Here is a 72,089-nt window from a genome sequence, read left to right as displayed (position 1 = left end):
GTGAAACTATCATTTTCTTTTGGGTCAGGTTTCCTTTGTTGAACATTTTATTTGTGAGATTCATCTATGTTGTTGCCTGTAGCAATAGTTCATTCATTCTAATTACTGTGTAGAATACCACTGTAGCAACGACCACAAATAATTTAATGGCACTACTATTTATGCACTATTTGGTTGTTTCCAACTTGTAACTAATATGAAAACTACTGCTATGAACATACTTAAGTGCATGAGTGTTTTGGTGCCACATTTCTACTGGGTACATTTGAGGAGTGGAATTGCTAACTCACGAAATATGCAGATGCTGTGAACTAAATTGTGTCCTCCTCAAATTCATGGGTTGAAGCTATAACCCCCATGTGAGTGTATTGGAGATACAGCCTTAAAGAGGTGGTTAAGGTTAAATGAGGTTATAAGATGTGTTCTGATAGAACTGGTGCCCTTATATGAAGAGGAAGAGATACCCAAGTTCTCTCTCCACCATGTGAGGACACAGCAAGAAGTCAGCCATCTGCAAGCCAGGAAGAGAATTATCACCAGAATCCGACCATGCTGGCACCTTTTCATACTGGCTTCTTTCACTTAGCAGTGCGCATTTTAGGTGGCTTGCTAGGTCATTTATTTTTATTGCTAAATAATATTCTATTGAATGGATGTACCACATTTTATTTACCTACTGAATAGATTGTTTTTATCAGTCTAACATCTTGGTCACTTCCAGTTTGGGGCAATTATGAATAAAGCTGCTATTCATGTGCAGATATAAGTTTTCAACTCATTTAGGTAAATATCTAGGAGCACAACTTCTGAAATGTATAAGACTATGTTTAACTTTTTAAAAATAGCATTCTTTTCATTCTCACCATCAATGAATGAGAATTTCTGTTGCTCCACATCCTCCCTGGCATTTGGTGTTGTCAGTGCTTTGGATTTTAGCTATTCTAACAGGTATGTAGTAGTGTCTCATTGTTTTAATTTCTGATTCCCTTATGACATATGATGTTAAGCATCTTTTCATATGCTTATTTGCCATCTGTATATCTAGTTTGGTAAAGTGTCTGTTTAGATATCTTGCTCATTTTTTAAAAATTGGATTTTTTTCTTCTTATTGTTGAATTTTAAGAGGTATTTGTATATAGCTGATCCTTAAGGAACACAGGGGTTAGTGGTCCCAACCTTCCATGCAATTGAAAACATGACCTTTATCCATGGCTTTGTTTCCACAGATTCAACGAACCACAGATTGTGTAGTACTGTAGTACAGATTTAGTACTGTAGTACAGATCTAGTACTGTAGTACAGATTTAGTACAGATTTAGACCAGATTATTCTGGTCCCAGTAAGGCAGGAAAGACAGGGCTAGACCCAAGGACAGCCTCCTCATACACAGACGTTAGGCAAAAGGCAAAGCCACCCCCTTGTTTTGCACTTAATGTGATCTTGAACATGGAGGAATGGCGTAAGCAACAGGAACATAAATTAAACTTTGAGACACCCGAATAGGGAACCCTGGCCATAAAACCGGCAGAACATGGCCGAGCATGCGCAATAGAACTTCCCAGGCTGCAATGACTGCTATAAGACCTTCCACGTGTGGCGTTTGACTAGTAAAGGAAAAGTTAAGGGAAAACAGCTTTTCGAGTGCATGTGCAATGGCTTCAGGAGTCCAGCGCTCAAGAAAGGAAGCTGATGTAAACAGGTGAAATCATACCCCTGCCTCCACCTTCCCATGAATGAATATTCCACCCCTAATCTAAGAAACCTCCACCCGGTCAAGGAATTAAAATGAAATAAAAAGGGGGTCAGAAAACCCCTAGAGGTGCTCCCCACTGGCAAGGTTGCCCATACTCTTCTCAGAGTGCATACTTTCACTTTGGCCCTTTAATAAATTGCTTTTTTGCTTCTCTCTATGCCTCAGTCTCTGTATGTTACTCCTTTGCATTCCCTGTCCAAATTCATTTAGACAGGTAGAACAAGAACCCGGACCTTTAATTTGGCCTGTCCAGCAGCACCGGGTCCCTCAGGCAGCCACCCCTGTGGGCACACACCCAGGTGCTGCTCATGTCCCGTGCTCCCTCCCTCTGCCTTTCACTTCCCAGCTGCCAAGATCCTGGAAGATTTGAAGCTCAGCAAAGAAGGGAAATCCATTGAGAACAGTCTGTAAAGTGTCAAGCAACATCCAGATATTACCTGTGAAACAAGAGAGAAGATGGCAGCAGGGCACAACCTTTAAAAGAATGATACAGCATTGAGGATACGACGTAACTGGTTAGAACCAATTAGGCCCAAGATGGCAGAAGACTCAACTTCCAGTAGACCTTGAGTCTCATTATACGCTCATTGGAATACATTAGTATGCTAAACGACACATCCACAGGTGTCCTGACAGTTCCAAGGCTAACAATAAAAGGCCAAAAAGTGGGCAGTGGCCAATTCCTGGAAACCCTTGCCCCTTCCCTGAAATAGTTGGAATAATCCTCCCACTCATTAGCCCATGAAATTACCCAGCCCACAAAAACGAATCACCCTGTATTTTGGGGCCTCTTGCCTTCTGAGATGGCCCACACTCTGTGGAGTGTGTTCCTCCCAAAGCCGTTCTCACCTATGAGCCGCATCCTGTCTCTGGAATGTGTATCTCTCTAAATAAATCCATTCCTTACTTATCACTTTGTTTCTTACTGACTTGTTTCTGCAACAAGACATAAAGAACCTGAGCTTCATTAAGTCCTGAGATCAGGTGTGTAATTTCAATTAACAGACAGTGGGTTCAAGTCCCAATCTGAGTTGCGTGGTTTCACCTGCTCTATTCCTTGCCCCTGCGCCCAAACCTCAGATTCTTCCACTGGGACAAGATGGGGCAGGGAAAAAGGCTTGAGCTCACCTCTCACGAGCGCACCAAAATCACAACTGCTGAACAACCATCGATTAAAAAGACTGGAACCTACCAAAAAAGATACTCTACATCCAAAGACATAAAGAAGAAACCCAATGAGACGGCAGGAGGAGTGCACTCACAATAAAATCAAACCCCATGCCCCCCAGGTGGGCGACCGCAACCTAGAGAACAATTATTTGCAGAAGTTCTCCCACAAGAGAGTTCTGAGCCCCACATCAGGTTCCACAGCCTGGGGGTCTGGCCTCAGGAGGAGGAGCCCCCAGAGCATTCGGCTTTGAAGGCCAATGGGGCCTGAGCACAGGAGCACCCCAGGACTGGGGGAAACAGAGACTCCACTCTTGGAGGGCGCACACAAGTTCTCGGGCACACTGAGACCCACGGCAAAAGCACTGACCGCATATAAACCTGGGCCAGACCTACCTGCTGGTCTTGGAGGGTCTCCTGGAGAGGCAGGGGTCTCCTGTGGCTCACTGTGGGGACAAAGACACTGGCGGCAGAGGTACTGGGTAATAATCGTCAGCATGAGCTTCCCTGGAGGCCGCCACTTGGGGGCCAGAACCCGGCCCCAGCCAACACCCGCTGTAGGCTCCAGTGCTGGGAAGCCTCAGGCCAAACAACCAAAAGGGTGGGAACACGGCCGCACCCATCGGCAGACAGGACGCCTAAAGACTTCCCGAGACAGCCCTCTAGACACGCCCCTTGACACGGCCCTCCACGCCAGAGAGCCAAGATGCAGCTCCACCCACCAGTGGGCAGGCACTGGCCTCTCCCACCAGGAAGCGTGCACCGGCTTCCAGCTTTCCCCACCAGGGGGCAGAAACCAGAAGGAAGAAAACTATTCAGTACAATCCGGCAGCCGGAGGAAGCGGGTCCACAAACGCTGACCAGAACCTACGCTGGGACCAGCTGGATCCTGGCCCTTGGGTGGTGAGAGGGAGTGTACTGCTGGAACACATACGACATCCCCTACAGAGTGCCACTTCTCCAACGTGAAGAAACATGACTAACCTTCCACATACATAAAAATACAAATAGAAATTTAGAAAAAAGTGACACAGAAGAAAAATATGTTCCAGACAAAAGAACAAGATGAAAATATTCTGTTTTGGGGGGCTTCCATTGTTTCAGTAGAGACCTTAGCTGTCATGCATTGTTGATCCTAAAAGGTGATTTGTTTTCCCAATCACATTTAATATTTTCTGTTTCATTTAGTCTTCAGCAGTTTTTCACTGTCTTGTATCTATAATATGTGCTTTCACTTAATTTTATCCTGCTTGGGGTTAGCAGAGATTCTTGAAACTATGGCTTGATGTCTTTAATCAACTTTGATAAATTCTCTGTCATTCTCTCTTTAAATATTGTTTCTGCCCCCATTTTCTCCTTTCTGCCCTTTTGTGCATTGAATTACATGAATGTTAGACTATATGCCATGCCCTATATGTCTCTTATTCCACTTTTATGCTTTATGCTTTATTTTTCTATGCTCTGAATGGATGCTTTCTATTAAAATTCCTTCCAGTTCACTAATTGCGAATATATTCACCCTATCGTCTTGGCAGGTAGCTAGAGTAGGGGCATAATACCTCAATCCAGTGAGGGGATTTACTTCTGTGAGGCTCAGTTTTAGACTTTGTAAGGCTTGGTCTAGCTTTGATTCAGTGGTACTTTTATCTTGTAGTTCTTGAAGAGTCCTTGGGTATTTTCCATGATTCCTCACCCTTAGAGGGTCTTGAACTTCAATGTTATCTCTTTTGTAATGTTAGATTGCTGAAAGTGCCACTTAGCTTTTCAGCTACATTCTACTATGTTCCTTAAGCCCTCTCTCTATCCCCACCCCCCAGCAAGCTTTTAAAAAAATGGTAAATGGCTCAAGGGAATAAATATGTCAGACTCACATTCCTGCATCTTGACCTCTCAAGTTCTTGTAACCTTAGAATCTCCCCAGTGTTTTCAAATAGATTATATTTTAAAATTTTATCCAACTTTTCCTACCATTCTTGGTGAGAGTATTGAGCTGTCACAAGCCATCTAAATAGCCATAATACCGTATTTTTTTATCATCTAAAAAATAGATGTTCACGAAAATCTTCAGTAAAAAAATCCATACCAATGTAAACTGGAAGAATGAAAAGACTCAGCAAAGCAAAAGGATAATCTGGTCTCTAATGTATATCGAGACGGCATAGCCTCCTATGAATGAGACATTTCTCCCAGTTCCAAAGGAACAGCTGTAAATTGAGCAGGGTCCCACAGTAGACCTGGGAGAAACCAAGCAGAATATCATATGTTAAAAAACAACTTCAAAGTGTCCCGCATAGAAGAGATGTGAGATCAAGACGTCTCTGGGAATTCCCCGGAGGTCCAGTGGTTAGGACTCCGCACTTTCACTGCCAAGGGTGTGGGTTCGATCCCTGGTCAGGGAACTAAGATCCCGCAAGACACGTGGCACGGCCAGAAAAAAAAAGAAAGACCTCTCTTTGGTTACCGTATCACACACACACACACACACACACACACACACACACACACACACACACACTGTATACTGAGGCTCTGACCTCTGAAGGAGTGGAAAAATAGATGTTTGGCATAAATAATTAATTAATTAAATGTGTGATTCTTTCTTGATGTCTGACTTGTCTGGCAAGAGTATGATCTCCCTGAGGGCCGGGAAAAGGTTGCCTTTTGCACCCTTCTAATCTGATTATTTCAGTGCTTAGCATACAGCATGCATTCAGTAAATTTTAGCTATTTTTTTGGAAACAAAGAAGAGAAGAGGCACCTTTAAGAGAAAGTGTCCCTTAGAGAAGCAGCAATAAAAACAAATCACAATTATCAAAGATTCCTGAAGCTGAATGTGCTTGACTTGTGTGTCACTGTCAGAGTGCCCTGGAGTAGGAGTCAAGCAAGCATTTCTGAAACTTAGCAGTTTGTTCATTCTCTGTTCTCCACCTTCCATATTCCTCTGTCCCAGTGGAAAGAGGAAGGTTAATCTTCTCATATTAGAGGCTCCTGGCCTCATTGAGTTTCATGTGGTATTGAGTGGGTTGTTAAAAGAAAAATCCAAAGAGAGACCAAGGTAATGGTTTATGTGAAGTAACTGTAATATTCAAATTAAAGCTATAAGTCAACTATGCAAATAAGCCTATGCCCAGGGCAGAAATGCAATCAAACAGCCTGCAGAAGGAAACTTAATAAGCACTGCATCTTCTTCTATTACCTCGTGAGTAAGTTTCCTGAGAGTCCGGGTCTTGTGGGAACACTGAGAGTGTTGCTTCAGGCGTTCCGGTAGTTCTCACAGCAACTGTACTGGGACCTGGCAGCATTCTAAAGCTCCAGGAAGGGTTGAGCAGTTTGCATCTGTGTCTCCATCAGAAGGCATTAAATATGCATCTGATCACGAGAGTAGTTAGCAATAGGAGGCGCCTACGGGGGAAGTTGCTTGAAATGACAGCTATATGTACACGCTTTCCCTCGGAAATGGCTTTGGGACTAAAATTCTCACAGGAGGGTTGGTTAGAGAGTGGGAGATTATCCAAAGGAGACTGGTTGTCGACAGTTTTGGGGAGGGGTAGACCAAAAGTCATGGTTAGTCACCAAAGATAGGACCCAGTCTTACCCATGGAATTTAATTTGTGCCATTTGCTGGTGGCCATAGAATCATAGAAGCCAAGTGACCATCCATCCAGGTTTGCCCAAGAGAGTTCCATTTTAAAACTATTGTTCCAGCATAATTGTTACTATTACCCCCTTTCACTCTTAAGCATGTCCTGGTTAGAATGATAAATTATATGATCAACCTACAAAGCAAGGATCTTCAAAATCATTCACCTTTCAGATAAGTGTTCAGTCCAATAGCATAGGAAGTCACACATCTCATAGCCCAGATTTACGTTCATTAGTGATGAGGCTGGTAAATTTCCTGTCTCTAGAATTTTTCAGGCACAAGCTAGATAAGGAGATGAGGTAAAGGAGATTCAGATGGCAAAAAGGAGGCTGAGACAATGACTACCGTGTTCTCTCTTTCCCTGAGATTCAGCAAGAATCAGAGGTTCAGCAAGAAACAGATCCAAAGGGGAAATAGTTTCTCAAGTTTCTGCAAGGAGATGGCAGCTGAGGGAGGGTTCTGAGTCCAAGTTCCTCACTTTCTTTATTAGATCCCGATCAGGGGAGAAGAAGTGAGACAGAGGTAAAAAATGTCAGGGTGGTTATAGGTACTACATGCCCCACCCTGCCCCCCAGTTGAAACCTGGACTCAGGCTCTAGTTTGGATTCAAGGACAGCAAATTCTTGCTAGATGTGTCAGCACCTAGGCGTTTTTCTCAGCCAGGATAGGGTAGCTTTTGCTGGAGTATTAAAATTTTGGTGGCTTAAAACAATAAAGTTGTTTTTTCTCTGCCACACTTTCCATCATGTGTTGGCTGGGTGCCCTCACTCAAGTCGTAGTTACTCTAGAACTCCATATTCCCATGGTCACTGAAGCAGGGAAAAGGGGAGGTAGCGACTCACTCCCTAGCTCTGAACATTTCTGCCTCTTCTAACACTCATTACTTCTACTCACATTTCATTGGCCACAGAAAATCACATTCACATGGCTATACCTAATTTCTTATCTTGTTCATGGAAGGCAGGGAACAGGAACTATTTGGAGAATAGCACCAATAGCACAGGATTATGGGAGAGAGTCCATAGCCAGCATGTCCAAGTGCCTGGTACACAGCAGAAGCCACGCATACGCCAGCTCCCTCCCGAGAAACATCGCCATCCTTTGGAACCCTTCCCTCCCAGCTCCTCTCTTTTCGAGGAGACACCAGCATTGGAGACTGTTTAGCCTGGGGACTCAGGAGGGGAAGAAACCTGGACAGTACTCCTCAAGCAGGTGAAGAGTTATTACATGAATCATAGGCAAGGACTTACTTGCTATATTCTGGCCCCGGCACATCAAAACTTCAGCAGCGGCAGAAGTGGCAGCAGCAACAGAACCAGTATTTATTGATATGGCACTTACTATGTGCCAGGCGCTGTTTAAAGGGCTTCACAATGCGTTTACTCCTCACAACATTTATTTAAGATAGTTACAATCAGTGTTCTCTTTTTACAGATGAGAAAACTGACGCAAATGAGGCAAAGTAACATCTCCAAGGTCAATGGTTATTAAGTGTCTAAGCTGGGATAGAAGACCAGGCAGAGTGCTCCAGATTCTGTGATCCTTTCTTTACCTGTGTGCTAGACTGACTGCTTGGCAAATCAAGACATATGTCTCTCTTTTTGTTTTTTGGTTTTTTTTATGTTTACCAGTTTATTAAAAGATATGATAAAGGATACAGATGAACAGCCGAATAAAGAGATACACAAAGCAAGGTCTGGGAGAGTCCCGAGGGCAGGACCTTCTGTCTCCGAAGAGTTGGGGTATATCACTCTCTTGGAAGACACCTCTCTTGATGTCATTAGATGCTACTGGATAACCACAGATGCTATCGGGTAACAACAGCATCTAATGGAATAGCGTGTACTAAAATGGTGTTTACCAGGCAATGGAACTCCTGGGGGCATATGAAATGATTTATCAATACCTTAAGAGCATTAAATCGCACTAAATCACATGGTGATAAGTGCATTTCCCTTTCACTGCTTTGTTCTTTGTTTCCCAATCCTTCTAATTATGGCAAAAAGCAAACTTAGATGTCAAGGACGTACTGGTACTAACCATCACTTATTAATCTCACTTCGGAGGAAAACAACGAAGGCCTCCTTCGGGCGCAGTCTTTTGCCGGCAACAGTGTCTGCCTAGAATTAAAAAACATTGTTTTGTTTGCATTGTATGTATTGTTATTGTTACTTTCTATTATTGGAAAGTGATGCTAGATTTCTACTATTTTTTAAATACATTTGTTTAAGTAAAAAAAGTGAGTTGATATGGTAAAGTAGAAAATAAATAGCATGGGTGGTAATCAGATGGGCCCCAGATGGTGCAAGCGGCGGGTCAAAGACTAGAATTTGGGAAACAATATTCTGTACAGAGAGGTTTTCAGGGTAGCAAGTTGGACTTGTGTAGATGATAAATTCTTTTCCTTAAAGAATTAAGGGGGACACATGGCCTGAGATGGTAGCTAGCTGTGTGACCCCGGGCAAATTTCCTACCATTGCAGAAGCCCCAGGCTACCATCTACAAACTGGGAGAAATAAAACTTAGCTCTCAGTTTTCTTGAGATTATTAAGGCATATCATGGGGAAAATATTGCCTGGCTCACCTTGCTAGGTGTTGTGAAGATCAAGCATTCATTCCATTTTAAGAAACCTACCGCATGCTGGGCACTTAGAAGACAACCTCAGCTTTTGCCCTTGCAGAGCTGGGTCTTGTGGGAATTTACACAAAGAATAGGAACCAGAGAAACAAAACCATGGAACTGCCATTTATCAAGGATTCACCAGAGGCCAGGTGTTGAGCTAAGTGTCACATGTGTATTTTCCTATTTCATCCTAACAACAGTTCTGCGAGGAAGAAGGTAATTGTCATCATTCCCATTATAGATGGGAATCCGGAGACTTAGAGGGATAAGGAGCTTACAAAAGGTTATGAAACCGGTGAATGGTAGAGCCGGGATTCAAACTCACAAGTGTTTTCTTCTTAAAACAGATGTCATCCAGGAAACTAGAGGTGGGATGGATTTTAGCAAGGAGGATGGAGCTGCAATAAAAGCACGTAACAGTCAGTCCGGCATGCACCCAAGCGCTTTGTGGATTGTACAGCATTAACACAGGAAACGTGTTGGTACTCATTATTCCTACTGAATTATTTTTAGAGTCAAATCTTCCCCAAGGGACATATGAAGTTCTCCAAGTGCCTGAGGAAGTGTGGGGGGGGACTTCCTTTATTAGAGCATTGTTCCTCCATGCTTCCCAAGATTTCTTGCACACAGGAATCACCCCAGGGATCTTATTAAATGCAAATTCTAAGCCTAGCAACCCAATCCAAAAATGGGCGGAAGACCTAAATAGACATTTCTCCAAAGAAGATATACAGACTGCCAACAAACACATGAAAAAATGCTCGACATCATTAATCATTAGAGAAATGCAAATCAAAACTACAATGAGATATCATCTCACACCAGTCAGAATGGCCATCATCAAAAAATCTAGAAACAATAAATGCTGGAGAGGGTGTGGAGAAAAGGAACACTCTTGTACTGCTGGTGGGAATGTGAACTGGTACAGCCACTATGGAGGTTCCTTAAAAAACTAAAAATAGAATTAGCATATGACCCAGCAATCCCACTACTGGGCATATACCCTGAGAAAACGATAATTCAAAAAGAGTCATGTACCAAAATGTTCATTGCAGCTCTATTTACAATAGCCAGGAGATGGAAGCAACCTAAGTGTCCATCAACAGATGAATGGATAAAGAAGATGTGGCATATATATACAATGGAATATTACTCAGCCATAAAAAGAAACAAAATTGAGCTATTTGTAATGAGGTGGATGGACCTAGAGCCTGTCATACAGAGTGAAGTAAGTCAGAAAGAGAAAGACAAATACCGTATGCTAACACATATATACAGAATTTAAGGGAAAAAAATGTCATGAAGAACCTAGGGGTAAGACAGGAATAAAGACACAGACCTACTAGAGAATGGACTTGAGGATATGGGGAGGGGGAAGGGTAAGCTGTGACAAAGCGAGAGAGGCATGGACATATACACACTACCAAACGTAAGGTAGATAGCTAGTGGGAAGCAGCCGCATGGCACAGGAGATCAGCTCGGTGCTTTGTGACCGCCTGGAGGGGTGGGATAGGGAGGGTGGGATAGGGAGGGTGGGAGGGAGGGACACGCAAGAGGGAAGAGATATGGGAACATATGTATAACTGATTTACTTTGTTATAAAGCAGAAACTAACACACCATTGTAGAGCAATTATACTCCAATAAAGATGTAAAAAAAAAAAAATTCTAAGCCTGGAGTGGGACCTTAGTTTCTGCATTTCTAATAAGCCCCCATGGTCTACAGACCACAGTTTTTCTAGCAAGGTATTAAAGCCCTCAGAGCCCATGGGGTGGTGATCTTTCCCCCACCCTCCCTTGCAAAGTGCCCTCCTAGGCTCTAAATCAAGGTGTAGCCCATGCAACAGGGTGGGCAGTCTCCCTGCCTCAGTGGAAATGGGCAGGACCAAGTAGGGTTGGATGCACAGCGTGGCAGCTTCAGCTCAGCTTGGAAAGGCAGGTGGGGGCCTGCTGGCTCATCAATCCCCACCAGCAATTAGCCAGAGGGAAGCTGGTCCGAGGAGCCATTCACATTTACAGGTCGCTCCAATAGCCCTGCCCACATTCACTCAAGGGCACCACAAAGTGCGTATTATTGAGGGTAATGAAAAAGCCTATAAAATGAGCAGTTAAATGGCACTTACTCAGGGAGTGGGAGCTCATCTGGGGATGGGAGTCTCCCTTTTACATGGGAGTGGCCTTTTGGCATTAGTTCTTTGGTTGTTTTCCTGTCTCGCTGTCCAGGTGCTGGGCTGGTGCATATTAAGCAGGTAAGGGGCATCGGACTCTTATTGGGGGTCACCTACTTTCATCCTCACTCCTACCCAGATGGATAGATGAGGCTGCTGAACCTCAGACAAGTTAAGCAAGTGATAACTCAGATTCAACCACAGACCTGCGGACTCCAAATTCCAGTCTGGAAATGGCCTGGTGAGTTGGGGGAGGGGAGATATCAGTGAACTACCTGAAATTGTATGCAAAGCTGTGTGTGGGTGTGTGCATATAGCCTTTTTGTGTGTGGAGAGAATAGCTATATTTCATCAGATTCTCAAAGGCACCTGTGATTCTCCCAGAAGGAAACAGCTCCCCGTCTAGATGGTTCACCTGAAAAAGAAGTGCCCTGGTACAGTGGTTCTCAGTCTTTTTTAGCAAGAGGGCCTGGGTTTTAATGTCGGAATTTTCAACCACCTTTCGGGAGATAGTTGGGATTTCAGAGTCTATTACTTGAAAAACACACAACAAAAGGAGCTCTGAATTCAGGCCTGTTTTCAAGTGAATCTGTATTTTAATCATTATACAGTCTTCCCTCAGTATCCATGGGGGACTGATTCCAGGACCCAGCTCAGATACCAAAACCCGCTGATGCTCAAGTCCCTTATATAAAATAGTCTAGCATTTGCATATAACCTATCCTATACTTTATCTCTTGATTACTTATAATAACGAATACAATGTAAATGCTAGGTAAATAATTGTAAATACAATGTAAATACTATGTAAATAGTTGCCAATGTGCGGTAAATTCAAGTTTAGCTTTTTGGAACTTTCTGGACTTTTGTTAGTTAATATTTTCAATCCACAGTTGATTGAATCCGTGGATTCGGAAGCCTGTGGATATGGAAGGCCAGCTGTACCAGCATCAGCATACAATCAGTAAACAGGAGTCAGTGAATGTGACAAATATTGTTTCTTTCCTTCACCCTCTATTCCCAACCAGTATGTGGCAGGAATGAGTCTAAATGACAGAGATCCCTCCCCCTAATCCAACTTATGCCACAGTGTCATATACCTACAACAAGCACAAGAGGACAGTCCCTGTCTTCATCACAAGAAGCAGTTCATGACAGTCATTAAGAGCCCCAGCTGTGTTTGGGGGCAAAATGCAGTTGTAATACCATTGGCCAGTCACCCCAGTTTACCAATCTATGGAATGGGGATAAGAATAATATCTACCTCATAAGGAGTATTGTAAGGATTAAAGAGATGTTGTACATAAAGCATTGCTACCATTAATTTAGCACTTCCAAGGTGCTGGCCACCTTACATTATCTCATTTAATGGTGAGGTTCTGAATGTTTAAGTAGCTTGATCAAAGTCCCCGGAAGTGCTGTGATTTGAATTAGGTCTGTCCAGAATCTAAATCCATAGGCGATATGCTTTCTACTCGCTCAACCGTCTCTCTATGCCCTGAATGCCATCACAGAGCCAGGCACACATAGGCACTTAATAGATATTTGTTCATTTAAATGGGTCTAGGTTCTAACCCAATATACATGTTTGAAAATGAAACAGCAAGAATCAGCTGGAGGCCTTCTCTGAACATTGGCTTGAGGTGCACACACCGTGGGCTGCTGAGAAACAGTGTACTGTTTTTAAAACGAGGTGTTGACAGGCGTTGTAGAAAAGAGTCTGGGGATGGCATTCGATAACGCAGACCCTAGACTTGACTGGATGACATGGCCGTGATCTCACCTCTCTGAGCTCAGCTGCAGTATGAGAGTATCAACAGCCGTCTTGCCTGCCCTCTGGAGCTGGTTATAAGGAGTGAGTGAAATCAGTTACATGCAACTGTCTGACACTGTAGGCAAGGTTTTCTCATTACAGGCATTACAACCATAGTGACAGGTAGAAAAGTCCCAAGAGAACTCCAACATAGTTCTGCTTGGAGGAAATAGTACATTGAAAAGCAGGGGGCAAGAAGGAGCCAGGGCTATGGAAAGACTTTCCTGTCTTCAATGGAAACCTAAAAGTAACTGATTTGGGGTCTTAAGGCTACTATGGAAGAAAAAACAAGTGGCTGAAATTCATGGCCTTCCCAAATTCATCTTGTAGAAAGAGTTAAAAGTGATTTAAATAAGATATTTACCAACAATCAACTTTACCACCAAACTGACCTAGTTTTCCTTAAAACATTGGTAGCCTAGCAGCTGGGGGACAGGAGGAATTTCATTACATAAACACAGAAGGCTGGTCAAAGGATCTGTAAATGCCAGGAAGCCTCTATTCAAAAAGCTCTGAATTGGATTTGTACAGTTCAAGAGGTGGCAGAGATCAGGAAATGATTTCCAACAGAAAACAGCACAGAGTCTGCCTTTCAAGCTGACGGAGCAAAGCTCTCCAGAAATGACCGTGACAGCTGGGCAGTTGTTCCCAGAGAGAAGAAGCAAGGAGGCTGAACCCAGGCCAGGGTCAGCCTCCCGGCACACCCACGTGTGCCCCCAGGTTTGGCCGGGCCACCAGCTTTAGTAATCAGGCTGCAAGGACTGCAAGCAGACCCTCCCTTGGGAGGCTTCCCCAGCAGTTACAAAGCAGTGTCCTATGAGGAGCTGATGGAATAAACCACTGACTTTCCTGGTAATTCCTTTTTCAAGCCATGCTTAGGTATCAGAGCAAGCAGATTTGTATCCAATTCATCCTCCTGTTTTCCAAGCGGAGCTCTAGTTGGAATTAAAGAAGCTACAATTAAAGTACCTTATTTGGGCATGCTGTAATTAGTCGCCAATTCAGTGTGCCATCAAATGTAATCCGAATATAAACACCAAGGCTGCAGGTGCCAATCTCCTGGTGAGTTCTGGAAACTAGTGAGCTCAACCTGCCTTTCTCGTAAGACCTTATCACCCCTGAGTGACTCACCTGGGTGGGGAGCACCAGTGAGAATGAGCCCCCAGGCAGTCTGTCTTTCTAAACATTTCTAAGACCTGTGAGTTGGACTTCCAGGGAGCAGATTTATCTCATTACCACGTAGAGAAGCTTGGGTTGAAGGCAGTTTTTCAATCTACACTTCAAAGGGAATGGTGTGGCTTTGTGATCAAACACAAGCTTTGGGGCCACTATTTATCCATTCAACAAATATTTACTGAGTCCCTGCTGTGTGCAAGACCTCGGGGATTCAATAAGGAATAAGACAGGATGATCTGCTGGAAACTCCATGAGAGCAAAACCATGCACTGAGGCTGTGTGACCTTGGCTAAATGAGTTGACCTCTCTGAGGCTTAGTTTGCTTATTAATGAAGTGGGGATAATAACATTCATCTCACAGTGTTGTAGTGAAGACTGAAAGTGAGAAAAGATGTAAACATCTAGTACTTTGCCCAGCACAGAGCCGAGCTGGGACTGGAAGGTCAGCCTCCGGATGAGTGCAGCCCCTGACTCTAATGTGCTTCCACTAGCTGCTCGGCTGCACCTCAGAGCAGGGCTCAGATGGAAGGAGGACCTGGAAGTATGAGCCAGAGTCATGTGACTGTCCTCCACTTGGAGCTCGGCGTTTTCCTATCGCCACTAGAAGGGTGTGAGTTAGCCATACAGGTTCAGAGACTGTCTGCTTTGCACTGGGAAAGCCTCCACCTAACATTATTTATGTGCATGGCTATGTTCTCCTGGACCCTTAGCTCCAGAAACCCCCCTCCCCCTCCTGCTTCTCATTAATCAGGTCATTTCCCAGTTCCCCACAGAATTTTGCCTAATGTCCTGGGCTGTAGGGAATGGAGCCTGGCCGCAGTAGTAAGTGGGCATATTCAGCCAGCCTGAGGCAGGCGCCTCTACATGTATTCTCATGGCACCCGGGTAGCTTTTCCTTTCAGGTGTGTCTGGTCTCCTCCCTGCCCCTGATACCCAGCCCACTCACTCAGTCATCCACATGGATGTTAACTGCGGCTCGGGACTGCTTTCACATACATTATTTCCTCAACGCATGGCATCAACTGTCAATTGTTTAAACTAAAAAACTCAGATTTCATCCTTGATCTCTCTGCTTTCAACCATCACATCCAATCCATCAGCATGTCCTGGGCACTTGATCTTCCAAACGTGATCTGCCCATTTTTTTCCATCTTCACAACCACAACCAAGTCACCACCATGCAATCACCTCCCAGTCAGGCTCTCTGCTTCTGCTGCTTATGATCTGTTCTTCACACAGTGGCCAGAGAGATCTTTTTAAAAATGCAAATCAGATCAGGTTACGCTCCTAGTCAAGACACTGCAACAGCTACCATCACACTTAGAATCTAGTCCAAACCCCTTGCTCTGACCTCATGCCCCAAAGCCCTGCCCTGCCCTCATGCTGCACCCTGCCGCCCCCTAAGGCTTCTGCAGCCCCAGGGTCTTTGCATTAGCTGTTGACTGCCTAGCACTTACTCCACAGACCTTGACCTGGATGGAAGCTTTCTTAATGTTGACTCTTCAGAAAAGCCTTTCTTGACCTCCCAGCCATTCTCTATCACATCAGCCTTTTAATTTTTGTATCCCACCAATGCCTGATAACTTCCTGTTTTTCTTTAGTCTGTCTCTCCTGCCTAGAATGTAAGCTCTCTGAAGGAGGTGTCTTCTCTTTGTATTTCACTTCATCGAACAGAGCCTGGCATATAGCAGACACTCAGTGTACTTGTTGAGTGAATGAATACTCATAACAATTATCTGTAAAATGAGGATAAACCCACCTGAGGAAGGTCAGGTGACTTGTATGACGCAGCCAATATGCTGCAGAGCCTCAACTCAAACCTAAGTCTCTGTTACTCTAAAGCTAATCCTCTTTCTACCCTCATAGGCTTCTGATTCATTTCTCTTTTCCTCCCTCTGCCCACAGCAGCTAATGCGGTGTTACCTGACATTTCATATTTGTGATAAATGCCTGAACATGACCTCAAGTCTTTGCCTCTTTTTTCTGCATTGGCCTATGGCTCACACCCCAAATGTTTGCATTTTTAGCCCGTGCTGCTTTTCTAAATCAACAGTAAACACTTATTCAAAGCAGACCCAGCCAGCATCCTTTACCTTTTACAAGAGATGCCCACCACTCATCAAGCATCTGGCATTTCTGTCCACCATCCCTGCATAAAAGAGGTGTCCACCACACTGCAGATCAGAACGGGGATGGGGAGCTTCTCTCCATGAGGAAGATTCAACCAAGATTGCCACTCTGGGGCTGGTTGACCAAGCTTTCCGGAATGGAGGTACCATAAGAGCTTCAAAATCCAAGACTGGGGCTGGGGGCAGGAAAGGGGGAGTGATTTGGGATGAGAGCGTGGTGCCATCTGCGCAGAGAACTCGTAAAGGGGGGAAGGGCATGCTTGTGGGGAGTGCCGGGTGGTTCTGTAGTGCAGGCGTGAGTGTGTGATTTGGGACAATCGGCCCCTGTCCACGTACCTGTAATCACCTTTCTAAAGTAGAAATGAACAGCACTGACCTGGGAGCTAGAACACTTACCTTTGAGCACTGTCTGTGATCCACGTACTGCAAGGCCTTGGGCAAGTCTCGTGACTTTCCTGTCCCTCAGAATCATCATCTCATGTGGTTATGGGTCAACACCCCACCCCGGCTCACCCCAGAGCTTTTGTGGGGACCACACCAGATGATCGATGGAACAGGATCTGTGCAAGAGAAAGCAGTTATCATTGTGGTTCTTAGAATAAAGGATCCCACACATTGCAAGTCAACCCACAGGATATAGAGTAGGGGCAGGCAGGGGTAGGGGACTTCGGATTTTCAACCCCATTTCGCTATCTATGAATCACTGATCCCACCCCTTCTAAAGGGCCGGGGTCCCACCTTCTGCCCCACCCACTCCACAGACTTCCCTCAGACTCTTCATTCATCCAAATCTGGCCAAGAACAGTACTGCTGCCCTGGGGAGAAGACCTCCTTAGGTTGCTGAAATCACAGTGGCCCCTGAGGGAGAGAAATCCAGCCACCGACTCAATCCAATAGGGAAGCAAAGAAAATGGCTCTTCTGCAAAAAGGGGTTTACCCAGAAAGGCCACACCAAATCAAGGAGATTTTCCTCAGTGACCAAAAAGCTAACCCATCCCACATGAGACCAAGGCTGACATCTGTGGAGGCAAATGGGAAAGGGCTACAATCATCACAGATCTCATCGCCTTAGGAGTTGGGCTAATGATGGACATAAATCCAGCCTCACATCTGGGTGATTTTCTCAGCACCATACTTCGCAGCCCTAAAATCATTTGGTTGAGAAAGGGCAGGGGATTACATTATTCACATGTGTGTAAAACTAGTAAGAGTACCACTTCTGCCCTAACATGTTTAAACTTCTGTGGGAGGTCTGGGCATCCAGCCCTTTGGACCACCTGCATCTGAGTTTGTGAAGTCATTTGAGCAACTGGTCTTCACGGGGCCAACACCATATTCTCTGCAAAGAAATACCCAGCCCCTCTGCAAAGAAAACACCTAGCGAAGGGCTGTTGAAGCACTGTTTTATGTCAGTCTCAGCCTATTGATAGTGATGCTATTGGCTAGAAATGACTGTGGGCACTCACCTGGGCCCCATACTACCTGTGGGAGCCCCCAAAGTCACTTCCCCAACCAGAGCCAGTGTTGTGGCTGGACCAACCCTTGTGGCTCTTATTATGATAGCAAGATACACCTCAGCAACAACCATCAGGAAGCTTTGAAAAGACAAGGTTAACTACTCACAAGTCCTGGAAGGTACAGGACACACCCAAGGCCACACAGTGAGGTCGTGGGTAGACAGAAAAAGAGTGTGGACCTTGGGTCCTGCCTTTATTGGGGTTGAGGCTGGGGTGCCTAGGGTTTCGCGGGTTCACTCTTTATTGGTGAATTTAAAACATAAGATTGGGAATTGAAGCACAGGAAGGGAAAAGCAGGCAGTCAGAAGGCCACTTATCTAGGTTAGCTAGGTCTCTCTAAAAGGAGAACTTCACAGATGGGGCGGCTTGGCTTTTTATCTAGTTGTGTAGGTGGCAATGTGTTTTTTTCCAAACAGATGTCTTTGAAGTGGTTGCTTGGCAATCAAAAGCTTGATATCATGTGCTTATATTACAATCAAAAAAGCTAATTGTCAGGCGTTTACACTACAAGCACACTATATCCAATGCAATTCAAATTGTATTTATTGAGCACTTGGTAGATGCAGGCTTGATGCCAGGAGGATGATCTTACAGATCTAAAGTCAAGCCTTGGTTCTGTTGCTTATTACCATGGGATCATGATAACGTGTGTGACTTAACTTCTCCAAGCCTCCGTTTCTTCATCTGTAAACTGAAGAAAATGATAAAGTTTCATTCGTAGGGTTTAGATGGTGTTCCAAGAAAAATGCATATGAAAGTGATTTTAAATAAAAAGTGCTATTAGTTTGTTAAATAACCCTATAGATGTCATCAGCAGGAGCAGGAAGTGCTCCTTGGGGAGCAGACAGTCTCTTCCTCGGCTGGCTGGAATGAAAGAGTGTCTTGAGAAACCTCCATGATTTTGGTAAAATGAAATGCTTCCAATTTCATTCTTTTACATGTAGCTGTCCAGTTTTCCCAGCACCACTTATTGAAGAGACTGTCTTTTTTCCATTGTCTATTCTTGCCTCCTTTGTCATAGATTAATTGACCATAAGTGTGTGGGTTTATTTCTGGGCTATTCTGTTCCATTTATCTATGTGTCTGTTTTTGTGCCAGTATCATATTGTTTTGATTACTGTAGCTTTGTAGTGTAATCTGAAGTCAGGAGCCTGATTCCTCCAGCTCTGTTTTTCTTCCTCAAGATTGTTTTGGCTATTTGGGGTATTTTGTGTTTCCATACAAATTCTAAAATTATTTGTTCTAGTTCTGTGAAAAATGCCATGGTATTTTGATAGGGATTGCATTGAATCTATAAATCGCCTTGGGTAATATGGTCATTTTCACAATATTAATTCTTCCAATCCAAGAATACAGTATATTTTTCCATCTGTTTGTGTCATCTTCAATTTCTTTCATCAGCGTCTTACAGTTTTCCAAGTATAGGTCTTTTACCTCCTTAGGCAGGTTAATTCCTAAAACATTTTCTAACACCATATTCAAAGATAAATTCAAAATGGATTAAAGACCTAAATCTAAGCCCAGAAACCATAAAACCTCTAGAAGAAAACATAGGCAGAACACTCTTTGACATAAATCGTAGCGATATTTTTTTTTTGGATCTGTCTCCTAAGGCAAAGGAAACAAAAGCAAAAATAAGCAAATTAAACTTAAAAGCTTTTGCACAGCAAAGGAAACCATTGACAAAACAAAAAGACCACCTACTGAATGGGAGAAAATATTTGCTAATGATATGACTGATAAGGGGTTAATATCCAAAATATATAAACAGCTCATACAACTCAACATCCAAAAAACAACCAGATTAAAAAATGGGCAGAAGACCTGAATAGACTTTTTTCTGAAGAAGACATACGAATGACCTACAGGCATAGAAAAAAGTTCAACATCCCTAATCATCAGAGAAATGCAAATCAAAACCACAATGAGATATCACCTCACATCTGTCAGAATGGCTATCGTCAAAAAGATCATAAATGTTGGTGAGAATATGAAGGAAAAGGAACACTTGTACATTGTTGGCTTCAGTAGTTGTGGTGTGCGGGCTCTAGAGCGCAGGCTCAGTAGTTGTGGGCATGGGCTTAGTTGCTCCAAGGCATGTGGTATCTTCCTGGACGAAGGCTCGAACCCGTGTCCCCTGCATTAGCAGGCAGATTCTTAACCACTGCGCCACTGTAGAAAACAGTAGTGAGGGTCCTCAAAAAAGTAAAAATAGAACCACCAAAAGATCTAGCAATACCACTCCTGAGTATATATCCAAAGAAAATGAAAACACTATTTTAAAAGATACATGCACCCTGATATTCATAGGAGCATTATTTACAATAGCCAAGATATGGAAGTGTCCAGCAACAGACGAATGGATAAAGAAGATGTGATATATATATATGGACTTTAAGGGTATTATGATTAGTGAAATAAGTCAGAAATAGAAAGACAAATATTGTATGATATCATTTATATGTGGAATCTAAAAAATAAAGTAGTGAATATAACAAAAAGGAATCAGACTCACAAATATAGAGTACAAACTAGTGGTTACCAGTGGGAGACAGAAGAAGGGAGGGGCAGGATGCGGATGGCAGATTAAGAAGTACAAACTATTATGTATAAAATAAACAAGTTATAAGGCTATACGGTACAGCACAGGAAATATAGCCAATATTTTATAATAACTATACATAGAGTTTAATGTTTAAAAATTGTGAATCACTATGTTGTACACCTAAAACTTATATAATATTGTAAATCAACTATACTAATTTTTAAAAGAAGAGTAGCATTATAGCTAAATTGTCACAGAAAGAAAGGAAGGAAGGAAGGAAGGAAGAGGAGAGAGAAAAAAAGAAAAGAAGAAAGAAAGAAAGAAAGAAAGAAAGAAAGAAAGAAAGAAAGAAAGAAAGAAAGAAAGAAAGAAAGAAAAAGAAAGAAAAGGAAAGAAAGAAAGAAAAGGAAAGCTTCCAATGGTGGACTTACTAAAGTGACCTTGGGTGAGTTAGTTACACTGTCTGTACCTCAGTTTTCTTATCTGTCAAACAGTGGTGTGAAGATTAACTAAGGTAATAATATGTAAAGTACCTGGAGCAGTGCCTGACATAAGCAAGTTCTGTATGTGTGTTTGCTATTTGTTATTATCGCATAGACATTTAAAAGGCAGGCTCCTCACAACTTGAAAAGGTCTTGGACTAGAGACCTTCCCTGACCATCCTATTTCACGTTGTACTCACCCAACTACCCACTCCCTGGGTTGTCAAATAAAATACAAGATGCTCAGTTAAATTTGAATTTCAGATAAATAATGAATATTTTTAGTGCAAGCATATCCCATGCAACATTTGAGACATACTTACACTGAATAAAAAGTATTTGCTATTTATCTGAAATTCAAATTTAACTGGGTTTCCTATATTTTTATTTGCTAAATCTAACAAACCTACCTATCCCTTATCCTGTTAAATAATTCCAGGCAGTGAAAAGTGTTATAAAAATGTCATTTTTAACTTGTTTATCCTAATGTCTTCCTCAAGGATGTAAACTCCAGGAGACCAGGATCTTGTCTCCCTTCTATCTATCTGTATTCCCAGGGCTCAGCAGCATACCTGGCCCATGGTAGGAACATAACACAAAGGTGTTTTCATAATGACTGAATAAAAGATCTTTGCAGGGCAAGGGAGACTCCCTTGGTAGCATCCAACATTCTGCTTTTCTGGTTTTTCTCAAACACTACTTTAAAATATCTTTCCAAGCAACATTCCAGTCCACGTACCTCGGTCTGAGCACTCCGTGTTCACAGCATTGGGACCCCGATCCTTCTCAGAGCTTGGACTTCCATCTGGGCTTTGGCATGGAGTTATGAAACACGGTCTATTTTTTCTTTGAATTGTGAAGAGTCAATTCTCTGCATTCCAATTCTGTCACAGTCCTGGGCTCCACAGACTACAACAAATGGACTTGCCTTATGCTAATGGCATTTCATTTATCATTATGGTGCCGAATGAGGGGAGACCATTAAGTTGAGCGTGATGTTTTATTAGTGTGTTTTTCTGAGGTCTATGACTCTGCATAACACAGTGAATAAAAATGACCTAAATTGCGCTTCATGAGACATTTTCAGTCTACACTTGCTCCGCCACCCAAGCCTGGTGATGTCTTTGGTAAATAGCATCAGACTTCCAGTCTTCCCTTTTAAAGCATCGTTGTAGGTGCCGCTGGAATTTCATTTCATTTGATTTTTTTTGCATTTTGTAATAACTCTTGTTTCCCATAAAAATGAAAATCACTCAATTATTTTTGACTTTTAGTTTAAAACAATACAGACTTTAGGGACTTACGACCTTGGGCCTGAAATTGGCAACATTTGCCACATTGTTAAAAAGGGTGTTTCTAAATGTGGTTGAAATTGTTCATAGGCCTTTCTGATTTGGAGTGTCATATTTGCAGTGTCTGATGTACTACATTTAAACAGAAATGGCTCTCTCTTTGCTTTGGAATTGAGTGGGTGGTTATTCAAGCAGCACTATTATAGGAAAACACGGGTTTGTAAGGGACTGACGTGGTGGAGGGCGGTTACTCTGTCTTGCCTCCTGGATTTGGCATTATGAGGACCTAATTCTCTAAAAGTTAGTTACTCTGCCCTCAAACTCCTGTAACACAGCATTTAAAAGAAAAAAGAGGAACGCTAAAATAAATGGGCTTGCCCAAGTGCCGCTGGACAGTTTTCAAAAGGTCTCTTCAAAAGGGACAGCTGTTGAGAACTGGGTCTCAAGCCTTCCTTTCTAGCTGGAAACCAAAGGGAACTCTGCAGCTTACACAAAGCCATATTTCAAGGATGTAAATATTGTTTCACAGACTCCAGCAGTCAGTTTCAGAATACATGAGGGCTTTTTTTCCCCTTTGAGTCAATAACTCGTCAGGGAAAAAAAAAGCAGTATGCATAAAGATGTTAGTTAACAACATCATCAATACCAGCAAGAAGAAATTGGAAGCAATCTCTACGTGCAGCATTCTGGAATTGTTAAGTAAATTATGGTGTGTGAACTATGATGAAGGATAATGCATTCATTGAAAGGATAATTAGAAAGATTCAAATACATGGAAAATGTTTAAGCTAAAGTATCAAGTGAGAGAAAAATTACCAAATAATATGGGAATTGTGATTGCAACCATATCAGTATAACTATGTAGATGAATACGAATTGAAAGAGGAGGCAAACATGAAAATAATAGTTGCATAGAATTAGTTGGATCGAAGGTAATTAATTACCATTTTAAAGAATAATTTTGAAAAGCTAAAAATTATTTTTTAAATAATGGTTTAAAAAAAAAGCAATGGCAGAAATGTGCAATCAGGTTAAATCTTTGAATGCAGAGTCTACTTCTTAGTTCACGAGACCATAGCACTAATTAGTGGCAGGACCTGGTTTAAACCCAGGTTTGTCCAACTGTAAAGCCCATATTCTTAACCAGTATTCTGTAACACCTCTTTTGCTATCAAAGACTCAATCCTGCCATACATTATTGAAAAATGTGTCAATTACACTAAATGTCTGTTTAATTCAGCATAACAAAAATTTGCTCTTTTTTTTTTGATTACATGGGGTTTTCTTGTTCTTTTGTTTTGTTTTATTTGATTTCCTCTGCTTTACCTCGTTATCTTGAAATAGAGCATGGGTGCATGTGTATGCGGCTGGGCAGGGGTGGGGATGGAGGGGAGTGGGGTATTGTTCCAGATCATAGAAGGCTCTGGTTATTTAGATCTTCTGTGGCTGATGACAGCTACAGATTCTCTAATCAGGATTCCTGGGCCCGGGGAGCCTGTGGCTTCCTGCCTCCTTTGAGGAAATGTTTGGTATTAAATAATCTTTGCAAGCCTGTATGACCCGATTGTCTTGCCCTAGTGGGACAAAACCATGATGACCATAAACTCTTCTTCCCCTAGGCCTGTTCGTATGAATTGCCATCCCTCTATATCACATTCAGAGCCCGTCAGTCATTCTGGATTCAGACTTAGAGATCTTATTAATGTGAATTGTATTTTAAGAACCGCAGCAGAGGAAAGTAACCTATGCTTTTGCATTAACGAGAGAAAACAGTAGCAATTGCTTCTGCATATTACGGTTGGGTCTCAGATTCGATGAACTCTGAAATGAGATGGAAAATATAATAAGCATGATTCTGAAAATTGAATAATCAGCATTCCACAGGGATCCAATTGTAATGGATGGAAAGACATAAGTAAAATAAAAGGACTGTTTGCTCTTAAACTTTTCTGAGACTGTCACCATAGAAGTGGACTTATCTCTCCAATTGCCAGCCGAGATGTGGAATAAGGACCGCAACTCCCAAATCTGAAGTATCACATTTTAAGTCAAGTTTTGAAAAAAACAAATCCAGACACTTTTCAATTTATAAGATTAATCTTCTATCTTTCCTCTAGTAACAAGTAAATTGAATCTGCAAAATTATGTCCTGTGTATGATTTTCAACTGTGTAATTATTGTTTAAAGATACATGTCTTCCGCATATATTTGCTGTCTACAAGAGACCCACTTCAGACCTAGAGACACATACAGACTGAGAGTAAGGGGATGGAAAAAGGTATTTCATGCAAATGGAAACCAAAAGAAAGCTGGAGTAGCAAGTCTCATATCAGACAAAATAGACTTTAAAATAAAGACTATTACAAGAGACAAAGAAGGACACTACATAATGATCAAGGGATCGATCCAAGAAGAAGATATAACAATTGTAAATATTTATGCACCCAAAATAGGAGCACCTCAATACATAAGGCAAATACTAACAGCCATAAAAGGGGAAATTGACAGTAACACATTCATAATAGGGGACTTTAACACCCCACTTTCACCAATGGACAGATCATCCAAAATAAAAATAAATAAGGAAACACAAGCTTTAAATGATACATTAAACAAGATGGACTTAATTGATATTTATAGGACATTCCATCCAAAAACAACAGAATACACATTTTTCTCAAGTGCTCATGGAACATTCTCCAGGATAGATCATATCTTGGGTCACAAATCAAGCCCTGGTAAATTTAAGAAAATTGAAATTGTATCAAGTATCTTTTCCGACAACAATGCCATGAGACTAGATATCAATTACAGGAAAAGATCTGTAAAAAATACAAACACATGGAGGCTAAACAATACACTACTGAATAATGAAGTGATCATGGAAGAAATCAAAGAGGAAATCAAAAAATACCTAGAAACAAATGACAATGGAGACATGACGACTCAAAATCTATGGGATGCAGCAAAAGCAGTTCTAAGAGGGAAGTTTATAGCAATACAATCCTACCTTAAGAAACAGGAAACATCTCGAATAAACAACCTAACCTTGCACCTAAAGCAATTAGAGAAAGAAGAACAAAAAAACCCTGAAGTTAGCAGAAGGAAAGAAATCATAAAGATCAGATCAGAAATAAATGAAAAAGAAATGAAGGAAACAATAGCAAAGATCAATAAAACTAAAAGCTGGTTCTTTGAAAGGATAAACAAAACTGATAAACCATTAGCCAGACCCATCAAGAAAAAAAGGGAGAAGACTCAAATCGATAGAATTAGAAATGAAAAAGGAAAAGTAACAACTGACACTGCAGAAATACAAAAGATCATGAGAGATTACTACAAGCAACTCTATGCCAATAAAATGGACAACCTGGAAGAAATGGACAAATTCTTAGAAAGGCACAAACTGCCAAGACTGAATCAGGAAGAAATAGAAAATACGAACAGGCCAATCACAAGCACTGAAATTGAAACTGTGATTAAAAATCTTCCAACAAACAAAAGCCCAGGACCAGATGGCTTCACAGGCGAATTCTATCAAACATATAGAGAAGAGCTAACACCTATCCTTCTCAAACTCTTCTAAAATATAGCAGAGGGAGGAACACTCCCCAACTCATTCTACGAGGTCACCATCACCCTGATACCAAAACCAGACAAGGACGTCACAAAGAAAGAAAACTACAGGCCAATATCACTGATGAACATAGATGCAAAAATCCTCAACAAAATACAAGCAAACAGAATTCAACAGCACATTAAATGGATCATACACCATGATCAAGTGGGGTTTATTCCAGGAATGCAAGGATTCTTCAATATACGCAAATCAATCAATGTGATAAACCATATTAACAAACTGAAGGAGAAAAACCATATGATCATCTCAATAGATGCAGAGAAAGTTTTTGACAAAATTCAACACCCATTTATGATAAAAACACTGCAGAAAGTAGGCATAGAGGGAAATTTCCTCAACATAATAAAGGCCATATATGACAAACCCACAGCCAACATCGTCCTCAATGGTGAAAAACTGAAAGCATTTCCACTAAGATCAGGAACAAGACAAGGTTGCCCACTCTCACCACTCTTCTTCAACATAGTTTTGGAAGTTTTAGCCACAGCAATCAGAGAAGAAAAGGAAATAAAAGGAATTCAAATCGGAAAAGAAGAAGTAAAGCTGTCACTGCAGATGACATGATACTATACATAGAGAATCCTAAAGATGCTACCAGAAAACTACTAGAGCTAATCAATGAATTTGGTAAAGTAGCAGGATACAAAATTAATGCACAGAAATCTCTGGCATTCCTATACACTAAGGATGAAAAATCTGAAAGTGAAATCAAGAAAACACTCCCATTTACCATTGCAACAAAAAGAATAAAATATCTAGGAATAAACCTACCTAAGGAGACAAAAGACCTGTATGCAGAAAATTATAAGACGCTGATGAAAGAAATTAAAGATGATACAAATAGATGGAGAGATATACCATGTTCTTGGATTGGAAGAATCAACATTGTGAAAATGACTCTACTACCCAAAGCAATCTACAGATTCAATGCAATCCCTATCAAACTACCACTGGCATTTTTCACAGAAGTAGAACAAAAAATTTCACAATTTGTATGGAAACACAAAAGACCCCGAATAGCCAAAGCAATCTTGAGAACGAAAAACGGAGCTGGAGGAATCAGGCTTCCTGACTTCAGATTATACTACAAAGCTACAGTAATCAAGACAGTATGGTACTGGCACAAAAACAGAAATGTAGATCAATGGAGCAGGATAGAAAGCCCAGAGATAAACCCACGTACATATGGTCACCTTATCTTTGATAAAGGAGGCAGGCATGTACAGTGGAGAAAGGACAGCCTCTTCAATAAGTGGTGCTGGGAAAACTGGACAGGTACATGTAAAAGTATGAGATTAGATCACTCCCTAACACCATACACAAAAATAAGCTCAACATGGATTAAAGACCTAAATGTAAGGCCAGAAGCTATCAAACTCTTAGAGGAAAACATAGGCAGGACACTCTATGACATGAATCACAGCAAGATCCTTTTTGACCCACCTCTTAGAGAAATGGAAATAAAAACAAAAATAAACAAATGGGACCTAATGAAACTTCAAAGCTTTTGCGCAGCAAAGGAAACCATAAACAAGACCAAAAGACAACCCTCAGAATGGGAGAAAATATTTGCAAATGAAGCAACTGACAAAGGATTAATCTCCAAAATTTATAAGCAGCTCATGCAGCTTAATAACAAAAAAAAAAAACCCAATCCAAAAATGGGCAGAAGACCTAAATAGACATTTCTCCAAAGAAGATATACAGACTGCCAACAAACACATTAAAGAATGCTCAACATCACTAATCATTAGAGAAATGCAAATGAAAACTACAATGAGATATCATCTCACACCAGTCAGAATGGCCATCATCAAAAAATCTAGAAACAATAAACGCTGGAGAGGGTGTGGAGAAAAGGGAACCCTCTTACACTGTTGGTGGGAATGTAAATTGATACAGCCACTGTGGAGAACAGTATGGAAGTTCCTTAAAAAACTACAAATAGAACTACCATATGACCCAGCAATCCCACTACTGGGCATATACCCTGAGAAAACCATAATTCAAAAAGAGTCATGTACCAAAATGTTCATTGCAGCTCTATTTACAATAGTCCGGAGATGGAAACAACCTAAGTGTCCATCATCGGATGAACGGATAAAGAAGATGTGGCACATATATACAATGGAATATTACTCAGCCATAAAAAGAAACGAAATTGAGCTATTTGTAATGAGGTGGATAGACCTAGAGTCTGTCATACAGAGTGAAGTAAGTCAGAAAGAGAGAGACAAATACCGTATGCTAACACATATATATGGAATTTAAGAAAAAAAATGTCATGAAAAACCTAGGGGTGAAACAGGAATAAAGACACAGACTTACTAGAGAATGGACTTGAGTCTATGGGGAGGGGGAAGGGTAAACTGTGACAAAGCGAGAGAGAGGCATGGACATATGTACACTACCAAACGTAAGGTAGATAGCTAGTGGGAAGCAGCCACATAGCACAGGGAGATCAGCTCGGTGCTTTGTGACCGCCTGGAGGGGTGGGATAGGGAGGGTGGGAGGGAGGGAGACGCAAGAGGGAAGAGATATGGGAACATATGTATATGTATAACTGATTCATTTTGTTGTGAAGCCGAAGCTAACACACCATTGTAAAGCAATTATACTCCAAAAAAGATGTTAAAATGAAAAAAAAAAGATAAATAAAATTGATAAGCCGTTAGCCAGACTCATCAGGAAAAAAAGGGAGAAGACTCAAATCAACAGAACTAGAAACAAAAAAGGAGAAGTAACAACTGACACTGCAGGAATACAAAGGATCCTGAGAGACTACTACAAACAACTATATGCCAACAAAATGGACAACCTGGAAGAACGGGACAAATTCTTAGAAAAGCACAACCTTCCAAGACTGAACCAGGAAGAAATAGAAAATATGAACAGACAAATCACAAGAACTGAAACTGTGATTAAAAATCTTCCAGCAGGCGTGGGAAAGGGAGGGTGGGAGGGAGATGCAACAGGGAGGAGATATGGGGATATGTGTATAGGTATAGCTGATTCACTTTGTTATAAAGCAGAAACTAACACACCATTGTAAAGCAATTATACTCCAATAAAGATGTTAAAAAAAAAAAGATACATGTCTTCAATTTCTTCTGTTTCCTTTTGAAATTCAAGTCCATTTCAAATCTTTTGTTAATAAGCAATTTAGTTCTCAGAGAATAGTTTCTTTGTGTTGGTAATTGTTATATTTACACAAAGGAAATAGTGAAATACAATCTCTTCCAAAAAGAACATTCTAAAACATTCCACTGAGTGCAAAAGCATGACCCTGCAGTGTCAGAATTTCTCCTGGTGATGCCAACAAAAACTCCTTGAGCTATTTTACAAGGAACTAAAAAGGAATTCTGATTCCTCTGAATGATATGTCTGTCCCTTTCAAGTGCGATGGTTGAGGAAATATTGAAACATCTCAATAGCAATTGTGAAAGTGAATATACAGCAACTATACATTTATTACTTGATACTTTGACATTAGATCTTTCTTTCCACTGTGGCATGAGTTTACTTCTTAGGCAACAATACCTTCCAGGCAAGTGTGTTTTCTGCTCATTTGATATAGTTACCGATGTGGATTTTTTCCTAAGGTGAAGAATAGACATTAGTTAATATACCAACAAACATGTATGGGTCACCCCCTGACCACGTGGCAGGCACTCTGCCAAGAGCTACAGGAAACACAAGTCTAAGTAAGACTGCCCCACCCTCACTAGTGTCCAGTCTGGTCAGGGAAATGAGATGAATAGGATTTTGATAAGCAAAGGAGAGATGATAAGAGATGCCAATGGCAGGCATGGGGCGCAGGGGGGAGGGAGGGGACAAAGGCTTGGAGAGGTGGAATACAAGCGATGTTTAGAAAAGAGGAAGTAAATATATATAATGATTGCTATCATCACATTTATTATGCACCAGGCACAGTACTAAATGTTTCATTTACAATAAGTTGTGTAGAGTGACCAACTCATCCCAGCATGTGGGGGGTTTTCCCATTTTAGCATGAGTCCCGCATACAAACTGGGCCTACTGGTCACCTACATGCATTCCTTACAATGACCTTATGAGATCTATCTTACTATCATTCTCAGTTTACAGAGGAGGGGATGGATGGTTAGGAGGCAGAGGAACTTATCCAAGATGGCACAGTTGCTACTATACGGGGAGCTGAGATATGAAAAAGAGTGCTCCTAATTATTAATGCAAGACATGAATCCTTAGGCTAAAATGGAACATTTTTATGGCATAGCTCCAAGTGACCGAAATGAAAAAAGGAAGTTGGTACAAAATTGTGTTGGGATCAAAATCCAAGGATTTTTCCTGTGGGTACTTAAGAGTCATTGAAGGTTTCTGAGTAGTAGAACATGGTGGAAGCTTTCCTGATTAATTTGACATTCATGGCACCAAAGCAACAGTTCAAATCAATGATTTGTTCAGCCACTCTTCCTATCTCTAGAAATCTACAACCTTACCCCACTTAAGGCTACTTCTCCCAAACCACAGACAAACCAAAGAAAGCTTTTGGAAGATCAAAGAAATGTCCTCCTATCCCCAATTCATTTCAAGATTTTTTTCCTTTACTGGATAGTATTTTTCCCAAGTTTCTCTCAATAGCAGAAACTAGAAGTACTTGAAAGGCTGTAAGTGGTTTTGCTTAAACACACTTCTTTTATAGCCTATTATACCTCAAATCTCATTTTCTTAAAGAAATAACAAGTAGAGCAGGTGCTGGATCTAGGCTTCTCCCTGAGAGATGAGAGCAGAAGCCTGTCAAAAAATGTCTCATGTGGCATGATTTAGAGTGTGTATGCACATCTTTTGTTATTTTACCAATTTCCTGTGAGTCTGTTTATTCCCTTTCATTGCCTTTTATTCTGAACTGTTATATGGTTATTTGAGATAGGGTGAGGCGGGGGGATGCTCTTCCTATCTGTTGAGATGTATGCCATCTGAGATCAGCACCATTCCATGGTCTGGTGCAAGACAACCAAGCAGACAAAAGTTCATTCAGAGGGAAGGTGGTAATTTTCATGAAGTACATCTCCCTGTCTGACTCAAGGAGATACATTATGCAGAAACCTGAAACAGGGAGCCTTTGTGCTGGGAACATCCTTTTAACTGCATTCCATAGTTCTTCCTGCCAAGTCACCAGATCCAGACATTCCCAAGCTCCTGCTTGTTGGAAATTGAAATCATTCCCTTTGCAGAAACAACCTATCCTTCTTTGTGAGGTCCCATCCAGTTGGTCAGAATGCCTTTCTGGGAGTTTATTTGGCGATGTTATATAAAGGAATTAAACAGAAACCCCATTCGTAATGTTGACAATATTCCCCCCACACACGAACTATTTAATGAAAATCAGGAGCTAGGGAATTGAATTTGCACAGGGCAAAGAACCTATGTAAGATGGATATTCTCTGAATGCTAATGCAAGTTTGTTGCTGTTTCTTTCTAAAGACCTTTTTTTATTAAAGTTTACTTAACCATTTACAGCTATTACAAAATATTGGCTATATTCCTTGTGTTGTACAATATATCCTTGTAGCTTATTTTATTCTTTATAGTTTGTACCTCTTACTACCCTACCCCTATATTGGCCCTTCTCCCCCTCCCCACTGGTAACCAGTAGCTAGTTCTCTATATCTGTGAGTCCACTTCTTTTTTGTTGTACTCACTAGTTTGTCTTATTTTTTAGGTTCCACATGTAAGTGATATCATACAGTATTTGTCTTTGTGTGTCTGACTTATTTCATTTAGCATAATGCCCTCCAAGTCCATCCATGTTGCTGCAAATGGCAGAATTTCATTCTTTTTTATGGCTGAGTAGTATTCCACTGTATATACATACCACATCTTCTTTATCCATTCATCTGTTGATGGGCACTTTGGTTGCTTCCATATCTTGGCAATTGTAAATAATGCTTCTGTGAACATTGGGACCTTTGCATATACCCAAGAGCTGTCCCTTGTTTTGCTTTTAGTGACAGGGAAACAGTCATTTAGTAATTTCCTGCCTCAGTTGATTCCACACAGAATGGGATATCCAGAGGTATTTTTGAAGTCCAGGGACATTCTGAATATGGAAACCAAAGGGTGGAACCCCCCCAGATGGTTGGTACCATCTGCTAAGGAGTAGGATGTGTGAATAGCCAAAGGGCCCTTACTCTTCCATGGATGAGTGGACTCCATCAAATTAAAAAGAAGGTGGTTTCTGCTAAACATGAGTATAGGCAGCTGAAGGAATTGTTTAGAATGGGGACAGTTCAGAGTCTTGCTTTGATCCTCTATCTTTAAGTCAGTTGGACCATTCCACAGAGGTCCACAAGAACACTCTAGTATAGTGGTTTCCTTCCCTGTCTGTACTTTAAAGTTAGCTGTGGACTTTTAAGATGCCCTGTGCCTGATCACAGCAGATGAATTAAATCAACATTTGGTTATGGGAGAATCCAGACAACTGTATATATTTTTATGTGCCTACAATCAGGGTCCTTTCAGGACGCAAAAACCAGAAACAAAGAACTTAATTAAAATATTTTTTAAAAAATTTAACCAGTTAGTGAGGAATGCAGGAAGCAGCTACTACCGCTACGGGTGGGGGAAACAAAGGAATGAAGTCAGGGCTATTAAAACTTAAGAGTGTAGAGGAGGGTCCCTGCAGTGCAGAGACCCTGGCCTCTGGGAAGAGTGGGTGCTGTCACTTGTTGCTGGTGTCTGAGCTCATGTGGAGCTGAATGAAACAACCCAGACTTCAGAAGAGCTTGTATCTGGTTTTCTAGAGCTTGTATCTCAGATACAAATGGTTCTGGGATTGTGGCAAAACTTGAAGCTGAAACCAGTTTTTGCTACTAGAACCAACTGCTGTGGCCAGGGTGACACTGATAGGAACAGAAAGCAAAGGGGATGGAGCAAAATCCTTTCTCCATAGTCCATCATTTCAGTCTCCTTTAGCGCCCCCTGTTGGCAGAGCTGATAAAGGAGTAATACTGTTGGCTGAATCCCAGTCCTAGCATTTCAAAGTGAAGCATAGAAGGGTGAATTTGAGGTAAGAAATAAGCATTAATAACCAGAACTGTTTGCCCCAGGTGATTCTATTGGGAAGGCAGTGTTAAGAACTACTGACCATGGGAAGTTTGGATTTAGGACTGTCCTAGGCATTCCTGGTTTGCTTTCGTTTTGCCCCAGACCCTAGTCAGTTCAACTTGCCCATTATCACCCTGCTTCTTCAGTTTCCATGTTTTCCTTTGGACTCTTGGCCTTTGGGTTCCCACAGTTATGGCTTAGATTTGGCCCATGCATTCCCCCAGCTTTGAGGAACTCTGGCCCTCGCTAGCTCTACCGGACCCAAGGCTGGGCAGTTAGAGGAGAGGGATTGGATTCTGGTTTCCATGGAGTCTGTTTTGGTTCATAATTCAGGGACCATATTTCCCTGGAAGCAGCCAGCTCTGGTGCTCCATTACCACTTTGTGTTGATGGCCAGTCCCCACAGTGGTTTGCTGTCACTGGCTTTGAAGAGAACCCACATAGGAAAAGTCAGTTATCCTGTGCATTGTCACTGAATAAAAACATGTGAAACATGAAAGCTGAAATCATGCCTCTGCTTTTGCTCTCTGGAGAGCTTGATTGGGTTCTTTCTATTAGTTGTGGGGTTCCTCACTTACAAAACACCCAACCAGTTAGATCAGAAGAGAAATGAAGCTAGTTCTTCCCATCCTGAGGACCTCCCGTATACATAGAAACATGATGAATCCTCATTCAAATCACTAGAATGAGCATCAGCAGGTTTCAGTCATTCATTTAACAAATGTGTACTCTGCACCTGCTGTGATCTAGGTTGGGTTCCATGCACTAGAGGTATAGCAGTGAACAAAGCAAAGTGATTCTCCTCACACAGGTCACAGCCTACGGAGGAAGAGAGACAGTAAGTAAGTAAGTAAACTTTGTAAATGACATATTAGTTAGATATTCCTGTGTAACAAAGTACCTCAAATTTAGTACCCAAAACGACAAAGATATATTATCTCCTAGCTTCTGAGAGTCAGGAGGCTGCTGGGTGATTCGGCTTAGGGTCTCTCATGAGGTTGTAGTCAAGTTGTCATGGGGGTTGATCTGAAGATGTGTCTGGCTTTGGGGGATCTGCTTCCAAGTTCACTCATGTGGCATCATCACGAGGCTCTGTTCCTCACCATGTGGACCTCCCCGGAGATCTATTCACAACCCGGCACTTGGCTTCCCCTGGAGTGAGTGACCCAGGAGAAAGAGTGGTCAAGATGGAAGCCATGGTATCCTTTATAACCTAACCTTGGAAGCGGCATACCTTTTCCTCTGCCATATCGTTCTTAACCATGATCAAATATGGGAGGGGACTACCTGGGGGCACGGATACCAGGATAGAGGAATCTTCGGTCTGTCTTGGAGGCTGGCTACTATGGATGGTAATAAGTGCCACGGAGGATACAAAGCAGGGTAAAAGCGTGGGGAGGAAGACAGTGTTTGGAGTGACTATTGTTCTTGATACAGATGGTCAGATGACTTCACTGATACAGAGAAAAGACTTGAAGGAATTGAGGGAGTAGCTTTGTGGCTTCCACCTAGAGGTCACCTTTTCCGGGAAAGACTTCCCTCAGCTCCTGCCCCACCCATCAGTTTCACTAAGAACCCCTACTGTGTGCTCCCAGAGCACCCACGTGTACTCTCTGAAAGCTCTCATCACCCTGTGGTGTCTTCTTTCTTTCTCTGCCACTAGAGGGTGAGTTCTTCAGTGCCATGGACAGTGTTTTATTCATCTTTGTATCCCCAGTAAAAAATCAGTAAATTTGACGAGTCAATAAAGTGAATGAATAAATTTACTTCCTCTGCAGGCTTTTTTGGGGAATTTAGTTTGAACTCCTCTTTAACACTGTATGTTTTTTGAAAATTAAACATCAATGATGGGGGGACTTCCAAGATGGTGGAGGAGTAAGACCTTCTGCCCCACAAATACATCAAAAATACATCTACATGTGGAACAACTCCTACAGAACACCTACTGAATGCTGGCAGAGGACCTCAGACCTCCAAAAAGGCAAGAAAACCCCCACTTACCTGGGTAGGCCAAAAGAAAAAAGAGAGACAAAGAATAGGGACGGGACCTGCACCAGGGACTGGTGTAGGAGGGAGCTGTGAAGGAGGAAAAGTTTCCACACACTAGGAAGCCCCTTCATGGGTGGAGACTGCGGGTGGCGGAGGTGGGGGAGCTTCAGAGCCACGGAGGAGAGCACAGCAACAGGGGTACAGAGGGCAAAGCGGAGAGATTCCCGCACAGAGGATCGGTGCCGGCCACCACTCACCAGCCTGAGACGCTTGTCTGCTCACCCACCGGGGTGGGTGGGGGCTGGGAGCTGAGGCTCCAGGTTTGGAGGTCAGATCCCAGGGAGACGACTGGGGATGGCTGTGTGAACAATGGGGCTAGTGCGCCCCAGCTAGCTGGGAGGGAGTCCGGGAAAAAGTCTGGACCTGCCTAAGAAGCAAGAGACCATTGTTTCAGGGTGCTGAAGAGAGGGGATTCCTTTCCTGTCTGCCCACAGGAGGCAGAGCACCGCCTATACAAGCTCTGGAGACTGGCACAAGCCACGGCTATCAGCTCAGACAGCAGAAACGGGCATGAAATGCTAACGCTGCTGCTGCAGCCACCAAGAAGCCTGTGTGCGAGCACAAGTCACTCTCCACACCTCCCCTCCTGGGAGCCTGTGCAGCCCGCCACTGCCAGGGTCCCAGGACCCAGGGACAACTTCCCCAGGAAAACACACGGTACGCCTCAGGCGGTTGCAATGTCACACTGGCCTCTGCGCAGGCTCACCACGCATACCATACCCCTCCCTCCCCCCAGCCTGAGTGAGCCAGAGACCTCTAACCAGCCGCTCCTTTAACCTATCCTGTCTGGGTGGGAACAGAAGCCTGACGGAGACCTACACCCAGCTGCGGGGCCAAAACCAAAGCTGAACCCCGGGAGCTGTGCGAACAAAGAAGAGAAAGGGAAATTTCTCCCAGCAGCCTCAGGAGTGGTGAATTAAACCCCCACAGTCAACTTGAGGTACCCTGCATCTGTGGAATACCTGAACAGACAACGAATCCACCCAAAATTGAGGTGGTGGACTTTGAGAGCAACTGTAGACTTGGGGTTTGCTGTCTGCAACTGACTTGTTTCTGATTTTTATGTTTATCTTAGTATAGTTTTTAGCACTTGTTATCATTGGTGGATTTCTTTATTGGTTTGGTTGCTCTCTTCTTCTTTTTATTAATTTTTTAATTTTAATAATATTTTTTAATTTTACTTATTATTTTTAAATTTTTATTTATCTATTTTTTTTCTTTCTTTTTCTCTCCCTTTTCTTCTGAGCTGTGTGGTTGACACGGTCTTGGTGCTCTGGGCTGGTGTGAGGCCTGAGTTTCTGAGGTAGGAGAACCGAGTTCAGGACACTGGACCACCAGAGACCTCCCAGCCCCATGTAATATCAATCAGCAAGAGCTCTTCCAGAGATATCCGTCTCAACGCTAAGACCCAGCTCCACCCAACATCCAGCAAGCTCCAGTGCTGGATGCCCCATGCCAAACAACTAGCAAGACAGGAACAGAACCTCACTCATTAGCAGAGAGGCTGCCTAAAATCATAATAATTTCACAGACACCCCAAAACACACCACTGGATGCAGCCCTACCCACCAGAAAGACAAGATCTAGCCCCACCCACCAGAACACAGATACAAGTCCCCTCCACCAGGAACCCTACACAAGCCACTGAACCAACCTTACCCACTGGGGGCAGACACCAAAAACAACGAGAATTACAAACCTGCAACCTGCAAAAAGGAGACCCCAAACACAGTAAGTTAAGCAAAATGAGAAGACAGAGAAATATGCAGCAGATGAAGGAGCAAGGTAAAAACCCACCAGACCAAACAAATGAAGAGGAAACAGGCAGTCTACCTGAAAAAGAATTCAGAGTAATGATAGTAAAGATGATCCAGATCTTGGAAATAGAATGGAGAAAATACAAGAAACATTTAACAAGGACCTAGAAGAACTAAAGAAAAAAAAAACAATGATAAACAACACAAAAAAATGAAATTAAAAATTCTCTAGAAGGAGTCAGAAGCAGAATAACTGAGGCAGAAGAACAGATAACTGACCTGGAAGATAAAATAGTGGAAATAACTACTGCAAGACAGAATAAAGAAAAAAGAATGAAAATAATTGAGGAAGTCTCAGATACCTCTGGGACAACATTAAATGCACCAACATTAGAATCATAGGGGTCCCAGAAGAAGAAGAAAAAGAAAGGGTCTGAGAAAATATTTGAAAAGGTTATAGTTGAAAACTTCCCTAACAGGGGAAAGGAAATAGTCAATCAAACCCAGGAAGCACAGAGAGTCCCATACAGGATAAATACAAGGAGAAACATGGCAAGACACATATTAATCAAACTATCAAAAATTAAATACAAAGAAAAAATATTAAAAGCAGCAAGGGAAAATCAACAAATAACATACACGGGAATCCCCATAAGGTTAATCTTTCAGCAGAAACTCTGCAAGCCACAAGGGAGTGGCAGGACATATTTAAAGTGATGAAACGGAAAAACCTACAGCCAAGATTACTCTGCCCAACAAGTTTCTCATTCAGATTCGATGAAGAAATTAAAACCTTTACAGACAAGCAAAAGTTACGAGAATTCAGCACCACCAAACCTGCTTTACAACAAATGCTAAAGGAACGTCTCTAGGCAGGAAACACAAGAGAAGGAAAAGACCTGCAATAACAAACCCAAAATAATTAAGAAAATGGTAATAGGAACATACCTATCAATAATTACCTTAAATGTAAATGGATTAAATGCTCCAACCAAAAGACATAGACTGGCTGAATGGATACAAAAACAAGACCCATACATATGCTGTCTACAAGAGACCCACTTCGGACTCAGGGACACATACAGACTGAAAGTGAGGGGATGAAAAAGGATATTCCATGCAAAAGGAAATCAAAAGAAAGCTGGAGTAGCAATTCTCATATCAGACAAAATAGACTTTAAAATAAAGACTCTTAAAAGGGACAAGGAAGGACACGGCATAATGATCAAGGGATCAATCCAAGAAGAAGATATAACAGTTGTAAATATTTATGCACCCAACATAGGAACACCTCAATACATAAGGTAAATGCTAAGAGCCATAAAAGGGGAAATTGATACTAACACAATCATAGTAGGGGACTTTAACTCCCCACTTACACCAATGGACAGATCATCCAAAATGAAAATAAATAAGGAAACACAAGCTTTAAATGATACATTAAACAAGATGGACTTAATTGATATTTATAGGACATTCAATCCAAAAACAACAGAATACACTTTCTTCCCAAGTACTCATGGAACATTCTCCAGGATAGATCATATCTTGGGTCAAAAATCAAGCCTTGGTAAATTTAAGAAAATTAAAATTACATGAAGTATCTTTTCTGACCACAATGCTATGAAACTAGATATCAATTACAGGAAAAGATCTGTAAAAAATACAAACACATGAAGGCTAAACAGTACACTACTAAATAACCAAGAGATCACTGAAAAAATCCAAGAGGAAAACAAAAAATGCCTAGAAACAAATGACAATGAAAACATGACGACTCAAAATCTATGGGATGTAGCAAAAGCAGGTCTAAGAGGGAAGTTTATAGCAATACAAGCCTGTCTCAATAAACAACAAACATCTCAAATAAACAACGTAACCTTACACCTAAAGCAATTAGAGAAAGAAAAACAAAAAACCCCAAGGTTGGCAGAAGAAAAGAAATCATAAAGATCAGATCAGAAATAAAAGAAAAAGAAATGAAGGAAATAATAGCAAAGATCAATAAAACTAAAAGCTGGTTCTCTGAGAAGATAAACAAAATTGATAAACCATTAGCCAGACTCATCAAGAAAAAAAGGGAGAAGACTCAAATCAATAGAATTAGAAATGGAAGAGGGGAAGTAACAACTGATACTGCAGAAACACAAAGGACCATGAGAGATTACGACAAGCAACTATATGCCAATAAAATGGACAACCTGGAAGAAATGGACAAATTCTTAGAAAAGCACAACCTTCCAAAACTGAACCAGGAAGAAACCGAAAATATAAACAGACCAATCACAAGCACTGAAATTGAAACTGCGATTAAAAATCTTCCAACAAGCAAAAGCCCAGGACCAGATGGCTTCACAGGTGAATTCTATCGAACATTTAGAGAAGAGCTATCACCTATCCTTCTCAAACTCTTCCAAAATACAGCAGAGGGAGGAACACCCCCAAAGTCATTACACAAGGCCACCATCACCCAGATCCCCAAACGATACAAAGATGTCACAAAGAGAGAAAGCTACAGACCAATATCACTGATGAACATAGATGCAAAAATCCTCAACAAAATACTAGCAAACAGAATCCAACAGCACATTAAAAGGATCATACACCATGATCAAGTGGGGTTTATCCCAGGAATGCAAGGATTCTTCAGTATATGCAAATCAATCAATGGGATACACCATATTAACAAATTGAAGGAGAAAAACCGTATGATAATCTCAATAAATGCAGAACAAGGTTTTGACACAATTCCACACCCATTTATGATAAAAACCCTGCAGAAAGTAGGCATAGAGGGAACTTTCCTCAACATAATAAAGGCCATATATGACAAGCCAACATCGTTCTCAATGGTGAAAAACTGAAACCATTTCCTCTAAGATCAGGAACAAGACAAGGTTGCCCACTCTCACTACTATTATTCAACATAGTTTTGGAAGCTTTAGCCACAGCAATCAGAGAAGAAAAAGAAATAAAAGGAATTCAAATCGGAAAAGAAGAAGTAAACCTGTCACTGTTTGCAAATGATGATACTATGTGCATAGGATACTATACATAGAAAATCCTAAGGATGCTACCAGAAAACTACTAGAGCTAATCAATGAATTTGGTAAAGTAGCAGGATACAAAATTAATGTACAGAAATCTCTTGCATTCCTATACACTAATGATGAAAAATCTGAATGAGAAATTAAGGAAACGCTCCCATTTACCATTGCAACAAAAAGAATAAAATACCTAGGAATAAACCTACCTAAGGAGACAAGAGACCTGTATGCAGAAAAGTATAAGATACTGGTGAAAGAAATTAAAGATGATACAAACTGATGGAGAGATATACCATGCTCTTGGATTGGAAGAATCAATATTGTGAAAATGACTATAAAGCAATCTACAGATTCAATGCAATCCTATCAAATTACCAATGGCATTTTTCACAGAACTAGAACAAAAAATTGCACAATTTGTATGGAAACACAAAAGACCCCGAATAACCAAAGCAATCTTGAGAAAGAAAAACGGAGCCGGAGGAATCAGGCTCCCTGACTTCAGACTATACTACAAAGCTACAGTAATCAAGACAGTATGGTACTGGCACAAAACCAGAAATATAGATCAATGGAACAGGATAGAAAGCCCAGAGATAAACCCATGCACATATGGTCACCATATCTTTGATAAAAGAGGCAAGAATATACAATGGAGAAAAGACAGTCTCTTCAATAAGTGGTGCTGGGAAAACTGGACAGCTACATGTAAAAGAATGAAATTAGAACACTCCCTAACACCATACACAAAAATAAACTCAAAATGGATTAAAGACCTAAATGTAAGGCCAGACACTATAAAACTCAGAGGAAAACATAGGAAGAACACTCTTTGACATAAATCACAGCAAGATTCTTTTTGACCCACCATTTGGAGAGATGGAAATAAAAACAAAAGCAAACAAATGGGACCTAATGAATCTTAAAAGCTTTTGCACAGCAAAGGATAAGACGAAAAGACAGCCCTCAGAATGGGAGAAAATATTTGCAAACTAAGTAACTGACAAAGGATTAATCTCCAAACTATACAAGCAGCTCATGCAGCTCAATATCAAACAATAAAACAACCCAATCCAAAAATGGGCAAAAGATCTAAATAGACATGTCTTCAAAGAAGATATACAGATTGCCAACAAACACATGAAAAGATGCTCAACATCACTAATCATTAGAGAAATGCAAATCAAAACTACAATGAGGTATCACCTCACACCAGTCAGAATGGCCATCATCAAAAAATCTACAAACAATAAATGCTGGAGAGGGTGTGGAGAATAGGGAACCCTCTTGCACTGTTGGTGGGAATGTAAACTGATACAGCCACTATGGAAAAACAGTATGGAGGTTCCTTAAAAAACTAAAAATATAACTACCATACGACCCAGCAATCCCACTACTGGGCATATACCCTGAGAAAACCATAATTCAAAAAGACACATGCACCCCAATGTTCATTGCAGCAGTATTTACAGTAGCCGGGACATGGAAGCAACCTATGTGTCCATCAACAGATGAATGGATAAAGAGGATGTGGCACATATATACAATGGAATATTACTCAGCCATAAAAAGAAACAAAACTGAGTTATTTATAGTGAGATGGATGGACCTAGAGTCTGTCATATAGAGAGAAGTACGTCAGAAAGAGAAAAACAAATACCGTATGGTAACACATATCTATGGAATCTAAAAAAAAAAAAAAAAAGTTCCAATGAACCTAGGGGCATGACAGGAATAAAGATGCAGATGTAGAGAATGGACTTTCGGACACAGGGAGGCGGGAGGGTAAGCTAAGACGAAGTGAGAGAGTAGCACTGACATATATACACTACCAAATGTAAAATAGATAGCTAGTGGGAAGCAGCTGCATCATATGGGGACATCAGCTCGGTGCTTTGGGACCACCTAAAGGGGTGGGATAGGAAAGGTGGGAGGGAGACGCAAGAGGGAGGGGACATGAGGTTATATGTATACATATAGCTGATTCACTTTGTTATATACCAGAAACAATACACCATTGTAAAGCAATTATACTCCAATAAAGATGTTAAAAAAATTTTTTTAAAATCAATGATCTTTTGTCTAAAAATAAATCCCTGGACATGAAATCATATACCCACTTTAAACATATAAACCTACTCCTCTGATGCTATGTCAATTGCGTTGCCTACAGATACTGTTAGTTTATGAAGGGCCGCATGGAACAAAAATATGTGGCAACTGATTGAATGGGAACATTTTGTGAGACAAGTATTTTTGTTCCCATGCAGCAACATTTCTATTACATAGCTTCTAAATATGTAAAAAGAAAAAAACCCCTCAGATTGGCAATAGAATACCCTAAGGAGTCTAGAAAGCCTGCAAACCAGCAATATTATTTTATAATGAAAAACAGATATGAGTGATATTGTTTCTTCATGTTTCTTCTTTCTTTTTTTTTTTTTTAAGCCAAAGAAAGGTTGTTTTATTTATTTATTTATTTAGGATGCATTGGGTCTTTGTTGCTGCGTGCGGGCTTCTCTAGGTACAGCGAGCAGGGGTGACTCTTCCTTGCGGTGTGTGGGCTTCTCATTGCAGTGGCTTTTCTTGTTGTGGAGCACAGGCTCTAGGCACGTGGACTTCAGCAGTCATGGCACGTGGGCTCAGTAGTTGTGGCTCACAGGCTCTAGAGCACAGGCTCAGTAGTTGTGGCACATGGGCTTAGTTGCTCCACGGTATGTGGGATCTTCCCAGACCAGGGATCCAACCCGTGTCCCCTGCATTGGCAGGCAGATACCTAACCACTGTGCCATCAGGGAAGTCCCACGCCCTCCTTCTTTGGGCAATCGTTTTCTTTCTAAATATATGTCCAATAAATCACATGCTCTGATTCACCCACAGCCCTGCGCCAGAGGCAGTCGCTTATACAAAAGGACAGTTGGTCACTCACAGAACTATGTCTCCTGTGTGTTTGGGAACTAAACCATCATTCCGAACATCAGTGGTCTGGCTCCTTAGGACTCAAGAGGTCTAGTCTGGCATCTAGTTTAGGATTGCTCCCAAAGTTCAGCCCCGAGAACTGAAAGTACCAAAGCCAAGGGAACCATAATGTTCATAGAAGCCACCTAGGTATCTTGCTAAATGAAGCTTCTGGTCCAGAAGGTCTGGGGTGGGACCTAAGATCCAGCATTTCTAACAAAATTCTGGGTTATTCTTTGCAGCTGGTCCTCCTATCACGCTTTGAATAGTAAGATATTAAAATAGCTTCAGAGAGTCCCAAGTGGACCTGTCTGCCTGCATCTGTAAATGGTTTGAGATTTCGCTTTTTCTTTCCCCTTTTCTTTTTTTAACCATCCTAATGTGGAACCCCTAATAATCAAGAAACAAATTTATTTTATTAATTTGCAAAGTTGTTAAACCATTTGTTCTCCACAAGATGCATTACATTTCAGGTCTCTGTTCCTTCAAAAGCTCACTTTGAAAAACACATTTTGCCATACATTTTCATTTGAACAAGTGCCAAGATGCGAAGGAATCTACGATGTAGATTTTAAATCTAACTGAATCCTTACCTATTACCTGCACATCAAATGTACTCTACTTCAAGCGTTTGCAAAATGGAAGTGAGCCAAGAAAAATATAGCCATGAGAAATAAAATTTAAAAGTTACATTGATCATCCCATATAAAATTCCAGGTCAACACCTTTCTCCTATACTCCAGCTGCATGGGAGGAGCAGAAGGATTTCATCCACGATTTCTTTTATTTTAAAATGTCTTATTTTAGGGCTTCCCTGGTGGCGCAGCGGTTGAGAGTCCGCCTGCCGATGCGGGGGACGCGGGTTCGTGTCCCGGTCCGGGAAGATCCCACATGCCGCGGAGCGGCTGGGCCCGTGAGCCATGGCCGCTGAGCCTGCGCGTCCGGAGCCTGTGCTCCGCGACGGGAGAGGCCACGACAGTGAGAGGCCCGCATACCAAAAATATAAATAAATAAAATGTCTTATTTTATTATATTTTAAATTTTTATTATTTTATAAAATATTTTTGATGTGACACTGATCTAATTCTCAAAGCAGTACAGAGAGTGTGCAGAGCTAGTCACTAGTTTTTGGCTTATGTATATTCAAATTTTCTTATCAAGATGTACAACTGTGACATCATATTGGCTGGAGGTTTTTGACTTTCGATTATTTTTTTAAAGATTTAGCAAAGTAAAAAAATGTGTCAGAATGGGTAGGAGCTTCCCAAGCTCGTATCTGTTCAGCAGCTCACCCACCGTGCCTTACTCCTTACCCAAATCTCCAACCACATCTACAGCCTTAGAGCCCTCACCATGATCTAAGTAGGAAGGTAGCACCTGTGCCCAGAAGGCTTTTGAGACCCACTGATTGAGTCTGCAGTGGCCAAACCCAGCTCAATATTGTCCCATCAACAAGCTACCAGCTGTGAGTCATTTCAGTCCCAAATTCAACGTGTCTCACAGCTCTCAAAGCATGTATCTTTTACAGATGACAACTCACAGGGTGAATTTGGATATTTTTAAATGTCTGGGGACTTCCCTGGTGGTGCAGTGGTTAAGAATCTGCCTGCCAATGCAGGAGACACGGGTTCTATCCCTGGTCCTGGAATGCCGCGGTGCAACTAAGACCGTGTGCCACTACTACTGAGCCTGCGTGCCCAGGGCCCATGCTCCGCAACAAGAGAAGCCACCGCAGTGAGAAGCCCGTGCACCACAACGAAGAGTAGCCTCCGCTCGCCGCAACTAGAGAAAGCCCGCGCGCAGCAACGAAGACCCAACGCAGCCGAAAAAAAATAAATGTCTATACTTGGTGGGTTTTGCCACCTCATTTCAGTTGTGAACCTCACTGCTGCCTCAAAGATGTTGAGAGTGCTTCTGATTTCTGAATATCCAAAAGGCAGTAACCATGGAAACCCAACAGATTCTTTTCTTTGGTCAGTGACAGCTTCTTTATACCCATTAACCTCCTCCACCTGCTTGTGGTTGCTGTTAACTATTTTCCAAGGTTTCTTTGGAAAATGTAAACTGGAATGCCAACTTAGTGTTGCTAGCTTCTACTTAATGAAAGGTGGCACCTGTGAGTATCTGCAACTCAGCCCCTTCAAAGGACAGAAGTGGCCATAACAATAGCAAATAACACACACATGTAAATAAGTAACATTCAAGAAAGCTTTCACACGTGTCCTTTCATATGCTCTTCACCGTGGCTCTGTGAGGCTAAGGGGACGTAAGCCCATTTCACCAGTGAGAATGCTGAGACTCAGAGATTACGTGATCCATCAAAGCCACACAGCAAACGGACTCACAGACATAGAGAACAGACTTGTGGTTGCCAAGGGGGAGGGGCTGAGGGAGGGATGGAGAGGTTGGGGTTAGCAGAAGTAAGCTATTATATACAGAATGGATAAACAGCAAGGTCCTACTGTAGAGCACAGAGAACCATATTCAATATCCTATGATAAACCGTAATGGAAAAGAACATCTGTGTGTAACTGAATCACTTTGCTGTACAGCAGAAATTACACAACCTTGTAAATCAACTACACTTCAATAAAAAAATGTTTTTAAAAGCCACATGCTTAAGTAAGTGGCAGAGCCGTGATTTGTACTTGGGTCTTTTAATTCCAAATCCCATACTTTTCACACTACACCACTTTGCCTCCATTAAGGCCAGAAGATAGTGTTTTGAACCTAAAATTGGTCTAAAGACATTTCCAGCCTACCACAAGTCTCAGTCTTAAGACTTTTGTTTTCTTGGTCCAAACATCCAGACTTTAAAATCAGAAAATACATAACTCAGAATCTAATCTGCGCCAGTGCACGCTGTAGAAGGGGTTTGGAGGAGCCCACAGGAAGTAGAGGGGAAGCCGAGTATGAGGATCTCCCAGTTTCTACTCTTTCCAAGTCACTTCTACTTCTTTTTCCTTTTTTATATGTTGAGATATAATATTTTAAATACATATACTCACTCTTATAGGGTAAAGAGCTCCAGAGGAAGAGAGACCCAGACCCATGTTTTACACTAGCTTAGTCCCCATCTATGTCTGGGACACTGCTCATCACTTCTCCATGACTCAAGTTTTCTCACTTGGGAAAATGAACCCGCAGAGCGATTGTTAGGACCAATGAAGTAATACAGTGTTACTTTGGGATTAAGTGCAAGGCATTCTCACATGCGTGCCCTTGCTTGGCTAGGGGGCAGGGAGGGGCTGCTGAGGTGATGGTTAGGGTGAGAGAAAAACAGGCAAGAATTCTCTGCAGCCTAGAGCACGACAGAGCCTGCAGGGAAATTCCTGTAACTTTCCCAAGGATCATCCTGCCCTGGGAAAATGCTTGAATGGTCCTGCAGAGAAACTGGACCCTTTTCCTGTTCCCCATTAGGAAAGCTGGCATCATCCAAAGAAGTGGAATCTTTAGGGAAAGGAAGAGTGTCTGCCGTGTCAATAGTCGGTTCTTTCCCAGCACAGCCGATGAGAAGGCCATCTCAGAATACACCTCGTGGGAACAGACCAGAGAGCACTTCCTGAACTGATAGCCTGGGAGCAGGCAGGACATCAAAAGCTGGCTTAAGTGAATCATTGTAACTGGGATCACATAATTTGACTGTGAGACTTTTTTTTCTTTTTGTCAGCATAATGTCAACCTGAAGAGGCAGCATGGAGAAACGGAAATAGGACAAGGAGTTTGGGTCGACTCTGGGTTTAGACTCTGCTTTAACTCCTGCTCTGACATTTATAAAGTGAGTGAGTTCCACTTCCTCATACGTAAAATGAGCATATGTTGGGATTTGAACAGGTCAATAAATAACGCTTTTCTCCTCCTCCAGATAAGAATCTGAATAAAATAAAAAGTAGCCATGAGTCAAATTGCGGGGTTGGGGGGGCGGTTGTCAACATCACCTTAATAACTGGATTTGGGAGTGCAGCCTGAATCCACAGCCAGTAATTCTTAATATTTCTAATATTTTTCCCTATTCCAAAAACTGAACCAAATTCAGGCAAAATAGATAGTCATAACCATCTACCTTCCCCAAAGGTTACTCTTGGCAACAAAGAAGAGAATAGTGGGGATCAGACAGAGGATCAGATCACTTCCAGAACAAGAAGAGGAAACAGGGACTCTATGGTCTTAAACCACCTGGGAAAAGAATGATGGGCCAATGGGTGTGCAGATCCTTAGCACCCAACCAATTGGAAAAAGGAAGCAGCTTCTTGGGGATGGGAGTGTGAAAGAGAGACTGGAAAGGTCTGTGATGGAACCGGAAACATAAGGATGAAGAAGAGGTTCCCCAATCAGATACCACCTCCATTTCCCTTGTAGGGGTGGTGAAACCATTAAAGGAGATGAAGTAAATGGAGCACCAATCAGGGAGCCAGTGACCATGTGCGGTTATTTTCTTTCCTTCTTTAATCTGTTCCCCCAACTGCTTTAGAAAATGAGGACAATTAAGTTCTGCAGCAGCTCCCTGAGACGCTTTCCCCAGGGCAACACCGGCTACCTCAGTCGGCTCTTGCCAAGGTAGGACGACCATGCATCCTGGGTTCCCCAGGGCAGGCTGTGGGCCCTGTGTCCTGTCCAGTTTAGCACTTGCTGCAAAAAGAGTCCTAACTGGGTTATACTGACCCTCTTTCTAGTAGGAAATTTTCAGGCAGAGAAACAACAGGTTCTTCTCCCTTTGTTTCCAAATCGCTACTTTTTCTTGCCTCTTCTCCCCTTCCTTCTCAGGCTCCATTGCTGGGTCCTTTTAGTAAAGGTCAGCATTTCCCAGGTGTGGTTCCTTCCTGTTTTCTTATTCCCTCTGCCTGTCCTCTCTGGATGACCCCACCCACTCCTTCCTCAACTACACCAAACTACATTTGCTCCAGCTTCCAAATCTCTGTCCCCTGCTCTAACTGCCCCGCTCACATCTCCGACTGCCGCGCCTTTACCTGGATCCCCTCCAAACATCCCAAACGTAACTCACTTTCTTATCCTTCTTCCCTCCGACTGATTCTCTTTCTTGCATCTTCCAGCTCTACTCTTCCCCCACTTTCCCTAACTGGAAGTCTTAAAATTATCCTAAGTAGCTGATTCTTTTTTAGTCCCCACATTTAATTAAAGCTCGATTCTGTCAATATCTCTTACATGTGGCCCCTTCTCTCCAGCCTGGTTATCACTGCCTTAGCTGGATCCTCAACCTTCACCTGCCTCCTTGCAAAGGCCTCGTAAATGACCTCCCGTCTGCATGTGTCGGAGTCTTAACCACTAGACCGCCAGGGAAGCCCCTCTCTCTCTCTTTCTATCTCTGTCTGTCTGTCTCTCTCTCTGTCCCTCTCTGTCTCTGTCTCTGTCTCTGTCTCTCTCTCTCTCTCTCACACACACACACACAGCGTAACCTGCAAGACACTCCTGACTCCCTTTGCCTGGTGCCCGGTGCTCTCAGTCCAAGCTTCTTACAATGACCTGCACATCCTCTACTGCCCAGTGCCTCCTGCCTTGTCACCCATTCATCTACCCTCCAAGCCTTCAGACCCAATGGCACTGAATTGATATCACCATTCCTAGAAGAGTCTATAACCCTTAACGCTTCTCTGCTTAGGCTCCTCCCGTGCCCTCCGCTTTGAATGTCCTTCCCCAATACACACACCTAATCCCTGACTTGTAAACATATTTTTCCTTTAAGGATGATTTCAGATGTCTTGCTTTGGAGAAGCCTTCCCCAACTTCTCTGCTTGTTAGTTACGTCCCTTTTGTGTGCCCTCAATATTTAACTGCGTAACACAGTTACACACACTCAAATTGTAGGTAATCTATTGGCATTTATGATTCTCCCATTATCATGGTAGTTTCTTGAGAACGGAGAATCATTTTTTTAATCCTTTTATTTCCAGCATCTAGGTATTGACCCCCTCTTAGGTACAATCATTATGCCATTTATTGCACATAGAGATAAATGGAGGGATGAAGACTGATTTACATTAGTGTGATAAAAGTATTCCCATTAACCACAGGTCTGGGAATCAGGAAACACAGCCCCAGACATCAGGGGCTTAGCCTTGTGAACTAAAAAACAAGTCCCTCCTCCAAGCTGTGTTTTGCTTCTTCATTTTGAACAATGGTCCAACAATAGCCCAATAGCTCTCCTGATGGGTATAACGGCAACACGAAAATTTTTCAGAGTATTTTCATGTCTAACATGAATATATTGAAATATATCACTGTTACTACCATGAATTAGACTTTGTGGCTAAACTTTCAGGTGATGCTTTCAACTCAAATGAGTGAAAAGATGATATATATGCAAAAGAAGCTTTAAAGAATTAAACACACAGAACTCCATTCATAGCTTTCTTATTAAACCATAAATATGATCAATTAGTAGTTAGTAGCATCCTGATTTTATATCTAGACTTGCACAGATTTTTTTTCTTTTCATAAATCTTTATTTTGAAATCAGACCCCTCCCAGGAGGTAATTTCAGACCAGTTTGTCTTCGAAAGCTCTTCCAAGCATTTTGAAAAAATAAAGAAAAATTGAGGACAATTACACTGCTGTGGTACCAGAATTCAATCTATATTAGAATCTCTTCTAAGGGAATAATTCTAAATACAGAAAACTCTTTATGCACTGAAAGTTCATTGCAATTTTTTTCTTTTTCTACAAGAGAAAAAAATAGAAATAACCAAAATGCCCAATAAAAGGGTAATGACTAAATGAATTTAGAGTGTACTAGTGTGATGGAAAACAATGAAATCTTATATATGATGTTATAACGATTTGTAGCAACTTGGGTAAGCTGTTGTGTTATAATGTCACGTGGAAAAGTAAGGTAAAAAGCCTGTATACAATATGAGCACAAGTAACTAGAAAATAAGCCCAAGACACTAAGTATATCTGTATACCTTCTGCTTGTTTCTACTGCCTCTCCCTCTGACAGCAGTGAAAACTGGGAGGGACACCATCTTGGTGTCAGGAGTGGGAACTGCCACCACAGTTTTTTCATAATCAGAACTTCCTCTGCCAGTTTTCCAGTGGGGGAAGGATTTCAGTACTCTCAGACTCCAATCCTACTTCATTTCTCTAAACCTTTTTTTAATAACTTACATTTGATTACCAAAGTAATTCATGTTCACTTGAAAACCTTCCTAATTTTAAAGTTTCTTGTCCATGTCTGGTTTGAAGTGAAATTGGAAAATGATTGTTCTTTTAGCAGCCCAAACTCTTGGCAGCTCGCCTCCAAACAGAGCTTGGGAGTATGTAACTCAGTATAGCAGAAAAACTTTTCTAAAGGGCCAACTTCTCTTCTAGAACCCATCATTTCAAAACAGCTTTTAAGCAGATTATAAATGGATTTTTACCACCATGGTGGTATTTCCAGCATATACACTTAAAAGTGTGATATAATTTATGGGCTTTTTTTAACACCTTGTAATAGGCAGTGAATTATAGATAAAGAAAGGGATTCCTCCCCACTCCCCAAGAGAGCTGTTCGTAAACAATTACCAACTAGAGATGAATAAAAAGAGAATAGTAAATCCCAGGTAAGGAGAAGATGTAAACGGGGGATGGCCATCTTCTCAGAAAGGTAGGCGGTAACAGGGTGTGTATACCTGACATCACTTGATGTGTAAGGCTGATTTCCTCATCTCTTTCATATGTTCAGAGGTCTCTCTGTGGTCCTCACTGGTTTGAATAAATCTCTCCAGGGCCCTAGTGTAGACAGGCTTTCACACCAAAATCACCTGACATGACAATTACAAATACAGATTCCAAAGCCTCACCCCAAACCTACTGAATGGCAACCTCTGGGGTGGGACTCAAGATTCTGCATCTTAACAAACTGTCCTGGTGAGACTCATGTACTATTTACAGGACAGGAATCTGAGGTCCAAAGTGGGAACCTGACTTGCCTAAGGTCACACCTCAGGGTAGTGGCAGAGCCCCCTGACCACCAGGTCAGCCCTCTCCTGGGGATATGAGGCCTTTGAAGTACAGACCTGTGTAAGAACAGAGGGCTGGATGTAAAGGTCACCCAGGCCAGAAACAAATTTGCCGCTAATCACTGGGCTACCATCCCCTGAGTCTCCCTTGGTTCATACAGGTGTCTCTCTGAGGTTTTTAGAGGGAACTAAAGAAGAAAATTACAGGAACTTCCCTGGTGGCGCAGTGGATAAGAATCCGCCTGCCAATGCAGGGGACAAGGGTTCAAGCCCTGTTCTGGGAAGATCCCACATGCCACGGAGCAACTAAGCTCGGCCACCACGACTACTGAGCCTGTGCTCTAGAGCCTGCGAGCCACAGCTACTGAGCCTGCATGCCACAACTACTGACGCCTGCGCACCTAGAGCCCGTGCTCCACGACAAGGGAAGCTACCACAGTGAGAAGCCTGCACACTGCAACGAAGAGTAGCCCCTGCTCGCCCCAACTAAAGAAAGCTCGTGCACAGTAACCAAGACCCAACGCACCCAAAAATAAATTAATTAATTAATTTAAAAAATTTTTTCAAAAAAATTTCCAAAAAAAAAGAAAATGACAAATCAAAGCAGGGTTTCTGTAAGCATGTTTCTTAGAAAACTAGTCCTTACAAGTAATCCATGAAGAAAGTGTGGAATGGAATGGAATTGTATCCTTTCTCCCTGTTTTGAATAGTCTCGAGGAGTCCCTTGTTAAGTGAGCTATCAAGGCACTGAGAAGTCCTGCAGCAATGAAGCCCATTTACCTTTCCTCATTCTAGTGACCGCTGACTTATTTGACAGAAATGTCTCTGTGTATGTGTGTGTGTGTGAGTGTGTGTGTGTAATACCTTTAACATTGGTAAGGAACTAGTGTTCTAGAGAAACCATCTACTCATCCAGAAGTTTCTTTACTCAAGTCTATGTCACAAGCAGTGAGCTGGCTGGTATGGCGGGAAAGGCACTAAACTTGGATCCTGGAGTCCTGGGTTTTAGACTCCTCTCTGACACTTACTAGTTTTAAGACCTTGGCTAAGTCTCTTGTCCCATTTTACAACTGAGGAAACTGAAACTAAGAGATACATACGTTTCCTGTCCATTCTACTGGTTGTTTGGAGGACCACATGTAACAGCCCTCAGAATAGACAGCGCCATTAAAGTGTCAGCATCTCTTCTTCTTCTTCCTCCTTCTCCTGCTTCTTCACATGCCCATCACTCAGGAGGTCATCTCCATCCCAGAGAACTCATCCTGTCTTTAACAGCAGGCCCTTGACAAGGTGACACCAGGTGTGAAACAAATACAGCATCTAAGGGTGACCAACTAATCCTCAAATTGCTGCAACATCAACGTTCTCTTGTCATGACGAACTCTCAAAGCATCGGCTGTAGAAGGTATTGAGTCGGGTGTGGAACCTTTCTCACTGACTTACAGTTCAGTTATTCACGTAATTGATTTTCTTCTCTAGAGACGCTGACGTTGCTAATGCTGTTCCCGGTCAGACCGCGGAGGACAGAACAGTTTCCTCTGGTTTTCCTTGGTCTGTGTTCCAGTGGGTGGTTCTCTGCCCAAACACACTTCCCTCAGTTGCAGCCATTCCCCTCCTCCCACTGCAGAGGGAGGGGATGAAGGCTGGAAACGCAGGCATGAGATTCCTCACAATGACCCAATGACCGTAGGGAAATAGCCACCCATGCGTATCATTGGCTCTGGTGACGTGTGACCCGGCACCGTGCCTCATTCATCTCTGTGCCCCTCACAGTGTTTGGCACAGTTCCTGCCACCTCCTAGGTGCTTGAGAAATATTTCTGAATGAATGGATGAAGAAATGAATGATCTCTGTCCTCCATCACCCTGTCATATTTTCTCTGGTTTAACAGGGCCTCCCTGAGCCATCCTTCTCTCCCATGACGGGCCACACCCTGTCTTGAGGTTGGAAATTTAATACAGGAGACTCACTAATACACTCAGAACACTAGGCAGTGGAGGCCCAGAGATGAATAGAGCGTTCTGTGGACCCCCAACGATCCTACTGTGCACTACGAGAGAAACTCATTGGGCTGCAAGTGTCTCAGGGTAAGGCCATGGCTACATGGGGGTTCACTGTATTTCCCCCAGTAGATTTTAAGCTCCCGGAGGACAGGAACCAACTTCAGTATCGTCATTTTCTTTATCATCATCTTTATCGTCATCCTTATCATGTAAGCTCTATGAGGACAGCAATTTTTGTTTTGTTCCCTGATGCACTCCAAGCATTGAGAACAGCTCCTGCCACATAACAGGTGCTTTTCAATCCACAGTTTAACACTGAATAATCATTATCACTGTGAGAATGTATTGCCTACCTCCTTCCTTCCAGGCACTAAGCCAAGTACTTTATATTCATTATTTCAACAATATGAGCAACCTGGGACCCTTGAGCATAAATAGGTACAGAAATGTCCTCAGTTGATGAAGCCACACTTCCTACCCAGGATATCGGACTCCAGCGACCACGCTCTTACCCACATCCCTCCCCATGATGCCATCCCCAGCCACCTCTAATGCTTTTCTATGTCCCTCACAGTTCCTTGTAGGATGAGTGGTGAATGCTCATCAAACTAATGAGAAGAAAAGATTCCAAACCAACGTACTGGTCCTGGGCTGGTGACTGTACCTGAGAGCTCTGATCTTGAAGGAGCCAGCACTTCAACTGTCCAACACCGAACAAGGGTTAATAAAGGAACAGAAACAGGATTGACCAAATGAGCATGCCAGTGTTAAACCCTGCCCAGCCAGGCAGCTAACAAGATTTTTATTGACAGGGAAATAAAGACTTCAGAAAGAAATATGATTCCTTCTGTCTTGTCTTAAAGTGAAAAATGAGTAGGACCAGAGAGAGAATGGATCACTTCCCCTTTCGAAGTGAAACTAGCTCTCTCTGGTTTCTCTCCAATGATACGAATGCAACCAAGCAAGCAGCAGGCCCACTGGTTCCACCACCACCTGCACTGGGGGACAAGAAGCATGATGGATGGGGCATATGAGGGAGGGAGCTGAAGTTCCCCAGGCCATGGAGAACACCCTGAGCCACCAGGAGGGACACCCCTGTGTGTGCCTGGAAGTGTGCTGAGAACTTTCCACCTGAAATGCAAACAGGAATATTCATGGGGGTATATCTGGTGCCAAACAATTAGAAAAGCCACTTGTTCTTACTGATTATATTTAGTTCATTTCACTAAATACCTGTTAGTCACCTACTCTGTGCCCAACCCTGCATTAGAGGTTTGTTTCTTTTATATCTGCATTGCCTAATAACAGCAGAAACACCTAATAGTATGTGACACTTTACAATGTGCTTTTAACTTCTGCTCATTTTGATTTGGTACCCAAAGGATACCATGGGATAAGCATGGAGGGAGTCATTATGCTGGTTTTATAGTTGAAGAAACCAGGGTTCACTAAGCGCTGACACCAAGTGCTTAACCCGTGCCAGGCACCAGGCAAGAAGTCTGCACACGTTGTTTTTACAACAACCCTGTAAGGTAGATACTTTATTATGTCCATTGTGCAGATGAGAAAACTGAGGCTTTGAGAGATTGTTTCCCAGAGTTGTACATATAGTGGGTGACAGAGCTGGTATGTAAACAAAGGAGGTTCTGTACTCTTGCTCTGAAATTCAAGGTTATTCTGTCTTCAGAGGTTAAATAATTAGCCCAAGATCATGCAGCTTGCCGGAGATAAAGCTCCACTCATACCCAGAGCGCTTGCCTCTAACCCTGCTGCTTGAGGAAGTTACTTATTAATAATGGAAAGGGCCCCTGCTTTAAAGGCATTTATCTTCTAGTAAGGAAAGTGAGACAAACATAATACAGAGCTAGTATCAAGGCAAGGCCAAAGTCTGGCCTTCAGTCAATTAATAAGACCTCCAGGCATAAAACACTGTTTGTGTTCAGAATCGAAAGAAAATCAGTTGGCACTGTGCCCCACGACGAGCAGACCTTTATTGATAATTTAGTATGCACTAATGTTTTACTTGCCTTGGCAGAAGCGTTTAGTGATCAGGGAATATCTAGATGCTACCCACATCTCCTTGCCCCTCTGCATATAAGCAGAGCTCTGTGACTCGTTTTGGACAATACATTGTGAGTGGAGGTAATGAGTATCACTTCTGGACCAAAACAAGAAGAGCATGTCAACTTTCTACCTGTTCTTTTTTTCCCCAGAAACATTCTAGATTATGGAGCCTTTGTCAGCCTACGTTCCTAGGTTTCTTTGAGGAGAAGAGCCTCCTGCTGAACTGCACTGGATATGTACCACGTAGGAGAAATAAACCTTTGCTGTGTGTTAAGACACTACAACTCGAGGTACATTTGTTACTGCAGCATAACTTAGCCTATCCTAACCAATGCAGAGGCCTGATATCATGTAATAGAAGCACACATCAAGGATTTATTTGAATTATGCCTCGGTAATTCTGCCAGGGAAAGATGAACATGGGAAGTTGCAGGGCCAGAAGGGAGAAGAGACATCCCCCCCTCCCTCACACCACCCCCAGCAGTAGGTGTGTTTTAGGATCCAGGGTTGGCTACAACTGGATTGGGGAAGTAGGATGAGGCCAGAAAGAGTCCTAAGTGCCACACTCAGGGGTCAGAATTACAACATTATGAGGCTGGGAAGTACCTTAAAGATCATTTTATATTTGAAGAAAAGGATACTTTAGATGAAGATTAAATTGTTCTCAGTCATACCCCTTGGGCTCCACCCTACAGGTAGAGGGGACACTGTTGGGTTTTGTTCAAGAGAATGACATTGAAGGTTCTGCTTTAGGAGAATGCAAATGGCATTAATATCAGGGTGGTTGGTATTTGTAGAAACTGAAGCCAAGAAGACAAGTTAGAAGGCCATTTTCTAAGGCAAAGTCTAGAAAGTTCGTAATACTGAAAGTTGGCCACAACTCTCTTAGACTTCACTGATATAAACGTGGGAAGGTTCCTCAGAAGAGAGGCTAGTCTGAGGCAGGTCCCAATATCCAGGGAGGGGTTTGTTCCCAAAAGATGACCCCCACACCCCCCAAATTGGAGCCAGTCCCTTGTCCAGGGCTTGACATGTACATATTCTTTGCAGTAGTGACATTCTGCTGGCCAGGAGAGCTCTAGAAAAAAGAAAACAAATCAGAGACCAGCCTTACTGTTAGACTTATAAACAAGCTTTCCCAGGGACTACTGCTTCTGGTCCTTACTTATAGCCATGTGGTTCATTTGCTTATTATCTTATCAACAAATTCATTCATTCACAATAAATATGCATTAACACCTCTAGGTGCTCAGAGCCCTGCCATCTCCCAAGCATACAATAATGAGAAATCAGCCACAGTACCTTCAATTCCTGAGGCAGTTTCTGTTTAGCAGGAAAGATATAGTTTTGTCACTGCTTGATGTCTAATTATAAACAGTGCTAAGAGTGCTGAGTGAGGGCTTCCCTGGTGGCGCAGGGGTTAAGAATCCACCTGCCAATGCAGGGGACAGGGGTTCGAGCCCTGGTCCAGGAAGATCCCACTTGCTGCGGAGCACTTAAGCCCGTGCGCCACAACTACTGAGCCTGCCTTCTAGAGCCCGCGAGCCACAGCTACTGAAGCCCGCATGCCTAAAGCCCGTGCTTTGCAACAAGATAAGCCATTGCAATGAGAAGCCCGCACACCGCAACAAAGAGTAGCCCCCGTTCACTGCAACTAGAGAAAGCCCACGCGCAGTAACAAAGACCCAACGCAGCCAAAAATAAATAAATTAAATTAAATTAATTTTTTTAAAAAAGTGCTGAGCAAGAAGCACGGGGTACTTCAGAGCCCATCAGAGAAGGACATGGTCCAGCCTGTTGGATACAGGAAGACCTCCCTGAGGTAATGACAATTACAATGAAAATTAAGCAAAGCTAAAGCTAAAACTAAAACTAGGAGGATGCACATGTTAGGCAGAGAGAAAGGCAATCTGCAAATGCTGTGGGGAGAGGCCATGACATCTGAAGTTCAGACAGACAAGTCGAGAGTCAGGTAAGATGAGACTGAAGAGGTGAAATGGTTTCAAATTCCTTGCCATGACCTACCAGGCTGCATGACTGGGCCCCAGCAGACAGCAGTGGAAGTCCCTGGCTGGCTGGGAAGCAGCTGTAGATTTGACATCAAACTAGCTGACGTGTGGGAATGGACATGAGGGAGGCCAGGCAGCACGGGGTAAAGAGTTAGGAGCTACTGCAATTACCCAGGAAGGGGTGATCATGGCTTGGTTGGGCACTGTAGAAAAAGGTGGAAAGGAAGCATGGAGTTAAATGATGTACATAAAATCACAAGACGACGGTAGACTAGAAAAGGAGGATGAAAGAGAGAAGGGGCTGAGGATGCCTTCTGGTTTTCTGAACTGCACAACTATATGGATGGGGTTGCTGTTGGAAGCAAGAGAGGAAGCCAGGTTTGGGGAGAGAGAAGGTGATTCATTTGGTTTTGAGGCAGTTGGAAGAACCCAGGCTGGGGCCGTAGATGCTGGGCCTTCTAGTCCACTGATAGGGACACCTGAGGACGTCTTGTATTCCAGGTGGTGGTGCATCCTTTTCTCAATGCCTCCCTGGAGGATGCTGGGCTTTAGAACTGACTGGCCCCTTCCCAGACCCCGAGCAGAGGCGCTGGACTAATGCCGTCTTGCTCTCACGCTGCTGGCCACTTTTTTGATGAGCTGATTCAACATTTGACCCTTTAATCTTCTCTGCTTTAGACAGTTTATGCTGATTAAGCCCAGTTTGGCAGTTGACTTCAGATCCATAATAAGAACTTTGTACAGGAATAGACACACAGAGACCACACAGAATTGGGAGCTGGGGTACAACTAATCAGCTGGGATTTTCCACTGTTGACAGGAGAGTTCCAATAATGTCCCAGAGGAACACAGGATTTCAGGGTTCCAGAGAAAGAGTAGTTGCTTCTGGCTGGGGACAGGAAGGAAGAAGTTCCTGTGAAATGTGCATTTGGGTTGCATCTTGGAGGATGAGTGTGTATTTAGACAAATCGTGATGGGAAAGGGGGAAGAATTCAGGCAGAAGAAATAACTTGGGCAAAGGGAGCAGGGAGGCAGGTAGAAGATGTGTTTCTTCCCCGAGACGTCCTCCAGAACCTTCCACTTTGATGCTCTGTCCTGAGCACAGAGCCCTTACTGATACCTGGTGAGAGCGACTGCTTCCTGGAAAATGGGTTTCAGATCAGAGAATGATCACACTGCACTGAAGAGGAAGTGGTTGAAGACAGGGAGCAAAGAGAACACAGAAAAGATATTTTATTTTCCACCCACTTTCTTCTACATCCACACATGTGCCCAATGCCCTAGAATAGCCTGTTTATTATCGCCAAACACATCCCCCACTTTCCTCTCTCTCCATCTTTAATTATGCTATTCTCTCTGCCAGAAATGCTCTCTCCCTCCTCCACCAGCTTCTGTCCAAATCTTACATCTCCTCCACGACATGACTCAAGGGCGAGGTGCCAGTCCCGCCTCATTCCACAGTCAGAAGTGATGCCTCTCGCAGCAACTTTCCTCTGTGCCTCTCACTTGGTACCTCTTACTTACCTACTGGGATTACGTTCAGTCTACTTGGGGTCATGCGTTGATGTTCCTTGAGCAAGGACTATATTTGATTCCTCCTCGGAGACCCAGGACAGCCTTTTTCATAAGTGAGAGCTTCACAAATGTTAAACAAACAGAGGATAGAGCCTGAATCTAGAATTCCTGTTTCCTCTTTCCAATTCTGACTCTGATCCGCAAAATACACAGGAGTAATGCAAAGCCAACTACACCCATGGAATACTTTTATTCCATAGCCTAAAACCACAAGTAGTAAAACTCCGAGCACCTAAGGGGTTTATAGCTGAATTTCCTTTTACTTTGTCTGAATTTCACAGCTTTATCTTGTGGGACAAACTGCTTCCTGCCAGTATATTTGTAGTTCCTTTAGGGCCCAATGTGCACTATCTCTGGCTGGAGGAAAGATGACCGTGGCGGGAAAAGTCTTACTACTCTGCCCACCAGGCTGCCCAAGCTGAGGTCCAAATGCCACTGTGTGCGCATGCCTGTGCACGCGTGCTGTGTTAAGTGCGTGCATGTGTGCCCATGGGCACGTGGGACAACCTGGATGTGGGCATACGTCAGGGCCTTACCAGCTCAGTCCTCTAGTTTGGAAAATTTTGGGTTTTGGCTCATTCACAAGCTGAGAGGATGAGAGACACAGAAAGAGGGAGAGAGATCTATTCCCACGCAGTAATCAGGTTACTGAAAACCACCAGCAGTCATCGTGTTTATCTTGCTCATTTATCCAAACCCCAAACAGCCCTCTGCAGCAAATCACATTTCAGCAGGGCAGATTATTCTGTCTGTAGCATAAACTTTTCACTGCATCTCTCTCAGGAGCAGCCTCTCTAGGTAAATATAAATCTCATTCTAATAGCAACATTTGGAGAAGTAATGTTATTTGCCCTGATTTAGAGAAAACACAACATAGGCTCTGGCAAAGCTGATCTTTTTCCTTAGAAATTAATCAAAGGCACATAATTCAGAGGCAATGTGAATGTTCCTCTGGAGTGGAGTGCTGGGTGTGAGAGTGTGTGTGTGTGTGTGTGTGTGTGTGTGTGTGTGTGTGTGCAGTGGGATGGAGACCTTGATGAATTATTCCCTCCTCCTAACCCCACCTCTGGAGAGAAAGAGTGGGCTCCCTTTTATTTATTTCCTGTCACCTGAGTGGTTTCCGGAGACCAGTTGGCAAGATTCATAGAGTTGAGAGAGATCAGATGGCGATTTTTCACCGCACAAGTGAGAATGTGCAAATTTTACCCGAAGGGAATATGAAAGCTCAATTCAGGATTGACTTCCTCTGCCTTCGCAGGCAAGCGTCTAAGAGTGCAGTGCTGGGGCAGGTGACTACCTCCGGCTGTGAGGGTGTGAGGGGTGGGATGGGACATGGGGGAGGGAGGTTGCTGCCTTTCTGAGCCCATTCCACCTCGAGCTCCTGAGGACAGGGAGACAGAATTTGTAATCGATGATTTAAAAAATAACAATCGCAGTGCAGTCATGTTCTAAAGTGGCCCTTGCTGCAACTGGGTCAGTAAGGCATCGTGGGAGAAAGCAGGGGCTCCGAGGTCAGACTTGCTAAATTCAAATCCTGGCTCTACGGTGGACGAGCTGAGTGATCTTGGGCTAATTACTTCTTATGCCTCAGTTTCCTCCTTTATAAACTGATTGGACAGGATTGTGGTGAGGATTAAATGAGTTAATATGCACAAAGGACATAGAACAGCATTTGACCCTGTGAGCACGGCATGTTAACGATCACATTATCATTATTTCTAGTATTAATTAAACCCTCCGTGTGAACCTCTTTCTGGCCCATGTTCCTGTGAAAACCACGTTACAGGAGAGAATCAAATGTGCGGGTTTACAAACCTCACGGGTTACAAGAAAGCTCCAAAGGGCTCAGGCTGGGAAGGTAGTAAGAGTTAAGCCAGCCATCCATTCCTGGCCTAGGATCTCTGTGGATCCAGGCCAGAGACATGCCAAAGCCTTCTGTTTTTCTTGGGTTGGTTGTATAAGATTAGCTCTTACGGTCAGAGGCCATTTTCTGTCTTCCAGAGCAGAAGTGGGCTTCTAACTACATTTAGGGCTGGAAAGAGCATAAGATGGAGAATCAGATTCAAATTCAACATCCATAGGCCATGTGATAGTACAAGTCCTGTCTTCTCTGTGGACCTCAGTTTCCCCCTCTGTACAATGAGGAGGTGGCATCAGTGGCCTCTAAAGAATCACCCAGGGGCTTCCCTGGTGGCGCAGTGGTTGAGAGTCCGCCTGCCGATGCAGGGGACATGGGTTTGTGCCCCGTCCGGGAAGATCCCACATGCCGCGGAGCGGCTGGGCCCGTGGGGATGGCCGCTGAGCCTGCGCGTCCGGAGCCTGTGCTCCGCAACGGGAGAGGCCACGACAGTGAGAGGCCCGCGTACCGCAAAAAAAAAAAAAAAAAAAAAATCACCCAGCATCAGTGGTCCATCCCCCACCTTCGTCCTCTACATAGGCTTGATGCAACTGGACTTCGGCAATGGTCAATACGTTGGTGGTCACCACTGGCCCAGGCTGGAGAAGTGAGTGAAGAGTAAATGACTTTCTGACTGTTGGCATCTCAGTAGTTTTATTTGTGTCTCGGGGGAGACAGCCGAATCGGAACCAGCATGAGTCTCCTGCCTGATCCCTACTGAAACGCTCTCACAGTGAGATCAATAACAAAGGTCAATCAAAGTGGAAGAACTGGCTTCTGTGGATCAGCCACGTTCCCTCCAGAGGGCTGGTGGCTCTCAGGCATCCTCGTCCCACGACCCTCTGCGGGCTCCTGGTAACCTCACTTTCCAGAGGACACTGCTCAGGTGCAGACCTTGCCAGCTCCGACACCCTGAGAGCTGTTCACTTTGCCTCCTGCTTGTCCTGTGGCTCTTGTCAATCCAGCGGCTGGTGAGCACCTCAGAGAGCCGAGGCTGGCCCAGCTACGCCTGGGTTTCCATTCCTGAAACCACTGCCTTCTCCTCCATGACAATGTCAGAGCGGGTTTGAGAACCTCTATGTTTCAAACCACCGTCCCGATGAAGCGAGAGAGCAGAGTCCGCTCTCAGCTACCAGAGGATGGATTATTCAATAAATCCCTGAACAGGGATGGAGCACATACCACAACCTAATAACAGGAAAGTAACCTTTGACTGCCAACTAGTATTAGATATTGTAGGAGACGCTTTACATTTTTTTCCCCCATTAATAGTTACAGTAACCCTTTGAAGGAACTATTAGTGTAGTACCCGTTTTACAGCTGGAGAAACTGAAGCTCAGAAAGCTTTAAGAATATAGTGGTAAGTGAGGTCACCAGGACTTGACCCAGAGATGTATGAAAAAGCAGAAGGCGTGACCTCTGCCCGGTAGAGTGTACATTCTGCTGAGGAAGCAGGATGTTGGCTCTGCCAGGTTTTGTGCTGTGCTACCACTTGATGTTTTAATGCCTACGATAGATAAGAAATACATTATGCAGATCATGAGGTACGTGAGTCAGCTCACTGTGGGCCAAGGCAGTGAGGAAAACTGAACGGGCTTCTGGCCAGGCTTTGCAGCATAGAGAGTGATGCCCTAAGCACGGGGACACCAGATTAGGTGAGAACAATTGCACTAGCAAAGGCCACCCAGCTGTGCCATTCAAGATCCTATTTCCTCCTAGTTATCCTGGATGAAGGATGCTCATTTGGCTCCTGGAAAACCCTCAGCTGTCCTGGAGAACTGGGGACTGTCCGTGTAGAAACGTGTTCCAGGAAAGAGGATTAAGACATGGTCTTAATGATATGTGGTAATGCTCAAATTAAAGTCCAGTTGGATATGCCCAGGCGAGAGCTCCTTAAATATTTTCAACAAATGTCATTGGTGATAGAAAATATAAAGACACACTCTTGGTATATTTACCTGTTTGGATTTTTAAAATTCATGCCACACTTGTGCAGTTCTAAAACATATCCATGTTTATGTCAATTCACTTCTTTATTAATTGCACAGATATTTGTTGAGCCCCTATTCTGTGTTGGGACTTGTTCTAGGCACTGGGGGAAGAGCAGTGAATATACTATGATCCGTATCTTTATAAAGGTCCATCCTGGAGTTTCTTCCCACGTTTTCTTGGTTGTTTTTTTTTTGCGGTACGCGGGCCTCTCACTGTGCGGCCTCTCCCGCCGCGGAGCACAGGCTCCGGATGCGCAGGCTCAGCGGCCATGGCTCACGGGCCCAGCCGCTCCGCGGCATGTAGGATCTTCCCGGACCGGGGCACGAACCCGCGTCCTCTGCATCGGCAGGCGGACTCTCAACCACTGCCCCACCAGGGAAGCCCACTTCCCACATATTTGTAGGAAGTGGTAGTTTCTTGAAGGTGTAGCACATCCACCCTGGGCTTCCTGTGCCCTCAGCACCTTGCCTCTGGGGGTTCCCAGGAGTAGGCACGCCCACACTTGAAGAGCAGTGTCCTCAGGAGACACTCCGTCAGGCCACGGGATCAGGAAGGACTTCCCTACTTTACTTTCAGGGTTGTTTTGCTAAATCTGAGGCTGGATCTTCCAAAGCTGCACATCAATAACAGAGTCGAAGTCTCTTCCTCTCCTATTAGCACCATACCACCCCTGAGGAAGAAGCAGAAGCCTGCTCCTAGGACCCCTCATTGTCACTAAGTTGTGCCTCTGTCAGTCAGCTCTGGCTGCTGAAAATCCAACCCCAAATGCCTTGAACAGTAAGTACCACAGTATTATCTTACCTAAGAGGTAAGGGGTGGCTCTGAGGCAATGAATTCAGTGCCTCCCAACCAGCATTATAAACGCATATTCTTTCCCCTTTCTTCTCTGCTACACTCAGCATGCTGGCTTGCCCTCTAGGCCAGCTCCTTCATGGTCCCGGGAAGCCTACTGCATTTTCAACATTCATATGCAAGCATCAGGAGGAGAGAGCACAGCTTGTTTTCTCTATATGCCTTTTGTTTGGTTGGTCGTTTTTTAGAGCAAGGAGGAGTCTCACTCAGAAGCCCCCTCACATCTCAGCCAGAACCGAGTCACATGATTTCCTTTAAACCAGCCCCTGGCAAAGTGAGTGGGATTGCCATGATTGGCTGGGATTCTTCCCTGTGCTGGAAGACGAATCATAGATTCAATTGGGGTCTGTAAGCAAGGAAGAAAGGAGAAATACCTGCTGGGTAGGCAGCAAAGAGTATTTGACACCATGGGCTCCTCTCATATGTTGAATTCCACCTGATAATTATGTAAAATGAAAGCTCCCATGTATCAATTGCTTCCTACCTGACACACACTGTCCTTGGCACGGTCAAAGCCATTAACTCCACTCGGCCCTAACCCTGGGTTTTCTTCATCCCCCCTCTGGTAACCTGAAATTATTTTGTCTGCTGATTTATTATTGCTTCCCCAGTTAGAAGGCAAGCTCCAGGAGGGCAGCCCTCATGTTTCTTGTGTTTATTGTTCCAACATCTAGCCCAACATATGGCATGTAATTGGTACTCAGTGAGTATTTTTAAAGAAATAAATAAGTGAATTCTTTACAAGGCACATGATTCTCCTTATTCTTCTATAGCCCTTCTTCCTATCTTGCATTTGGTGAAACTGAAAAAGAAGTTCCACTAATAGGCGTTAGGTAATTTGCTTAAGGTCACTTGAGGATCATGTGGCATAATCAAAATTTAAACCTAATCTGTCAGATTCCAAGTCTTTGCTCCGTCCCCAGGGCCCAGCACCATGACCCCTGTCCACGTGAACAGCAGCCTTGGATCTAATGAGTCCTCTTCCTTGGGCAGCTGCAAACCCTTTAGCCATTAACTGCAGCTATGCTCTTGGTCACCTCTGCCCCTGCTCTTTTCTTGGTCTAGAACTTCTCTACTTCTCTGTGCAGAGACTCCCTTCATGTATGCACATCTATGTCCAAGGGTCAGTTCAGACCCCTCCCCGTCCTGGAGACATCATTCTGTACTCCCTGCCTCCATGGTTCCATCCTCTGCCTCTAGCCTAACTGTTCCACAGACCCAGGCCCAATAGCCCCAGGGAAAATGAAAATCCTCAAGGGTGGGGAATACCCCATCTCCTTGGCAGGCAACACAGAACAATGGTTAAAACCTCAGATTATAGGGTCAGATTATCCATGGGCAAATCCCAGCTCCTCCACTTGCTGTCTGCGTGACTTTTCTTCACTTCTTTGGGCCTCAGTTTCCTCATTTGCAAAATGGGGATAGTAGTGGTATACACATCATAGGGTTGTTGTGAAGACTGAGTTAATATGTAAACCAGTTAATGCAAAGCCCATAGTGAGACCCATGTAAATGTCAACTATCGCTATTCATTTTCCTTCTCTTCTTTCTCCAAGAGTGCCAGGCACCTAGAAGATGTTCAAGATGTTAAATTCATGCTGACATGAATTTGCCAATTCTCTGGCTGCTTCCTCAATATGTGGTATTTCTCCCCTACTGGCCTACAAATTCCAAGGACAGGCGTTGCTAGTATTTTCTCCTTCCTCTCTACCCTTTCAGAGTCGACCATAGTAGGGAGAACTTGACAAGTACTTCATCCTCATGGAAGGGAGCAAACCAAAAAGGCCTTGGGCTCTGGGGAAAATTCTCATTTGGATTTCTTTTCTGCCGGTCCTCTCTCCTTTAATTGTACATCTCTTCTTTCTTCCTGAAATCAGATTAAGCCCCATTGAGCCCAGACTAGTAGTGTTTCCAGTCATTTTCTTAATGGATATGAATGGACTCTAATCCTTTTGTTTCATGGCTATTAGTCGTTGGTCAGGCAGGTGACTGAGATGAAGATTTTAATCACTCCAAACATATGGTATTGGCTTATAAAACATCAACCCTCCACTGCACTGGAGAGTCATTTATGATGACATTTCAGCTGAGGGAAAAGGCCCCAAGAAACGTTAACTGACCTTTGGGTGATTTCAGGAACTAGACCTTCCTTGTAATTTGCTAGAGAACACATACACTTCCCTGAAATAAGATCAGTCATGGGACACTGCAGTGAGAACCTTATAGAAAATGTCTCCAGGCCAGATTTATGCACCACAGATTCCTTAAGGAAGCTGGGTCCAGACCCAGCCTCCAATGCTCTTGTCTTTGGGAGGACCTATTTCTTTCCGGACTTGACTTTTAAAGGCCACAGGAAGAGGTGCTCCCAGCAAGGTTTCACAGGTGCCCTTTGATCCACACTCAAGTGAGCCCAGAGAGAAACGCTGATGAGAAGGAAGAACAAGAAGGCTGATTCACTTTGGGCAGGAGACTGTCTCCAAAGAAAAAAAATGAGTCTGGGATTGAAATTAACAACATGAGAGCATTTCAGCTGAGGCCATCCCAGGTGGCACCTGGGCTCACACACACAGAGTGGACCTCGTTAACCTAGAACAGGGATGGCAAATGGGTTTCATTTCGCCTGACATTTCCAATCAGTTATTGGGGCTACTGAGGACACTGCGTTCAGAAGGATTCTCCCGCTGCATTTCAGTTCAGCCAGAAAGAATGCGGTGACCATTCAGCAATGTCTGCTGTGGTAGAGGCAGAGGAAGTGAAACCCAATGCCAAGGGCTTACCATCCTCAACTTAGAATACTAAGCTGGGATAGACTTCTGTCTGAAATGTCTAAATATCTTTAAAACACTCTTGCATTATTATTTTCAGTGACTTTCTACTGCAAACAGTAACCTAAATCATCAATATGAATATTCAAAGTTAGAGCACTTATTTTGAAGTTTCTAAACAGTGGACTCTCCCATTCCTTGGTTCCTTCTCATGAGAGCCCTTCTCACTGGTTTGCCAGTGAGAGAAACAGGTCTATGCTGAGGAGCTGGTAAGAAAGGAGAGAAATTTACATACCAGGGTTGCTCATGGCAAACTCCTCCCTGAGTAAGCCCACCTTGAAGCAAACTCCATACACCTGCCTCCTATTTCCATAAGCGGGTTCAGGCAGGCCCTAAAAAGACAGCTCCTGTTCATTCTCACCAATTACTAGAAGAATCAGCTGGTGAGTAATTTAGCTGTTTCTTGGAGCTTGAGATCTGTGTCATTGGTTCAGAAGAGTTGAAGGGAACCCGAGGGGATGCGCAGGAGAAAAGATCACGTCACCAAAGGCAACTCAGGCTGCCTGCTGACGCTGCCTTCAGTGTCAGGTCGGACAGCCGCTTGGCAAATCCACCCCTCCAGTCCTGTTCTCAGTGACAGCTTGAGAGAGGGTTGGGGAAAGTTTCCCTTTCCTGAGAGAAGTCGACAGAGCAAGAGGTAATTTCTTTGCACATTTTGTGGGGATCTTCCATCTAATGGAAAAGGCACCACTGATTCAGGAGAAGGGGAGGTTTCCCTGTGCATCTGAGCCTGGAGTGCCAGAGACTGGCAGTAACCCTGGAATAAAGACAGTGCAGAGATTTCTAAAGACATTTCACTTTTTTCAAAGCCAGGCCCTGTAGGTTTCAGTGGAAGTCTTAGATGTAAGATGAGTTTTCTTTGAAACAGCTGCCAGCAGTTCCACATTCTAGCTGATCAGCTCCCATTTCTAGCTGATGAAAGCAAGAAGACCCCTCCAGCATCGCCAAGAAAGACAATTGGAAAAAGTCAACAGAGTTGGGCTAGATATGGGCTCAGAAAAGTCATTCTCCTCCTCTCTCCCTCCCCACTCTGACATCAATATAGCTGCAGAACCATTCCTGGTTTCCAACAAACTTCCTGATGAAAATCTGAATAATTATTCTGTTTTACCTTCTCATGAAGTGGAAAATTCCCAAAGGGGGAAAAAGGCACTACAGTCTAGCTGGAAATTAAGTTAAACTTAATTAATTTATGTAAATGCATTGGGTTGCTTTGGTGTTGTAATTAATTCTTGATTTGTAGAGTGGAGTTTGTCCCTGCAGACCGTCCTATGCTTGTGCCATGTGGAAGCGGTCTAATGGAGCTGGCAGACAGGCTTCAAGGGCACCATCATAAGCCCTTTGAGGAAAGAAACAAGGCTGATTCTGCTCTGTTGGATAAACATGTGTTCACTTGATAAATGAGCACCCACAGTGGTTGTACAACAGCATACCCATGGTGCCTAAAAGTGAATCAAACAGAAGAATGCCTACCTTCACGGGTCTTACGTTCTAGCTGGGGAGAGACAGATTATCAGCAAGTAACCCAATCAATAAACAAGATCCTTTCAGGTGATGATAAATGCTATAAAGCAATAAAATCAGGTGCAAAAACAAAAAGCAATGAGAACACACCATTGTAAAGCAATTATACTCTAATAAAGATGTTAAAAAAAAAAAAAGCAATGAGAGGGGAAGACTTCCAAGAGCTGATAACTAAGTGATAAGGAATCAGCCATCATTCTTGGTGGAGGGAATGGTGAGTGCAAAGGTGCCACAGGTAGACAGTCTTGGCATGTTCATTGAACAGAAGGCAGGCCAGCATAATGGAACCTGGTAGTGAGGGGGAGAAGACCTAAGACAAGACTGATGAAGTAGAAAGAGGCAAGATCATGGTAGAGTCTGGGCTTTATTCTAAGTCCAATGAGAAGCCATAGGAAGGCTTTAAGTGAAAGACTGACATGATCTGACAAAAGATCTCTTGTACTTCTATTTGGAAAATGGATTACAGAGGGTAAGAATTGATGCATCTTGTATGTATATTCTCATTCTAAACCTGGGGAGGGGGTAGGTGAGGAAGTGTTGAACAGGAGTAAACAGGCAAGAAATAAGCAGGTTGTTTTAAATGGGTACAAGACAAGTTGCTATTAAAAAAAGATGCCACAATATAGTAGTTCAGAAAAGATACAAGTTATCTTTCTCTCTCATGTAAGTAAACAGCTGAGCAGTCTAGGGTTTGCAGGATGGCCTTTGCCCTACAAAGTCATCGAGGACACAAACTACTGAGTTGACCCAGCCATGCCCAAACTACGGCTTCCTTCTCCGGATCCCAGGCAAGTGCTGTAGTGTCACCATTTCCCAGCCATGAAGAAGGGTGATGGGAGAACTCTAGGAAGTGGTGTGCTGGTCAGTGTTTAATGTCTGGCTCTCTTGGTGGGGAAAAAACTTGATTTGTTGTATTTGCTGATTTCCATGGTGTAAATACCTCTATCCTGGCAGATCTGAGACTATCGTCTTGACCTCACTGAACTCAGAGTTGGAAAGAGATGCATACGATGGAGTCTCACAGGTCTTGGTGAGTTACCTCTGGCCCACGACTGGCTCCAGGGCAAAAGCTTCTCCTCTGAGCTAATCCCATATAGGACCCAGACAAGGTATCGCACACCCAGGAACACTAGACTATAGGGTCTTTGAAGGAGCCACACAACGATTAGTTCAAAAGGGACTAAAATTTTCCTAAAATTCACAGAGAATTTTTAAATGATAGGGGTAGAGCATGGGGGATTTTTATGGCAGTAAACCTATTCTGAATAATATTGTAATGGTGGATCCATGTCATTATACATTTGTCAAAAATCCATAGAATGCATAGCACAAAGAGTGACTCAGTATAAATTTTTGACTTTAGACAATAATAATATATCAATATTGGCTCATCAGTTTTAACAAATGTGCCACACATATGCATATGTTAATAAGGGAAGTTGGGGAGAAGATGGAGTATATTGGAACTTTCTACTCATTTTTCCTGTAAACCTGAAACTGCTCAAAAAATAGTCTATTAATTAAAAATTATAGAGAAAAAAATCACCATGTGTATGTATGTAAATATGAATGTGTATACATGATTATGTGTGTGTGTGCGTGTGTGTGTCTGTGTCCCTGTGCGTATGCATGTTTGTGTACGTGTGTGCATGTGTGGTGTGACGGGAGGGACCTCACAGATCAGATGGCAAGAGACCTAACTGTCTCACTCCCTCACCCTTGTACCTCAGGGCCGGCAGAGTAAGACCAAAAGGCAATACTGTGAAGAAAAGGCCCATCTTTCTACAGTCAGCATGCTGCCCTCTTCTACAAGGTCACTAACTTGGACCTTATTAATGTGCGTCTGCCTGAAACCGTGCGTTCATTGACTGGAGATATTTCCAATGAGAAGAATTATAAATCAGGAGTTCTTCCTATCTTTCATCTCTTTACTTGTAATTCTCCTTTCTGCAATCTTATTGGAAATAACCACCCATGTGTGTTCTCTCTCGGGAAACGGGGGTGGTGGTGGGGGAAGAGGACACCAAGATGCAGAGTGAGAGGAGTCCCTACCCCAGAAACAAACAACTGCAAACGATCATCTGTATCATGTCCCAAAATATACAATTTCCTTGCTATCATGTTACAGTAGGCTAAGTGACAGCCCCCTAGAGATGTCTATGTCCTAGTCCTCAGAACCTGTGAGTATGTTTTTCATATGGCAAAAGGGACTTTGCAGGTGGGATTAAGGATCTTGAGATGAGAGATGATCCTGGATTATCCAGACGGACTCAATGTAATCACAAGGGTCCTTATAAAACAGAGAGCAATGTAATGAGGGAAGCAGAAGGAGAAAGAGAGAGACTGAAAGACGCTATGCTGTTGGCTTTGAAGGTGGAGTATGGGTCATGAGCCAATGAATGCAGGTGGCCTCTAAAAGCTGCAAAAGGCAAAGAACCTGACTCTCTCCTAGAGCCTCCAGAAGAAATGCAGCCCTGTGGACCCATCTTAGGACTTCTGACCTCCAGAACTATAAGAGAATAAATTGGTGTTTTAAGCCACTAAGTTTGTGACAGTTTGCAGCAGCAGAAGTTTGTGACACAACAGGAAACGAATACATGTATCTTCTATCTGGGAATCTGCTCTCTCACCATCAAACTAGCCAGGTGTCCTGTCTCCTGCTTATTCTTTTCTTTTGCAACCTATCTTAAATCTGTGATTCCTGGGCTGAGTCCAAACATGCCACCGTCTTGCCTCTCCGTTCTTAGTGTCTGGCCGCTTGCTCACTGGCATCGGAGGGCATCAATAAGCATTTGTCGAATGAATAAATGAATGAATGAATGAATGAATGAATTTTGTTTTCCAAATTCATTCCATGCTTTAAAGGATGTCTTGGGAATTTTGGGTTTTTAGTATTTGCTTTTCAGTTGTGCTGTTTGCTTTAATCTACACCCTGTCCCACAAGAAACCACCCACGCACATTGTGGCTTCTAGCTGTAAGTATACACGAATTCCTTGTCTTGTTTTTGACTTGGCTCTGTGGTCTGAGCTTTTTAGGGGGGTCCAGTTCCCAGGACTTCCTGCTGGTAAATGGACATCTCAACTTCTTTTTATGTGGGGCATCAATCGAAACTAGAATCACATGAGAAGCTCTGCAGGGCTCCCAAATATACAGCTCTGGGTTGGGGTCAAAAAAAGACAGTAACTCTATCTGGGTCAGCACAATAGTTAGCATGTGTAACTAATAAAGAAAACCTGGGAGCTGGTCTTTGCACAGGGCTGTTGGCTTCATAAAGAGGAAAAATGCTCCCAAGTCACCGATTAAACCCCTAACGCCGCCATCCATCTCAGATATGCAATGACATAGGTCACAAGGGGACTAGGCAACAAATTACAAGCAGATGAGATCCTAAGATGCAAAAACAATTCAAAGGATGCCTCCTTCTGAGGGCAGGTCAGAGAGTCTACGAGTCTACAAAAATGCATTGCAAAGAAACCTAGAGACCAATAGTTCAACTTTAGGGCTGGGCAAATTCCTTGTCCTCCCAGGCCTCAGGTGTCTTAAGACCATGTAAATGGCAAACAGCTGGGTCAGGTCTTGGCAGTGTAAGTACAACAGGTAGGCACACTTGCTTTTAACTCAGGATGGGTCAGAATGCAATGAGATGATGACGTGACCACATCAACTTTCAAGATTTTAATATTGAATAATTTCACTTTTTGGGTCCACAACAGTTGAACTCATTCAACTAAGCACACACACACACACACACACACACACACACACACAGTTGGGAAGACTGCTGCTCCCCTGAGGTGCTGGTGGCTGTGGAAACAATGAGCACTTCTCACCCTCATCTCTTTGATTCCTCTTCATGAAGCTGGGAAATGCCAAGTGTCAAATATCTCCAGTCACTTAAGCCCCACAAGATGGAGCTTTTATTTCTCAGAGAGAACACTGAACAGGATTCCTCAGAGAAGGCACCATTCAAACGTCCCAAGCTGATTTGTCTTTCAACGGGAGCAGAGAAGGAGGAGGAAGTTACCAATTAAACCCAACCCTCAGGTGCAGACATCTCATTACAGGCATATGTCGAGCGGAAAATGCCCGGGATCACCTCCACCATGCTAGACCTCATCCCGAGCACTCGTCCACTTCTCGGAACAACCCCCAGGCTAATGACAGACATTATTTCAATTATCCCAAATGAACGCCCAATGCTGGTAACTGACATTTGGCATTTCTGTAGGGGTTCATTTAAAACTTGTTCCCCAAGTCATAAGCAGAAAAATTTACATCAGCTTAAATATAAGAAAATGCCCCAAGCTCATGTATCTCTAAGAAGAAAGAGTCCACCTGATATGCAGAAAGGCATTCGTGTCTTTGTAGTTCTGTTATGTTTTCTACAGAAAAGCCTCGTATAATGGCATTCTCGGGTACTCTGCTTCAGTCTTAAACTACAGCTCATGAAATGACTGGGAAAGAGAGCTTACAGAAAAATAAATACAATTAGTTAGAACCATATGGAAAAAATATGATCTCATTTGTAATCAAAGATGTTTA

This window comes from Delphinapterus leucas, chromosome 16 (genome assembly GCF_059928025.1).
Source record: "Delphinapterus leucas isolate spDelLeu-1000000601 "Yukka" chromosome 16, BTC_Dleu_Yukka2, whole genome shotgun sequence".
Taxonomy (NCBI): Eukaryota; Metazoa; Chordata; class Mammalia; order Artiodactyla; family Monodontidae; genus Delphinapterus; species Delphinapterus leucas.
This window is presented reverse-complemented; position numbering follows the sequence as displayed.